Here is a 71912-nt window from a genome sequence, read left to right on the forward strand (position 1 = left end):
GCACCACTTCACTTCAGCCTGGGGGACAGAGCAAGACTGCATCTCAAAAAGAAAAAAAAAGAAATCTCATTTTAATGACACTTTTTGAGAACTAATTATTTGTTGCAAGAAAGTAGAATACCTGTTTGTAAGTAGTTATTTTTAAATTATTCTATCTTTTATCTACAGAAATGCAATTGCATAATTTATCTCGGATGAAAAAACAAGAGACATAAATCATGTTAATAAAAAAGCTAATTAGAGCCAGCCTGGTCATTTATTAATGGAGTGTGGTCTCTAGAACCATACAAACCTGGTTTTATTCCCAGCTCCTTGATTACTGTTTGTCCTTGCTGATGACTTAACTTCTATTTTTTTTTTTTTAATTTAAAATAATTGAAACAGAGTCTTGCTCTGTTGCCTAGGCTGGTCTCAAACTCTTGGACTGAATGGATCTTTATGTCTCGGCCTCCCAAAGTGTTGGGATTACATGCATGAGCCACGGTGCCTGGCCTAAATAGTACCATTGAGGGACCTTCTAATTATGAATTTAGCTGGTATTTCCTATGGTGGAAGCACCATTTATTGTGTCCTAAATCAGAGGAGATATATGTTATATAAGCTTGCCAGTCATTTGGGATAAATAGGGCATGAAATATTTACTTGAAATCATTATTTTTGTATATATAACATGGAATACTTAGAATAAAGATAATGATTCTTAATAGCTACCAGTTGAGTGCCAGCCCCATACCAGATGTTGCATAATATGTTAAGTCTTAACATAGTGCCTGGCACATTGTAGATGCTCATTAAATGTGTCTGTCTATTAGATAGTACTACATAATAGTAATGCTATTGTAGATATAAATATATAATTATCCTAATAGTGAAGATTGACACTCTACAATTATACAGGCAGTAGAAAATAAAGGAATAAATAATAGTTAGGATTGATGTAAGAGTATTGTCCTTATTTTACAACTGAGGAATTAGATTAAGTAACTTGCCAAAGGTTGTACAGAATAAGTGGCAAGTCTGAACTTCAAACCAGGGCTGATTCCTGAAACCTAGTCTCTTTTTCCCATGCCATATGGTTTTCTGAAATTGGTACTGGATGACTTACTAGGTTTCTTTAACAAAGGAAAGCATATCTAAGAATGAAATGGCATGTGATATAGCTCATACTAATGAGCTTATGTTTCCTCTGTGCAGCATAAGGAAATATATAGTGCTCCAAAGACATAAAATAAATCTTTAATTGTTTTACAAAGCCTGCAAAAGCTACTCAGATATGAAATTTATCTTAATTTTTATAATTCTTTCAATTTCTCTTAACAATAAATGCAGCTGGAACTGAGGTCCAAAAGTGTGCTACCTTCAAAGCTGTATGATAAAGTATATTTAATATTAGACTGCAGCCATTTCTTCTTGATGGATTGTTGCTGCTGCATAAATTTTACTAATCCTTTTGCTGGAAAGAAGTACATACCTTGTATTCCATTGGTTGCTAACTGGCATATGCACGTGCTATTTCCTTATTAGGTGTCTGCCAGTTTGTACACAGTATATCACACAGTAAGTTGAAGGGCTCCCCCATATGCAATAGCTTTTTAAAAATACTTTTATTTTATCAAAGAAAAATCTGCTGAAGACATTAGTCATATTAAGCAGTTAATATTTTACAGTAATGAAGAATTAGATGTCCATCCTATCTTGAACTTTCACACATATACATTGATGCCTGTAATTGTTTTCTATTTTAGAAATCTATTAACACTATAACCATTTATTAATAACCTTCTACATCCCAGGCACTGTGCTGGAAATAGCTTCCAAATTATTGAGGAATTTGGAGATAATGGCTGTTCTCTCCTTTTTTGATGAGAAACCTGAGATTCTTAGGTAAAATAACTTATGCACTCACCCAAAAGGTTTGATCTAGGTCTGGCTGATTGCAGTGTCCTTTCCCATACAACACACTGTTGCTCCAGTGTTTTCATTTAATGTAAGCCCAACTTTTTTTTTTGAGACGGAATCTCGCTGTGTCTCTCAGACTGGAGTGCAGTGGCGCGATCTCAGCTCCCTGCAAGCTCTGCCTCCTGGGTTCACGCCATTCCCCTGCCTCAGCCTCCCGAGTAGCTGGGACTACAGGCACCCGCCACCATGCCCGGCTAATTTTTTGTATTTTTAGTAGAGACAGGGTTTCACCGTGTTAGCCAGGATGGTCTCGATCTCCTGACCTTGTGATCTACCCACCTCGGCCTCCCAAAATGCTGGGATTACAGGCGTGAGCCACCGCGCCCGACCTAAGCCCAGTTTTTAAAAGTCCTTTCATATAAACATTTTTATAGATATATACCTTACTTTATCAGGCCCTCGTGTCACCATTTGCCATGTGAAGCTAGTCTGATACTTTTCCTGATAAGCCTGGTAATTCATATAAACATGGATGTCACAGAAGTATGCCATTGGTCCTAGGGTACTTGCTTACTCCTTTCTATCACTGTTGAAGTTCTAGTTATATCACCGTTGTATTTTTTGTTGTTGTTTTGTTGTTGTTTTTTAAGCAACAGGACCTCACTTTGTACCCCAAGCTGGAGTGCAGTGGTGTGATTATAGCTCACTGTACCCTCAAACTCCTGGGCTCAAACAATCCTCATACCTCAGCCTACTGAGTACTAGGACTACAAGTGTGCACCACCATACCCAGTTATTTTTGTGTGTGTGTTTGTTTTGGTACAGACGGGATCTCGCTGTATTGTCCAGGCTGGCCTCAAACTGTTGGCCTCAAGCAGTCCTCCTGCCTCAGCTTCCCAAAGCCCTGGGATTACAGGTGTGAGCCACTGCACCTGCCATGTCACTATTATTTTTATTTTTAATTTCTCCCTCACAGATTGTAACCAAAGAAAATGGAAAAAGGGTGGTGGTTTTACCTACTAGGCTTTTTTCTTGGTATCACTTTTAAAATAAGGAACTAAAACCTCTGTATGGCGAAGGTCTTGAGTATCAACTGGCTCCTATAATTTTTTCTTTCAGTTGTGAAACTTATAGGATGATTTGTAATAAACGTTACTAACTGCTTTCTTCCTAACCCATTTTCCCCTGAGGAAAAAAAATACTATTTTTTGGTAACCCTTCCTGTTCTTGAACTCCCTAGGAAGAGGAATTGTACGCATGTCAGAGAGGTTGCAGGCTGTTTTCAATTTGTCAGTTTGTGGATGATGGAATTGACTTAAATCGAACTAAATTGGAATGTGAATCTGGTAAGATGCTATGCTAACGACATCAGCTGTATGTAACACTGTTGTTTTCTTTGTGATAACCTTTTAAAGTATTTTCCTTAGGAAATGGCAAGCACACTTGAAACTAGTCATCTAACATACGGTAATTATTATGGATTTAAGAGTTTTCGTAGCTGCTGCTAGAAATTTCACGGGCTTTAAATTTCATCTGTTTGTTGAGACAGTGTTTATTTTCTGCTGTGAATAGGACACCTTTGTTTAACCAACTTTCTGTCAGACAAATGCAGTATAATTACCCTACTCACAATTCATTACTACCTTTTCACAAATAGTATAATTTTCCTAAACCTTTCAATCATAAGTTCATTGACTTATCTCCAAGTTTTTTACTGAATCAGGCCTTTGACTCAGTATTTAATAGCATATTCTTCATTGGTCAGGCCATTAAAATAAGTAGCCAGAGGCTTTGTCATCTGTTAAACCACTTTTCTTTTTGCTAAAAGCAGTCTGTTTAATAAAAGAAATCTGCAGTCAGGACACAATTGACGTTTAACTTTTTAAATAACTATAATGGAGTGTTCTCCATTCATTACACTGTTTTTAGCGTAGAAGGAGGCACCTTTTCCCCTATCACTATGCCATAACTCACATATCACTTCTTTGATATCGTAACTGTATTTTTGCGGCTCAGTCTCATAACTGATGATCTTTATATATGCATAATGCTGTCCAGTTTATTATCTAGCACTTCTGAGAAGTGTATTACAAATGCATTACTGAGTTGGGAAAAAATGGAATTGGTATAGTGGTAAAATGTTATATCACAAGAAGGAAATAGATTTAATGAACTAAATGACAGTATATCTGGTAGAGACCTATTTTAACATTAGAATCATCTGCTATAGAACATTTTCTAGTTCAATTTTCTTTTTTTTTTGAGACAGAGTCTCTCTCTGTCCCCAGGCTGGAGTGCAGTGGCGTGATCTCAGCTCACTTCAAGCTCTGCCCCCCCCGGATTCACGCCATTCTCCTGCCTCAGCCTCCCATGTAGCTGGGACTACAGGCGCCCGCCACCACACCTGGCTAATTTTTTTTTGTATTTTTAGTAGAGACGGGGTTTCACCGTGTTAGCTAGGATGGTCTCGATCTCCTGACCTCGTGATTCGCCCATCTCAGCCTCCCAAAGTGCTGGGATTACAGGCGTGAGCCACCACACCCAGCCTAGTTCAATTTTCTTAGACTTTCAGATGTTAGGCTGATTGTTTTATTTTTCTCTTGCCACGTGTATACCCTTACTTCTTAACTGAGTGATCTAGTTCTTAACAGTAATACGGTATATTTGTATAAATCATTAAAATATATTATTTCATTCAACCCTATGTAGTGGGTTGTGTTATTTCTGTTTTAGATATATAGAAATCAATAGTCAGAGGTTAAACTGCTCAGCCCAGGTCACACACACCAACAAATGATGGAACTAAAACTTTTTGAGTGGTATCTTCAGGATGCCAATCCAGTGCATTTTCTACTACACAAGCCTTAGCTGCAAGGGTCCTCTTATGTGAATGTCATCATGTGGCCAGAGCCTGGGTGTATAATTAATAAATTTGTATCTAAAACATTTGACTTGTAGGACAGAGACAATATGGAGTTCTGTTAAAGATACATTTCCTACTACTATGTTACCAAATTTGGAAATTGACATTGATGAAATCTTTTTTAAGTATAAGAATTTTTTAAATAAAATATCAAATCCTTTTCTTTCCTCTTTCCCTTTCCCTTTTGTTTCTTGTAATTTGACTATTTTTCTCTTACAGCATGTACAGAAGCATATTCCCAATCTGATGAACAATATGCTTGCCATCTTGGTTGCCAGAATCAGCTGCCATTCGCTGAACTGAGACAAGAACAAGTACGAAACAATACTGCCTTTCAAACTAGCCTGCTTAGATGGCACTGACTTGTGTTGCTTGAAGTGTTTATCACCCACTCAATCCTATTTTAGTGTTATATTTTATATTGGACTTTCAGCAAACAAAATTAGTTTGCAAATAAAAAAGTCAGTTGAATAATTGCATTTATATAATGCTTTACTATTAAAAGTTATGCCTACATTCATAATCTTACTTTGTTTCTTCCCACATTCCAGTGAATATATTATCCTCATTTTACATATGAAAAAACCAAGGCTCAGAGGAATTATTTCAGAGTTCTTTTTCTCCATCCCAACTTCCATTGCACAGTTGCCATTGCCTTAACTCAGATTATCATCATTTCTTATCTGTATTTTTAAGTTAACTTCCAAACTGTTTTTCTAATTTAACCCTTTCTAACTCCATCCTTTACTGTGTCCAGATTTTTTTTTCTAAATTTCATCATGCTATTCTCCTGTCTTATATAATCAGTAGCTCCCAATTACATGTAGATTTAAGTCCAAACTGTTTATCACAACCTAGCTCCTGATTACTTCTCCAATGCCATTGCTTAAAATTCCTGACAAGGGAATTTCATACTCGATTCTCCAGACATACTGGGAAAAGTTTCTTAATTTTTGCACAGGAAATAGTCACATATACAAACCCAAAAGATAAAAAGAGTATACATATAGTGAAAAGTCTCCCACCCCTGTCTCTCAGCCACTCAGTTTTCCCTCATACATGTAGCCAAGGTTACTAGTACACAGATACGTTATGCATATACAAGGATGTGCACATGTATTTTATAAATATAAGTATACATAAAGAGCTTGTAATTTTTTTCTAGTACATAATATTCTGTGTAGATATATTATAATTTATTTAGGCAGTTCCTTATTTGTGAACATGTAAGTTGTTCCTAATCTTTTTATTTTGTAAATAATATCTATTTTGCACATTTGTGAGTATACTTGTAGAATAAAATCGTAGGGCTAGAATTGCTGAGTTAAGAGGTATATGCATTTTTTATTTTTATGTGTTTTAGAGATGGGGATCTCACTATATTACCCGGTCTGGCCTCACGCTTCTGGGCTCAAGTGCTACCATAGATACCACTGCACTCCAGACTGGGTGACAGAGCGAGACACTGTCTCAAAAATAAAAAAATAAAAAAAATAAAAAAACAAAGTAGAACCAAAGCTATCCCTAGAGTTTAGTAAATGGCATCCCACTCTTGTGCTTTAGAGGGGCCCAGTGCTGCTAAAGAAGTCAAGAAGTCAGAATTGGAGGAGGAAAGATGACATCATTTGTCAAAATCCTTTTTTTTTTTTGAGATGGAGTCTCGCTCTGTCACCAGGCTGGAGTGCAGTGGCGTGATCTTGGCTCACAGCAGCCTCCACCTCCCTGGTTTAAGGGATTCTCCTGCCTCAGCCTCCTGAGTAGCTGGGACTACAGTGGGACTACAGACGTGCGCCACCACGCCTAGCTAATTTTTGTATTTTTAGTAGAGGTCGGGTTTGACCATGTTGCCCAGATAGTCTCAATCTCTTGACATCGTGATCCACCCGCCTCAGCCTCCCAAAGTGCTAGGATTACAGGCGTGAGCCACCATGCCGGACCATTAAAATCTTATCAGTAGCTTACCACATATACTCAGCCCATAAATACTCCCTTCACCCTGCCCTGTTGTCAGATGTCTACAATTTTATGTATATATTCTTCTGATTGATTTTTTCCTTCCCCTTTTCCATTGATGTACATTATAGCATGATTTATTCTCGATGAAAACATTAAAGATGAGAATGATATGATTTGTCCCTTCCTGTTCTACTCTTGAGGCCTTGCTGGTCCTTGTTTAGTTACATCTTAAGAGTCTTCTTATTTTTGGACTTAATTCAAAAGCCTGTTATTCTGATAGAGGTGACAGGTAGCTAGTAAGTGTGTTTGGTGGCAAATTAAAGTAGCCTTGGTTTTTAAGCTTTACCATAATTTGCATAGATAACTAAGAGTTTAATGCGATTAGATTATGGTAGATGTATTTAATTGTTTGTATCCTGTCCCATTAAGGATTTGAGTAATCTTGATTATGTTGTTCTCTTGAATATACATATATAAAAAATAATGCATTTCTCATTATCTATTTTATTTTTAGCTTATGTCCCTGATGCCAAAAATGCACCTACTCTTTCCTCTAACTCTGGTGAGGTCATTCTGGAGTGACATGATGGACTCTGCACAGAGCTTCATAACCTCTTCATGGACTTTTTATCTTCAAGCTGATGATGGAAAAATAGTCATATTCCAGGTGACAACAGTGCTTCATGGATTCATCTAAATACCAACAACAGTAAATGTATATGTTTTAAATGAGTGTTTCAGCATAGAACCATACTCAGTCACTTAAAAATACTTATCATCAAGTAAGAATTACTTATTTGGCCCTACATTAAAATATTGGACATCAGTTTGATTACTCTTCCCTTTGCCCATTAAAAGCCTTATCTAAAGCCCATTAGTTTTTATCTAACCAGAACTCTGAGTCTTTTAAATTTTATGGCGCTTAAATTGATAAAATGAAATCTTTAAATATGAAAGATAATAATTAATATACTTTTAACGTAAACAGTAGCCATATATGATTACATATGGATATCAGATAAAAATAATATGACATAATTTTTAGTTTTTTATAGTGCTTTTACTCATAACTCTTAGAACTTCTTGAAGAAGTGTTTTGCCTAGAGAGATAATGTCTCCTATCTCATCATTTACCATGTGATAATAACTGTTATTCCCTGGAGGTTATATTGTACTAGATATATTATCTCAGATTTTCAAAGAACTTAATGAGGTTGTATTATTCCTATCTTATTGATGAGGAAGGTGAGAGTAACTTGTTGCAGTTGCACTGCTGATAAGTAACAGAATTAAGCTTAAAACCCAGGACACTTTAGCACCAAGGCCCATATACTACCCTACCATGCTTTTAATTCAGTAGTTGAATTCCTCAAATTTACCAGTCAACAGAGTTTATGTTGTGTCTTCCTCTTGGGTAATAAAATCAACCTTTTAAGTACTGTAGCTAAGTAAGTGACTTAATGTATGGCTGGTATGTGATTTTTAGCACTACCCTGAACCTTGGGTCCCCTCTGCTTAATTTGGTAATAAGTAAAATGCAGGAATTTTCTCTTTAAATTCATGAACAAGTTCTATGTCCTAAAGCTATTACGTCAAAGCATAAGTTGACTCTCAGAGTGAAGCCTTCATTCATTTCTCATTAGATAGATTAGCTCTGTGTCTCTCTAAAGTCTGTGTGAATTTCAGCATAACTGGGATGGAGAAACCCCCATTCTAGAGGATCAGAACTATACAGAAAATGTAAAGTATGGAGTGTTTGGCTGTAATTTATGGATTCCTCATACCTAGGGAATAATGGAATGTTTCATATGAGAAGAAATAGAGATAATATGTGTTTAGCCAAAAGTTTTGGCAGTCTGATAAATTATTCCTGATCAACTAAAATTAGAACTCATTTCTGCAAGGTATAGTATTTAATGTAGTATGTCATGATTTGTCCCTCTCTCCCTTAAAAAAAAAAAATATTGTCAGGAAGTTAAACTAACATAAATCTGCCAGAAATCTGTTTCTTTGCAAGGCACTGGTTCTGATGTTTAGGAAGTACAATTAAAATATATTGTGGTTAACGTGTTTTATTTTTTATATAGTATTTCTGTTACTCTTTCTCAATTTAAATGTTTAAATAGATGATTTGTTTTAGAACTTGTTACTGAAAAAAAGCTAAAGAAGTACAAATGACTTAATTGCTTTCATTATTATTTTAGTCTAAGCCAGAAATCCAGTATGCACCACATTTGGAGCAGGAGTCTACAAATTTGAGAGAATCATCTCTAAGCAAAATGTCTTGTAAGTTTTATTTTAAGTAGCTTAGATAAAAACATTAGCAGTCAAATCTGGTTGTAGTAGAGTTGGTTGTGTTTTTTTTTTTCCACTGATGGAACATAAACAGATAATTTCTAAAACAGTGGTTCTCAAACTTTCATGTATGTTAGAGTTTGGAGAGCTTGTTCAAACACAGATTGCTGGGCCCCACCTCCAGAGTTTCTAATTTACTAGGTCTGGGAGAAGATCTGAGAATTTCTTTTTCTCACAAGTTCCAGATTTTGCTGATGCTGCTGGCCTGGGGGCCACACTTTGAGAATCACTATTCTAAAAACATTTAGTTTGCTTCAAAGGATGTTTTGAGCATGAACTAATCAACTATTCTGGTATTTCCCAATAAATTGACCAAATAATGAAAAATACCAAAGTATGAGTCCCCATTCTATTTTTATTTCCATGTTAGAAGTGAATTTTGACTCATAAGAACGTAAAACATCAAACTAAAGCAGAGCTTACCTTGTAAAATTTACTCATACCTTATTTTAGATACGATTTAATTAGCCTTCTAATTATTTTGGTAGGTGGGAGTGGGTAGATAATGATAGCACATAACATAAGACCATCTGTAACTTTAATTAGATTAGAATAAACCAAATCCAAGCTCACATGTAATTAAGCAGAAAGCATCAATGCCAATAAGAATTTAAAAATAAAACAGGAAACTCATAATGCGGTAGAATATTCGTTTGGTTTTGATGTGCTAGAGAAACTGATACATACTATAAAATGCATCAGATGACACAAACAAAAACAATTGGATATCTGTAAAGTGTGTATGTCTAGAAGTAGTCATGTGAGACTAGGTTTTGGGATGTAGGGTATAATAAACTCATACCTTACTATTTCAGCAGATCTGCAAATGAGAAATTCACAAGCACACAAGAATTTTCTTGAAGATGGAGAAAGTGATGGCTTTTTAAGATGCCTCTCTCTGTATGTATTCCTCTTTATTGTGTGTATAACAGATAAAATCTGGCTTGTATCAGAGAGATACATTACTTTTTATTATTTTAAAATTAGCACCTCAAAAGTAAACCTTTTTACTTTTTCCCTTCCGAGGTTGTACGTTAGATACTTTAGTGTGTTTAAAAGGTTATAGGCATACTACTTGAATAAAACCCAGGCAGGTAGTTTTTTTTCACAGTACAGGAGCATTCTTGTTAGAATCTCTTGATTTGGCCAGGCGCCGTGGCTCAAGCCTATAATTCCAGCACTTTGGGAGGCCGAGATGGGCGGATCACGAGGTCAGGAGATCGAGACCATCCTGGCTAACACAGTGAAACCCCATCTCAACTAAAAAAAAATACAAAAAGCTAGCCGGACAAGGTGGCGGGCGCCTGTAGTCCTAGCTACTCGGGAAGCTGAGGCAGGAGAATGGCGTGAACCCGGGAGGCGGAGCTTGCAGTGATCTGAGATCCGGCCACTGCACTCCAGCCTGGGTGATAGAGCGAGACTTCGTCTCAAAAAAAAAAAGAATCTCTTGATTTATGTTGAATGTGCTTCTCCACACATTTAAATTAAGCTTTAATTTCACATATGTCTGAGGCCAGGCACGGTGGCTCACGCCTGTAATCCCAGCAGTTTGGAAGGCCAACGCAGGTGGATCACCTGAGATCAGGAGTTCAAGACCAGCCTGGCCAACATGGCGAAACCCCATCTCGACTGAAAATCCAAAAATTAGCTGGGCGTGGTGGCGCATGCCTGTCATCCCAGATACTCAGGAGGATGAGGCAGGAGAATGGCTTGAACCTGGGAGGCAGAGGTTTCAGTGAGCTGAGATTGCACCACTGCACTCTAGCCTAGGTGACAGAGACTCTGTCTCAAAAAATAAAATAAAACAAAATAAAATAAAAAAGTTTGAGTGGTTTAAGGATCAGATTTTTGTTTTTGTTTTTATCTGCATGGCCAGATTTGAGGCTAGAAGAGCTGGATAAGGACTCTAGATTAAGAAGGGCTTTGTATTCTATACTAAGGAGTATCAGCTCTGTGCCAAGAGTTTTTAAGGGTAATGGTAAAGTGGGCAAGTGAGAGCAGTGGGTACCATATGCCCTCCTAGGAAAAAATATCAAGCCTTATGAGGGTGAGAGGCAGGTTTTATCAAAGTGTGCATGTTTCCTCTTCTCCAAGGAATTCAGATATGATCCCTCCCCCACATTTTACTCCTCCCCATCCCCCACAAAAAAAGGAAAAAGAGAAAGCTAGTGGGCCATGTCACTTATTGACTATTACCTACTCTGTGTCAGATACCAGGCCAAGCATTTCAGTGAGTGGTATTGCTTTATAGTGTGTTCATTCTAGTGGACTGTTCCATCTCAAGTATAAAACTTCAGTAGTCCAAACCACATGCTCCCTGTAATTTCTTATAGAAACAGTTTCTTGAGAGGTGTTATCATGTATCATTAGAGTTAGGTGGACCTTACAAATTAATACCTTTTACTAGGCAAAATGTTTAAAAGACTGTATGAGAAAACAAGGATTAAACTTTAAATTTTATCCTTTCATTTCTAAACCTGGTTTTGAGCTTGTCCAACAAAGGGCAGTTTTTCTCTTTCCAGTATTTAGGATGTTTGTTGCAGTTTGATAGTTCTGTGAAACCTAAATAATTAATCTTAAATTACAGTTCTCAGTACTGTACTACCTGGCATATTATTGGTGATTTATTGACCTTTAACATTTTGTCATTATATTCTATGTTTTTTTTTTTTTTTTTTTTAAATCTAACACTTTAAAAGTGATTTTGTGAAACAGCTAACTTTGTAACTAGAAATGTATTTCTTAGAAGTTTTTGGCCAGGTGCGGTGGCTCACGCCTGTAATCCCAGCACTTTGATCACGAGGTCAGGAGTTCAAGAGCAGCCTGCCCAAGATGGTGAAACCCCGTCTCTACTAAAAATACAACAAAAATTAGCCAGTTGCAGTAGCAGGCGCCTGTAATCCCAGGTACTCGGGAGGCCAAGGCAGGAGGAGAATCGCTTGAACTCAGAGGGTGGAGGTTGCAGTGAACCGAGATCGCGCCACTACACTCCAGCCTGGGCGACAGAATGAGACTCTGTCTCAAAAAAAAAAAAAAAAGTTTTTGTGCCCAAATGTAGATTATAATAGGATCCTATATTTTTATGATTTTATATATCATAAAAATTATGATTTTGGCCAAGTGCGGTGGCTCATGCATGTAATCCCAGCACTTTGGAAGGCCAAGTCGGGAGGATCACTTGAGCCCAGAGGTTCAAAATCAGTTTGGGTAACATAGTGAGACCCCATCCATCTCTACAAAAAATAAAAATTAGCTGGGCATGGTGGCACACGCCTGTAGTCCCAGCTATCAAGAGGCTGAGGTGGGAGAATCACTTGAGCCGGGGAAGTCAAGGCTGCAGTGAGCTATGATCATGCCACTGCACTGCCTGAGTGATAGAGCGAGACTGTCTCAAAATTTTTTTTTAAGTGTTCTTTTTTAAAATGCTTTTTCCCCTTCAGTGATCCCATTTGACTTTTAGAACAATACCCTGTGATAAATAGGTGGTAATTTAGCGAGGTGAATTGACTACTCCCAAGGTTATACAGTCACTATGTTAGAATTCAAACCTAATTTTTCTAATTATACATCTTCTGCTCATCCTATTCTGCTGTAACTATTTACTTCCTAAAGTGTCATGATTTTTCCATGATTACATACAGAATCACTCAGCCAGTTATTGGAATCTGATCGTAGCTGTTAAAGAGACACCATTATCTCCAGAAAGGAAATTGAGGTCACTCTTTCTTCACTTGTATTTCTTTTTGAAGAGCCAGGCACTGTGCTAGGGAGTTGAGACCTAGAAAAGATGTCAGGAGTTCTCAGGTCTAGACAGACGTGGACAATAATGATTGCTATACATATACACACTCCTACACATGTCTCATACACAGCATATAAAGACTGTATTTAAGTCTACTGGAGGTTTCAAGGGGAGGATTGACAGGCGAGATAGAAATCTCTTGAGTAATGAGTAAAATTTTTGCTAGTTGTAGCAAAAGATTTACTTAAATATTTTTTTTCAGATATACCGGCCTCCTGCTCAATGTGTATAGGGTACATTACTATATATGGAGGATAAGGAGAGTCAGAAATTTGACTGAACTGGGAAAACAGGAATAGAGAGAAGCAGGAACATAACATTAGTGTCAAGAAGAGGCTTCTATGTGAAGGATAGGTTGGAGAACTTTGGTAAATCAGGGAAGAAATTATGAAGCCTGAATTAGGGCAGTAGACAAGAACAGGAGATAATGGAGACAGTTGAAAATCTATAGGATCTAGTCATTGTTTTGTTCTGGAGATTGAAGGGATGAACTCCAGTTTTCTGGCTTAGGTAGTTGCTACTGGAATCCAGATATCAAATATACCGTCATTTTGTGGTAAATTCCTTAACTCAGGGCTGGAACATGGAGAGGAAATTGGGTATTTTTTTCATTAAAAATGTGTTTTACTCTATTATCTTTCTAAATTGGGATACTTAAAGCATCATATAGGAGTTCCCTACTTTTAGATACAATACATTCTCCAAAGTCCCCCTCTTTTGCTGGCAGACAATGACTGTGCTTACTGCGTGTTCAAGTCTTGCCAAACTATCAAGTGAGTGGTTAGTGTGGTAAGTATAGATCTCTTATTAGGCAGTGTTGGATGAGCAGAGATGTGAAAATTAGGGACTATCTGTGTTACACAGTTTGTCAGAGTTAGACTTTTAATTATTTAAAAATGGCTTGACTTTTTCCTGTTCTTTGAATCTTAATAGGTCAATTATGAAAAAAACTTCAGGTGGGAGAATGGCTTGTGCCCATGAGTGCAAGGCCAGCCTGGGCAATATAGTGAGAGCTTGTCTCTATAAAAATTAAAAATAAATAAAAAACCTCTAATTGCTGATTCTCATAACTGGCCTTCTATCTTAAGATATTTTAATGATAAGGAAAATATAACTATCTCTTTACTGAGATATGCTGTAATGGTTACAGAATGCCTTACAATAGATGTGCTCTTTTAAATTGAAGTATAAGTAAATTATGGCAAATTAAATATGTGAAGTATTCTAGGGAAACTGACTTCTGGAAGCCTGTTGTGATTTCTTTTATAAAACAAATGATCATTTAAAATATACCTAGACTATACCTTAACTTTGTGGTATATTGGTTTTCTTAAAGCAAGTATAATAATTTGTAAAATAATATATGACATTTGTACAACAGTGTACAATTTACAGGACACTTTCACTTGCCTTATATATTCAGCAGAAAGTCAAGTATATCTGATTTTATTATTATTACAAAAGTGATACAGCCATGTTACAGAAATATTAGAAGTAGAGGAAAAAGACTTTATGCCAACCTAATGTAATAGCTATTAGTATAATATTTCCTTCTGTAAGTATGTTTTTTAATAGTTTCAAAGATAATCAACAAAGTTTTAATTGTACTGTTGAGCTAAGTACATAGGTTGATTGACTAAGAATCTCCTGTTTCTTAACAAAATTTTAATATAACTAATTGTTGATTTTTTTTTCCAGTAACTCTGGGTGGATTTTAACTACAACTCTTGTCCTCTCGGTGATGGTATTGCTTTGGATTTGTTGTGCCACTGTTGCTACAGCTGTGGAGCAGTATGTTCCCTCTGAGGTAAATTTAATTCTAACCCTTAGACCATTTGAAGACTGAGCTCTGTGAGATATCATTTTAAACACCTTATTTGTTTAGCTGGAAAAACAAGGCCTCTATGCTAATAGAAAGAGAGAAGATGTGGTGGTTTTCATGTGGTAGAGGTTGGCACACATAAAAATTACAGGTTTGTAACACAAGAATTGTTGTTTGCAGCTTTCTGTGATGCTAACTACCGTGGTGACATATATGTTGACTGACTTGAGAAAAGTGTGTCTTTCTGACTCTCTTAAGACTGAAAAGACCTGTTGACATCAGTTTCTAAGGGGATATATGGGAAAGAAGACTTTTTTTTTTTTTTTGAGATGGGGTCTTACTCTGTCACCCAGGCTAGAGTGCAGTGGCACGATCTTGGCTCACTGCAAGCTCCGCCTCCCGGGTTCATGCCACTCTCTTGCCTCAGCCTTCTGAGTAGCTGGGACTACAGGCGCCCGCCACCACATCTGGCTAATTTTTTTGTATTTTTTAGTAGAGACCGTGGTCTCGATCTCCTGAGCTCATGATCCACCTGCCTCAGCCTCCCAAAGTGCTGGGATTACAGGCGTGAGCCACTGTGCCCCGCCTTTTTTTTTTTTTTTGGGCACAGTCTCACTCTGTCGCCCAGGCTAGAGTGCAGTGGCCAGGATCTTGGCTCACTGCAGCCTCCGCCTCCTGGGTTCAAGTGATTCTTCTGCCTCAGCCTCCTGAGTAGCTGGGACTATAGGCACGCGCCACCATGCCCAGCCAATTTTTGTATTTTCAGTAGAGATGGGGTTTCACCATATTGACCAGGCTGGTCCTGAACTCCTGATCTCAAGTGACCTGTCCACCTCTGCCTCCCAAAGTGTTGGGATTACAGGCATGAGCCACCATATCCAGCCGGAGAGAAGATTTGTAGAACCATTTAATAGTTTAAATTAATTACCACAATATTAAGGAGCAGTGCTGCTTTAGAAGCAGCAAGGCTGGGCCAGGTGTGGTGCTCATGCATCTAATCCCAGCACTTTGGGAAGGCTAAGCAGGTGGATCACTTGAGCTCAAGAGTGTGAGAACAGCGTGTGCAACATGATGAGATCCTGTCTCTGCGAAAAAATTATAAAAATTATCTGGGTATGGTGGTGTGTGCCCATGATCCCAGCTACTCAGGAGGCTGAGGTGGGAGGATCACTTGAGCCCAGAAGGTTGAGGCTGCAATGAACCAGGATTGTGCCACTGTATTCCAGCCTGGTGACAGAACAAGACCCTGAGTCTCAAAAGAAAAAAGAAAAGAAAAGAGGAGAGAGGAGAGAGGGAGGGAGAGGGAGAGGAGAAATGCTGGAGTGTTTGATTTTGAGTTGTTATATTCTGGTATCTAACCCCATAAGAGATAGAAGACATTGTGACTTCCTTGGTAATTAAAATTTAACTGGCCCAAAAAATGTAACTGTTAAGGTAAAGGATTTTTGTTTGGGGGAAAGGCTATAATTTGATTATTCAGCTTAGCTTTCAAGAACAGAAAAGTATTTATATAACTAAATATAGAATAATAATGGCTGTCAACATCTAATCCTGCTGAAATAAATTTTAGTTTTCTTATACCTCCAAAGTGCCATAGGAAAAGAGAGAAAAGAAGAGACAGAAATTAGAATATAATAATAAGCCATTGGCATGTGCCTAATATGGTGCTTGAACAACTGTTTTATCCTAATAGACTATAAAGATGTTTAAATATATGATTTGCACATGAAAAATGATTAAGATATTATACTTAATATTTTTATTAAGGTGATATAATTGATGTAGGTACCTAGAAACTGGGACAGGATAATGGTGATAACTAACACTTGTATAGTCTTTAAAATTTACAAAGTATTTTCATATACCTTCATACTCTTCTCATCTAACTAAAATTTTGTGTTCTTTAACCAGCATCTCCTCAGTCTCCTTCCTCCCTTCAGTGGCTTCTTTCATGTTGATGTATAAAATCAGACAGTTCCTGGTTGCTGCTTCAAGATCTTTAAATGTTGTTAGGTAGAGTTGTGAACATTTTTCTTTCACAGTGCCCCAGAGCCAGTGGTCACATGTGAATTCTGAGTTTTAAGGAGGCCTACTATATCAGATCCATGTCCAACCTATTAACCACTGAACTTTTTTTTTTTTTTTTTTTCCCCCAGACAGGGTCTCGCTCTGTCACTGAGGCTGGAGTGCAATGGCACGATCTCAGCTCACTGCAATCTCCACCTCCCGGGTTCAAGTGATTCTCGTGTCTCAGCTTGCTGAATAGCTGGCACTACTACAGGTGCACACCACCACACCTGGCTTATTTTTGTATTTTTAGTAGAGATTGAGTTTCACTATGTTGGCCAGGTTGGTCTCGAACTCCTGACCTCAAGTGATTCACCTACCTTGGCCTCTCAAAGTGCTGGGATTACGGGCGTGAGCCACTGCGCCTGGTCTGAACTTGTCTTAAAGCTACTCTCTTACTGGAAAAGCTTAAGGTACTGGGGCAACTCCTTGCGGGATAGTTGTTCCCCTGAGGCAGCAGTCCAGTAGAACACATCTGAAACATGTATGAATAAGCAACTATCGTGACAGTCACTTTTAGAACATTTTCATCAGCCCAGAAAGAAAATCTGTACTCTTAGTAATTGCTCACCATTTTCTCCCAAGCAGCAGCAGCTGCACCACCCCGACCCCCATCTCACCCTCCAGTCCTAGATAGCCAATATGTAGTCTCTTGTGACTGGCCTCTTTCACTGAGCATATTTTCAAGGTTCATCATGTTATAGCATGTATCACTTTATCATCTTTTTTTTTTTGAGATGGAGTCTCACTCTATCGCCCAGGCTAGAGTACAGTGGTGCAACCTCGGCTCACTACAAACCTCTGCCTCTCGGGTTCAAGCGATTCTCCTGCCTCAGCCTCCCTAGTGGCAGGGACTACAGACATGCACCACCACACCCAGCTAATTTCTATATTTTTAGTAGAGATGGGGTTTCACTATGTTGACCAGACTGGTCTGGAACTCCTGACCTCAGGTGATCCGCCTTCCTCAGCCTCCCAAAGTGCTGGGATTACAGGCTTGAGCCACCATGCCCAGCCAGGATAGCATGTATCACTTTTGATAAATTCTTGAAGGTGCTCTTTATTCAGCATCTTTTAAAAACACCTTTCCAGTAGTAGGTACTTCTGTGTAGTTCTTGCTTTATAATCTAGTGAGTTGCCCTGCCAGTGATATCAGCACTTCAGTTTCTAACTTTTGGATACAGGGATTTGTTGCTGTATGAGTAGATTAACAATAGAATCTATACCATTTCTTTTTTTTTTTTGAGACAGAGTCTCACTTTGTCCCCCAGGCTGGAGGGCAGTGGCGTGATCTCAGCCCATTGCAACCTCTGCCTCCCGGGCTCAAGTGATTATTGTGCCTCAACCTCCTGAGTAGCTGGAATTACAGGCACTTACCACCATGCCTGGCTAATTTTTTGTGTTTTTAGTAGAGACAGGGTTTCACCATGTTGGCCAGGCTGGTCTTGAGCTCCTGACCTCGAGTGATCTGCCCACCTCAGCCTCCCAAAGTGCTGGGATTACCGGCGTGAGCCACTGCACCCGGCCTATGCTTATTAGTGAAGACTTTTCACTTTGCTTTTCTGCCTTTAAGAGATACATATGGCCAGGCGTGGTGGCTCACACATGTATCCCAACACTTTGGGAGGCCAAGGTAGGAGGATCACTTGAGGCCAGGAGTCTAAGACCAGCCTAGGCAACGTAGCAAGACCCCATCATTTAAAAAAAAGAAAGAAAGAAAAATTAGCTGGGCATAGTGGTGCATGCCTATAGTCCTAGCTGCTCAGGAGGCTGAGGCAGGAGAATCACTTGAGCCCAGGAGTTCAAGGCCTTGTAGTGAGCTATGATCACACCACTGCACTCCAGCCTGGGTAACAGAGCAACACCCCATCTCATTAAAAAAAAAAAAAACAAAAAACACAGAGACATTCATACATATATCTAAGTCTACCTACTCTCAAAAGATGTTAGATATTAACATTATTCTCTAATGAGTTTTATGACATTTGCAGTGATTCTGTTTTATGCTTTCATTCTTTTAGTATCTTCTTGGATATGGTAGTAACAATTAAGGAACTTTATATATTTATGAAGACCCTTCTATCAGTGTTAGAACATTTCATGCATATTCTTTTTTCTCACAGCCTTTTCAAATAGCATCTGTCATTTTCCATACATGTTAAGCTAAAACATTTAGGAGCAGAAAGACTTGCACCAAATTATTTTACCACTTGGTAGGAGAGCTAAGATGTTGAAGGACTTGATCACTTAAGGCATCCATAGCTATTTTTATTGATACTCAGTTGTTATACTCCTGAGGATTTTAACTTGAGACGTGGAACAGCTTTCTTTGGCCATCCACTGGGAGCTGAATCACGTATCTACAACACTTTGAGAAAAAGCATTCTTCTTTCTTAAAGTTGTTTATAGAATTTTTTTTTTACCAACCATTTATAAATTAATTTGTTATTTGAAGACTTACTTGGAGAGGTTCCTAATTATCAGACTACTAATGTACATTGGTTTTCTTTTTCAGAAGCTGAGTATCTATGGTGACTTGGAGTTTATGAATGAACAAAAGCTGAACAAATATCCAGCTTCTTCTCTTGTGGTTGTTAGATCTAAAACTGAAGATCATGAAGAAGCAGGGCCTCTACCTACAAAAGTGAATCTTGCTCATTCTGAAATTTAAGCATTTTTCTTTTGAAAGAAAAGTGTAATAGACATCTAAAATTCCACTCCTCATAGAGCTTTTAAAATGGTTTCATTGGATATAGGCCTTAAGAAATCACTATAAAATGCAAATAAAGTTACTCAAATCTGTGAAGACTGTATTTGCTATAACTTTATTGGTATTGTTTTTCTAGTAATTTAAGAGGTGGATGTTTGGGATTGTATTATTATTTTACTAATATCTGTAGCTATTTTGTTTTTTGCTTTGGTTATTGTTTTTTTCCCTTTTCTTAGCTATGAGCTGATCATTGTTCCTCCTCACCTCCTGCCATGATACTGTCAGTTACCTTAGTTAATAAGCTGAATATTTAGTAGAATATGATGCTTCTGCTCAGGAATGGCCCACAAATCTGTAATTTGAAATTTAGCAGGAAATGACCTTTAATGACACTACATTTTCAGGAACTGAAATCATTAAAATTTTATTTGAATAATTATGTGCTGAAATTTGAGTATCTGATTTTCTAGACCTTCCCTCCTACCCCTGCCCAACCTAGATAAGAATTATGACATGTTCTGTGTCTATTGCTATTGCTATATAATGTGGTGGTCAGGGACCATTTTGATGCGAAAGTGATCTTTCAGCAGTACATTTGATGTTATTTTGCACAAGCTATAGGTCTTTGTTTGATGAGTCTTTCCAAGGAACTATTTTTCTCTGTTAGACAGTGTATCAAGTATAAGGTAAACGTATTTTTTTGCTCTTGTTACTGAGGCTGGAGTGCAATGGCATGATCTCAGCTCACCACAACCTCCACCTCTGAGGTTCAAGCGATTCGCCTGCCTCAGCCTCCCGAGTAGCGGGGATTACAGGCATGTGCCACCACACCTGGCTAATTTTGTATTTTTAGTAGAGAGAGGTTTTCACCAGGTTGGCCAGGCTGGTCTCGAACTCCTGACCTCAGGTGATCACCCACCTAGGCCTTCCAAAGTGCTGGGATTACAGGTGTGAGCCACCGCACCCAGCCTACACCAGAATTTTGATATGATTCACTGTTATTATATCATAAAATATTAAAAACTTTGTAAACCAATACTTTCCTCATTCACAGTGGCATTGCTGATAACTACATCAGTGCTGTTTGACTAAAGAATAAGTTAGTCACTCCTCCTATGGCCTGGTCTTTAGCCTTCCTGAGTCCAATTAAAAAGCAGTTAATAGCTAATCAAGGAAGACTTTGGTCACAAAGTGTAGGGTTTTATTTTTAGGTTTGTCTAGATTTGGATGATAGAAAGTTGTGAACACATCCAGATGGGGAAGAAAGGAGGAATTAGCGGTCATTGTCAAGCAGTCATTGTTTCTTATTTTTGTTAGAAAACATAGGATAAAACATGGGGACTCAGCCAGGCACAGTGGCTTACGCCTGTAATCCCAGCACTTTGGGAGGCCAAGGTGGGAGGATCACTTGAGGTCAGGAGTTCGAGACCAACCTGGGCAACATAGCAAGTCCCTCTCTGTACAAAAAAATACAAATAAATATGGGGACTGTGTGTAAAACATGGGGAGTGGATAGGAGTTACCTTTAAAAAAATAAAAAGCCCTGTTGTTTTGTCTCCCATCATGAGTGCATACTTAGTTTCCTTAATCAGGCACAGGTTTAATTGATCAGGCACAGGTTTAATTGTAATGCATCCAGTTAAGCAAACAGGGAGAAACAAAATGCTGCTGTCTCGCAGGAATCAGAGAGCCCACTGTTAGAAAAGACCCTCCCTTATAAAAACAAAACAAAGAATTATCTAGATCACTTGGGGCCAGGAGTTCAAGACCATCCTGGGCAATATGATGAGACTCCCATCTCTTTAAAAAAAAAAAAGAAGGAGCAATTGTACAGTTGTCCCATATTCTTCCACCTTCCCTTGATTTCATTTCTCTTTGCTTCCTGACTGAGAAGTGCCTGAGATACCTTCATTTCTCTTCAAAGTATTGATCCAAGTTTAGACAAATATCGCCCCTCTTGTTGAGAGAATTCCTTATATGTGAAAATACCAAGACATTCTTGATATTTAGTAGGCACTCAAATATTTGTCTCCTCTTTTTTAGCATAATTAAGCCGACTGATGTTTGTATTGGAGTACCATCAGCACAAGTAACCATTTTAATCTTTCCTTAACTACTTGTTCTATACTAGAGTCTAGGGTGGGGGTACGTACAGTGATAAAGATTGAGATAATGGGAAATTTAGTATTCCGTTTGGGAAGCTGGATTGTAGTGTTGATTTTCTGACTCCTTGTGATAACTAAATTCTGAAGCACAGAATCTGCTTTTGAGAAGAAAGATCTTACTTTTGAAAAAAAATCCCCAAAATATATACAGCATAAAAATGTTTCCGATCTTGAAAATCCCAACCAAAGCAACAAAACTGAGCTTCCAAGCCCCTTCTCCTAAAGTAACGGTTTTGCCCTTATTGGATGTGCCTGAGTTTACTTAGCTCCTTGTTTCCATAAAACAGTCATAGTCTTATTTCCTGCCACACAGAAAGCATCTTGAGAATCTGGTCTTGGTCCTAGGCAAATTCTCCAGACCCTTGGGTCTCTGGTTCAAACCTCCCAGACTTCTAAGGTCCTTCTTGGCTCAGGTCCCTCATCTAAGAGACATGTTAATTCAGGCAATTACATTAAAGCAGTACTAATCACCATAATGAATGAGCTAGGCCTAGATTCCTAGTTTTTTCACTAAACTTCACGGGCACCTCTCATTTATGATATGTTTTGTAGTAAATCAGAAATTACTAGATGATCTGGTCAGTCTTATCTCAGAAATCCCTGTGGTGCATCATTAGGCAATCTGAGCTGCTGCTCAGCACAAAACCCTGTGCTGTCTGAGCTTATCTTCCAGCCAGAAGCAAACAATTTGCCCTTTGTTATTAGTCTGTCTGAATTTATCTTAGATAAATGAGCCGTTATTGTTATGAATTTTTTAAAGATATAAACTAGTTCCATTATAATTTTTGTGGACTCAAATATCAAGTCCACATGTAGGCAATCATTGACAGAGATTTCCAGTTACTGTCACCACCACACCAAGGCAGTAATTTTGCTCAGCTCTGCCTTTATAGGTCCACAATTTAACCATTCAACAACCACCTGAGATCCTGAATGGCGGGCCCTATGCTAAATGCTAGGACTGCAGTAAGACCTAGTGCCTGACTCCGGTCGCTCAGACTCTAAAGGAGACTATTATTGTGGTAAGTGCTATGACCAGATAAGCACAGAGCACATAGGAGGCGCTGTGTGCATTATGGGAGCACACAGGACGACTTCTGGGAGAAAGTGATAGCCAAGCTTAAACCTGGAGAGAAAGGGGAAGCCAAACACTATTAATACAGTGAGCAGTGTACCAGACAGTGGGGACACTGTGCCCAAAGACCTAGAGGCCAGAGGGTGGGGCACTGCAGATTGTTGAGTAGGCCGAGATAAAGCATACAAAAGCATGACAAAAGATGGTGCTAGGCAGACCAGATAATAAACCTGCACTTTAAACCTGCACTTAATCCTGAACACAGTAGAGAGCCACTGAAAGATTTTAAGCAAGAGGGTTCCATACAGTGTTGGAATGATTCACTCGGATAGCAATGTGGAAGATAGACCAGAGAGGGCAAGTCCAGAGGCCAACAATCATCTTAGCCTCAGAGTACTTTTTTGAATACCCAAGAATACTATTTCCTTTCATTTTACTTATATTTTTAAACTTTTCTCTATAACGCTCTCTCTGCTCCCCCACATTGTTGTCTGGATGGTAAACCTAGGACTGGGCTCTGAGTCCTGGTCACAGCCTGGCAACAGAATGTTGCCAAGCAAACTGGGAAGGCTGCCCATGGATCCCTGGTTTCTTATCACCGTCCTCTAATTCTACATTTGCCAACCAGTCTCTAGGAACCCAGCATGCTCTTGCGCCCCTCCCACCAGGTTTCTAGTTGCGAAGCCTGTCATGTTTGCATTTGAGTATCATCTGCATGCATGACCGTTTTAATCTCTTCTTTCCTTGACTACTTGTTCTACACTGGAGTCTAGGGTGGGGGTGTGTACAGTGGTAAAGACAGGGATAGTGGGAAATTTAGTCGTCTGTTTGGGAAGCTGGATTGTAGTGTGGATTTTCTAACTCCTTGTGGTAATTAAATTCTGGAGCACAGTTCTCAGACCTTTTCTGAAATCTGTTACTGTTGAAGTCAGCTTCGTATATTTCACTCTTTTTTTTTTTTTTTTTTTTTTTTTGAGATGGAGTCTCACACTATTACCCAGGCTGGAGTACACTGGTACAATCTTGACTCTGCAACCTCCACAGCTCCCAGGTTCAAGCAATTCTTGTGCCTCAGCCTCCCGAGTAGCTGGTACTACAGGTGTGCGCCACAATGCTCGGCTAATTTTTGTATTTTTAGTAAAGATGGGGTTTTGCCGTGTTGCCCAGGCTGGTCTCGAACTCCTGTCTTCAGGTAATCCACTTGCCTCAGCCTCCCAAAGTGTTGGGATTGCAGACGTGAGCTACCATGCCCACCCTATTTCACTATTAAGTACTCTCTTCCTGTGATATTAATGACCTTTGTTTCAAACTTTTTTGTGCCGTTGAGCTTTCTGGTGATCCAGTGAAGCCTGTGGACCCCCTCTTATAGTAATGTTTTCAAATGCATAAAACTAAATATAAAGGATTGCAAAGGAAACTGATCATGTTAAAGTTAAGATGTTTTCAAAGTTTTATGATCCAGCAACATACATACTTTATTAACAGAAAATAAGATTGCATGGTGGTTCTAAAATTACTATAAATTCAAATTCATATTTTGAAATATCTAACAACTGTAATATATATAAATGTCTCATTTCTACTGGTGACAAAGTCACAGGTACTCTGATCCTATTGTGGACTGTTTCCTATATTTGTAATTGAAGGAAATGTTATATTTCAGTTAGCAGTTGGTGAAAAGGAAGATTTAAAATTTTTCCCATCCAAGTTCACCAGACCCCTGGTTTAGAGGTTAATTTTACTTTTGTCATTTTAAGAGTAAATTATTTTGCTTTCTTGTTCAAGTTTAAATTATTTCGGCTTATTTTACTGCCTCTTGTGTACTTTTTTATGCTTGAATTGTTTTTGCAGTGTTAGAACAGCAATAATTGAAGACTTGGGTGGAAGAAAAATCAGCACCTGATTGAAAATGAAAGGTTTCAACAAAAGCTGTTGCTAATGTTACCTCCAGGTGTATATCATGCCACCATTATTGGAGCTACAAATCTGTTAATTTATTTATGCTTAAGTATTGTAAACTTTAATAAAACTTGGATCATCTGCATTAAAAAATAATGCTATCTTGTAAAAGTGTCTAAATAGGTAATTCATAATATGGGGTTTGTTTGTTGATTCCCCATGACATTTGCAAAGCCCTTTGTAGCACTCTCACCTATCGCCTTAAATGGATTCTTATAACATCCATCTAGTGGATTAAAGACTTAAAAAACCCAAAACTACAAAAACCCTGGAAGACAGCTTAAGCAATGCCATTCAGGACATAGGCACAGGCAAAGATTTCATGATGAAAACACCAAAAGCAATTGCAACAAAAGCAAAAATTGATCAATGGGATCTAATTAAACCAAAGAGATTTCTGCACAGCAAAAGAAACTGTCAACAGAGTAAACAGACAACATTCAGAATGGGAGAAAATATTTGCAAACTATGCATCTGACAAAGGTCTAATATCTAGCATCTAAAGGAACTTAAACAAATTTACAAGAAAAAACCCCATTAAAAAGTGGGCAATGGACTTGAACAGGCACTTCTCAAAAGAATATATACATGCCGCCAACAAGCATATGAATAAAAGCTCAACATCGCTGATCATTAGAGAAATGCAAATCAAAACCACAGGCCAGGCACAGTGGCTCACGCCTGTAATCCCAGCACTTTGGGAGACCGAGGTGGGCGGATCACAAGGTCGGAAGATCAAGACCATCCTGGCCAACATGGTGATACTCCTGTCTCTACTAAAATACAAAAAAGAAAAAGAAAAATTAGCTGGGTGTGGTGGTGCACACCTGTAGTCCCAGCTACTCAGGATGCTAAGGCAGGGGAATCGCTTGAACCAGGAAGGCGGAGGTTGCAGTGAGCCAAGATCGTGCCACTGCACTCCAACGTGGCGAGAGAGCGAGACTCTGTCTCAAAAACATCACACACACACACACACACACACACACACACACACACGGAGCTACCATCTCACACCAGTCAGAATGACTATTATTAAAAGGTCAAAAAAATAACAGATGCTGGTGAGGTTGTGGAGAAAAAGGAACGCCTATGCACTGTTGGTGGGAGTGTAAATTAGTTCAACCACTGTGGAAGACAGTGTCTTCCTTGAAGACCTAAAATGCTAAAGTCAGAGATACCATTCAATCCAGCAACCCCATTACTGGGTATATACCCAAAGGAATAGAAATCGTTCTATTATAAAGACACATGCATACATATGTTTATTGCAGCACTATCCAGAATAGCAAAGACATGGAATCAATCCAAATACCCATCAGTGATAGACTGGATAAAGAAAATGTGGTACATATACACCATGGAGTACTATGCAGCCATAAAAAGAACAAGATTATATCCTTTGCAGGGACATGGATGGAGCTGGAGGCCATTATCCTTAGCAAACTAACAGAAACAGAAAATCAAACACCACATGTTCTCACTTATAAGTGGGAGGTGAATGATGAACACATGGACACATAGAGGGGAACAACACACACCAGGGCCAATTGTAGGTAGAGGGTGGGAGGAGGGAGAGGATCAGAAAAAATAACTAATGGATGGATACTCAGCTTAATACCTGGCTGATGAAATAATCGGTACAACAAACCCCATGACACACGTTTACCTGTGTAACAAACGTGCACATCCTGCACATGTATCCTTGCACTTAAAAGTTAAAAAAAATCCATCTAGGAAAGCAGGATGAGGTTTAACTTGTATATTATACAGTTGCGTAAACAGAGAGGAGAGGCAGCCAGCCAGTATCCCAGAGTTGTGGGAGGGATAGAGAAGGAATGATCTATGCTGAAGCAGAGGCTGGGTCTAGAAGCAGATCTCTCAGTTCCCTGGGTCAATCTCCAAAACTGGAAACAGACCAAGGCATTCAGAAACAATATTCCACCCTTAGAGGGTGCATATGTGCACTCACTTCATTCCAGCCACCACTCTTTGAATTAAGGATTCTTATCCCCATTTTTCCTTTTTCTTTTTCTTTTTCTTTTCTTTTTTTTTTTTTTTTGAGACGTAGTCTCACTCTATCGCCCAGGCTGGAGTGCAGTGGCGCAATCTCGGCTCATTGCAAGCTCCGCCTCCTGGGTTCCCGCCATTCTCCTGCCTCAGCCTCCCGAGTAGCTGGGACTACAGGCGCCGCCACCACGCCCGGCTCATTTTTTGTATTTTTAGTAGAGATGGGGTTTCACCATATTAGCCAGAATGGTCTCAATCTCCTGACTTCGTGATCCGCCTGCCTCGGCCTCCCAAAAGTGCTGGGATTACAGGCGTGAGCCAACTGGCCCGGCCTCTTATCCCCATTTTTCAAATGAGGAAACAGACTGAGAGAGTCTGCAGCTCCCCACCTTAAATTAGATAGGTCTCAATTTGTCAGAGTCAGGATGAAAACCCAGGTCTGTCTGACTCAAGCTGAGGTTTGCTGACCTGGTGTCCAGTGACTCTCCCTTAGCCACAGCCAGGCTAAAAGGGAGACACAGAGCATAAAGAATATAGGTATAGGCAAAGGCAAAGAAGGCTCCTGGCAAGAACGATGGATTTAGAAAGGTAGAAGGAGCCAGCAGAAGTCATCCTACGAAGTGACAAGCCACAGACTGGGAGAGAGATTTACAACCCATATAACAAATGATTCAAATCCATCATAAAGAAATTCATAAATCAATAAGGAAAAGACCAACCACCCATAGAAAAATGGGCAACAGATACGAAAAGGCAATTCACGAGTGAGGAAATCCACTTGTATATTTTAAAAGGAGCTGCATAACGACATAGGGTAGGGCGGTGCTTTTCCAAAGTAATGTGCTTTTGAATCTCCTGGGCGTTTTGTCAATATGCAGATTCTGGTGTGGTAGGTCTGGGGAGCCCTGGGAATCTGCATCTCTAACCGGCTCCCAGGTGATGTGGGTGCTGCTGATCCACTGGCCACACTTTTCGAGTGGTAAGGATAAGAGTGAATTCGTAGGTAAGGATAAGAGTGAATTCAGCCAGCCAGGTCTGAATTCTGGCTCTGCCACTTGCTGCAAACCGTGGGCAAGTGACTTCATGTCTCTGTGCCTCAGTTTTCTCATGTGTAAAATGGAAATAATAATAGTCTCCATCTCCTGTGGAGGATAAAATCAGTGAACATATATAAAGCATGTAGTACAGTATGTGACAAAAGTAAAGAACTCCATAAATGTTAGCAATTGGTGGTAGCAGTAGGACTGTCCCATTGCACACCTACCAGACTGGCAGGTGTCAGGAAGTCTGGCAATTTCAAGAGCTGGTGAGACTGCGGAGACAGGAGCTCTCACATACTACTGATGGGAGTGCAAGGTCACTCCCTTTGCAGAGCAGTTTGCTACACTATGATTCCAGGGGTGTGTGTGTGTGTGTGTGTGTATGTGTGTGTGTTTGTGTGTAAAGAGCAGGAGAGATATGCACACTAACTAGATGTGTCTGTGCGTGTGTGTGTGTAAAGAGCAATAGAGATATGTACACTAAGATGATATTTATGTCAATGTTTTTAAAAAGCCATAAAGGCAGCACTACATATTTTTCATGCATATATACCCATATGTTAAAAATATACAAACCAGTTAGCGAAGAATACATGCCATACTCAGGAAACTGATCAACTCTGGAGAGGGAGGAGAAGAAATACAACTGGGGAAAACAACAGAGGCCCCGAATTGTGCTGAAAAAAATCTGGAGCAAAACTGACTACATGTTAACATTCGTTAACTCATTGGATTCGTGATTATTTGTTACATTATTTACATTGTTCTTCCTACCTTTCCATATACATATATTTTTTTCTTTTTCTTTTTCTTTTTTTTTTCTTTGAGACAGAGTCTCCCTCTGTCGCCCAGGCTGGAGTGCAGTGGTGCAATCTCGGCTCACTGCAAGCTCCGCCTCCCAGGTTCACGCCATTCTCCTGCCTCAGCCTCCTGAGTAGCTGGGACTACAGGCGCCCGCCACCATGCTTGCCTAATTTTTTGTATTTTTTTAGTACAGACAGGGTTTCACCATGTTAGCCAGGATGGTCTCGATCTCCTGACCTTGTGATCCACCCGCCTTGGCCTCCCAAAGTGCTGGAATTACAGGCGTGAACCACCACGCCCGGCCACCTTTCCGTATTTTTCTTAAGGTTTTGAAACATTTTTTCTGGGGGCCTGGCAGGGAGAAGGATTTTGGAGCAGGTAAAGAGAGTGGGCTTAGCATGGTGTTGGGTGAGGAGGGAGGACAGAGAGGTCCACCCAGTGGGGTAGGATCTCCTGTCCTCCTCTTTCTTCAGGAATAAGGGGAAAGAAGTCTAGGGTGGGAGATGGGAAAGTTGAAGCTCAGAAAGGTTAAGTGACCCAGCCAAGATCACTCAGTTAGTGGTGAGACCATTTGGACTACCAGCTCCAAAACGTATGCTCTTGCTAGAAGTTTACCCAGCCCTGGCCCAGGGGTCCCAGTCAAGGCCAAGGGCCCAGCAGGGTGGAAGTGGAGGTCGTTTACTACAGCCCAAGCCATTAATCTTCATGATGTAACTATCCCAACAACTGCCTCCCACTAGGACAAGAACAGGCAGTGAAAGCCCCTGCCATCAGTTCTAACTAACCAGAAAGAGAGCTGAAGGAGGGGACAACGTGGGCCCAGCATCTGAACCGTGCCCTTCAGGAGCAACTGCTGGGACACACGAGGTTGGCAGACTGGGGCCTCTACCCTAGGCAAGAGAGACAGTGAGGCTAAAAATAATTGAGGCTGGGCAGGGCCTGGCGGCTCACACCTGTAATCCCAGAACTTTGGGAGGCCGAGGTGGGCAAATCACGAGGTCAGGAGATGGAGACCATCCTAACACAGTGAAATCCTGTCTTTACTAAAAATACAAAAAATTAGCCGGGCGTGGTGGCGGGCGCCTGTAGTCCCAGCTACTCGGAAGCTGAGGCAGGAGAATGGCATGAACCTGGGAGGCAGAGTTTGCAGTGAGCCAAGATCGCGCCACTGCACTCCAGCCTGGGCGACAGAGTGAGACTCCGTCTCAAAAAAAAAAAAAAAATTGAAGCTGCACATGCCAATGTTCCTGAGGCCATCTGCTGCTGTGGAGGGAGTGCTCACCGTGCTAGGGCACGGACCATGGTATGGCGTTGCGCAAGTTCCCTCTTCTTTCCAGACCTTAGATCCCCCTTCTGTAAAATGAGGCCGTTGTGCTTTCTGAGCCTGAGGTCCCTTTGACTCTGCTGATCAAAGCTCTGAGTTTCCCTGAGGGACTTTGGCAGCCCAAAAGCCCAAAAGAGTTTCCACTCTTTTCAATTTCCTCCTCTAACCCTCATATGGGTACCACCTTAAGCTGCTGCTAGAACTCTGCATCCATCACTCACCATTCTCCCTGCTTTATTTATTTAGTTAATTAGTTAGTTAGTTAGTTAGTTAGTTAGTTAGTTATTTTGAGACAGAGTCTCACTCTGTCACCCAGGCTGGAGTGCAGTGGCACGATCTCGGCTCACTGCAACCTCTGCCTTCCGTTCGTTCAAGCGATTCTCCCATTTCAGCCTCCCAAGTAGCTGGGATTACAGGCATGCACCACCATGCCCAGCTAATTTTTGTATTTTTAGTAGAGATGGGGTTTCACCATGTTGGCCAGGCTGATCTCAAACTCCTGATCTCAAGTGATCTGCCCACTTTGGCCTCCCAAAGTGCTGGGATTACAGGTGCGAGCCACAGCGCCCAGCTTCTCCCTGCTTTAGAATGAGACACGTCTGAGGTTAAGCAAAAGAGGACTGCAAATCCTGACAGTGGTGAGCCACTGATGGTATTTCACAGTTGTCAGGCTGGTGGAAGTCAAAAAGTCTGATAGTACTAAGTGTTGACGGACATGTGATCATCAGAAATTCTCATCCACAAGGGAGGGAGTGCGAATCAACTCCACAGGTCCACAGGCTTGGAGTCAAAACTGACCTGGCTTAAAATCTCTGCTCTGCTGTTTACTCACTGTGTGGCTTTGGCAAGTTACTTAACCTCTCTGAACCCAGTTTCCACATCTGTCAAGTGGGTGTACTATTACCTATCTTACAGAGTTGTTGTGAAGATCAAGGGAGAGGGCGTGTGTAAGGCGGCTGGTGTAGTGCCTGGAGCATAGTAGCTGCTCAGTAAATAATATCTGCCTCCATTCCATCCGTGCCCTCCCCTTGAGAATGAGACTGTGAATTGGAGGGGATATGATTCCAGGAAGTTCAAGAATTGAGGCACCAGGGCCTCTCCTTCATGTCACCAGGCCCCTTGCTGCCTTTCCCCCAAGGGTTCTTGGTGACAGCGTGAGCCCTGGAGAGACACAGTGCTTTCAGCAAAATCGTATGTGGCTGTGTCCGGACTCAGCAGACAAAAGGGCATTTCAAAGCCCCGAGGAGTCTTTTTTTAGAGGAACACTTAAGAATCACAGAGTCAAGGAAGGCCAGAGGCTGAAGGGCATTAATAGGTTCAGGAATGGCAAATGGTCATCATGTCTGATACCCCTCTCCACTCTTACACCCACGGCAGGCATCACTGGTCAATCACAGTCCTGAACATGGGTTCCAGAGAGCCTTTTCCCATCAGTTGCAGTTGGCATGCCATATAAAATCTAGTTAGTGTCTTTAGCAGGGACCATGGGTGCCCTGCCCATGCTATCAACCCTTTCCATTTCAGGACATATTAGCCTAGCATGCAGTTGCCAAGTTGCCAACACCGGCATCTCCTTGCCTAAGGCAGCCCAGAGGGGCAAGGAATTAACCCCCTCTGGCTGGCCTCTTTTTTTTTTTTTTTTTTTTTTTTTTTTGAGACGAAGTTTCGCTCTTGTTGCCCAGGCTGGAGTGCAATGGCGCAATCTTGGCTCACTGCAACCTCCGCCTCCCGGGTTCAAGCGATTCTCCTCCCTCAGCCTCCCGAGTAGCTGGGATGACAGGTGCCCACCACCATGCCCAGCTAATTTTTTATATTTTTAGTAGAGACAGGGTTTTACCATCTTGACCAGGCTGGTTTTGAACTCCTGACCTCAGGTGATCCACCCACCTCTGCCTCCCCAAGTGCTGGGATGAGCCATCATGCCTGGCCTCCTCTGGCCGTTCTCAACCAGGACTGGCAGAAGCTGGCAGATTAATACCCCAGTTCCCCCGACCTTGAGTGGGATAACTCTGAGGTGCCTCTTCTCCCCTGGCTTCCTCGAGTGCCCCAGCAGGGCTAAATTCCACTTGCCCACAGCGGGAACCTGCTTCATAACACGCCTGTTATTGGATCCTTCTCTTCCCTGTCTCATTTCCCTGATCCCACGACCAGCGTTTCCTGGGATCACTCCCAATTAAATGTACTTGCCCTCACATCTTGTCTTAGAGTCTGATTCTGGGTAACCTTAAACTAAAACACCCCCTTCATCTAGTTTACACCTTTATTTTCTGGATGAAGGAACTGAGGCACAGGGAAGGGGAGTGAGTAGCCCGTCAGAGCCAGTGGTAGGGCCCTAATGAGAGCCCCGTTCTCCTGGCCTAGGGCTCAGCTCTTCAGTGTGTTACTTGCTGCCTCCCAAGGGCTGCCCCTGTGTCTGAGCCTCCCACTTGGCCCCACGTGGATTCATCATTTTATTTTCCAATGCAAAAGAAAAGGCTGATTGCAGGTTGGAAAATCTATGGGCATCAGAGGCAGGCGCAAGAACTCCTGAGCTCATTTCTGGAGGTAGACACCTCTCCTCCCTCGGACCGGGTCCTTGGACCTGTCCCTCAAGAATCCAGGGTCTTGGTTTGTTCAGCAGTGGGACAGGCTGCTAGGGAAACCCACTCACTGGGGGCATAGTTCAGGCAAGCAACCAGCCTCCTACCTCTTCCCCACTTCGGGCACCACCTCAGGGACAGTAAAAATTCACGTTGCCACATTTCTAAGTGAAATAATTTAAAATTACATTTGCTTTATAATTTTAGTGGAAAATCCATATTCTTTCAATCTAGGTTACCTATGTAGTTGAACAGAAGAACATCAATGAGAAAATGACCCCTACTTTCTAGCCACAGAAACGTTAATTCTGGGAGTTTCTGCCTGCATCTTCATACCCCTGGAACCTGAGCTCCTCCGGTTCCATCACTGATGTGGAGGACAATGCACTTCCTGAAAAGTTGCTGGGTTTCACTCCTCCCACGTACTGTGAGACTTGGGGCAGTTTCTCCCTCTCTGAACCTCTGACTCTTCATCTGTGGAATGGGGATGAGGATTCCAGCCTCGCAATGTTGCTGGCAGATGGCAGAGGAGGGAATAGCCTGGCCGGAGCGGGGCCCTCCTTTCCTTGCCTCTGCTTGGAAGGCAGCTGGCAGGGGACTGCCCACAGGGAGGGTGTGGCCTGGGCAAGGCCTCCCGCCTGTCCCTCCTCCAGACTGGCCCTGGGGACAAGGCAGGGAACTCGTGCTGAGCTCTCTGCACACAGCCCTGGCCAGGAGCTGGAAGCTGAAGACATGAACAAGGTCTTCCCCCAGGTGAGAGCTGTCCCCAGGTGAGAGCTGTCCCCAGGTGAGAGCTGTCCCCAGGTGAGAGCTGTCTCCAGGTGAGAGCTGTCCCCAGGTGAGAGTTGCCCTGACCAGGCTCCCGGTCTTGGGAGAGCAAAGCTTGGGATGAGGAGTGGGCAGTAGAGAGTGGGCATACATGGGAGACACGGAGGAAAATCAGCCCCCGGCCTGCCCCGGGGCTCACTCCCAGGGTGTAGGGGACCCTACCAGTGACATAGCTATACAGTCCAGGTGGCAAGTGCTGGTGTGGAAACAGAGGAGCTGGGTGGATGGGAGGAGAGAGTGGCCAGCTTTACTGGGGAGGAGGGTATCAGGGAAAAAGCCTCACCCAGGAGTTGCTGCCCAAGCTGGTTTGAAGGATGAATATTTGTCAGGGGGACAGCAGAGAAAAAGGCATTCCAGGCAGAGGGCACAGTGCAGGCAAAGGTGTGGAGACAGGAAGCGGGCATGAAGCATCTGGGGTGTAAGCATGCTGGGGTGTGAGGGACCTGTGGTTCCACCTAAGACTCTCCCAGTGACCCCTCTGAGGGGCACACACAGACACCTGTGCACGCTGACTGTACCAGTCTCTGAGCCTCCATTTGCACATCTGTGACATGGTTACTGAGAGGACCCAGCTCTGATGTCACCTCCTCCAGGATGCCTTCCTAGACCCCCAGGCTGGGTTACAAGCCTCTTCTCAGCCCCACAGTCCCTACACTTCCTCTTCCCCTGGCCTGGCCACCCTGGGGTGGTGCTATCCATCTGTGTGTCCGTCTCCACCACGCGGGACAGGGTCACATCCCATACATGCCTGCAGCCCCAGCTTCAGGGGTGAACAACCCCAAGACAGTGCCTGCCCTCGTGGAGCTAATAATTGTTCTGAGAGCAGTCTGGACATGAATACCTATTACAGCAGGGTCCCTGGGATCCCTGAGAGTCTAGCCCCGTTGAGGAGTCAGGGTAGGCACAATGGGTATTAGTAGTGGGGGGATGCCAGGAAAAGCATCCCAGGAACAGGGAACAGCGTGTGTGGAGCCCTGAGGGGTGGGAGGAAGCAGGAAGAGAAGAAGACACTGCAAGGGGCCAGTGTGCAGGAAGGGCTAGAGTGACAAGTGGGGCCAAGGGCCTCACAGGCTGCACCGAGAAGGGAGGTCATAGTCCAGGAGCCACAGAAAGGAGATTAAGTTGGGGGCAAGTGTCACCAGGTGAATGTTTCTGAAGGATGGCTCTGCAGCCGGCAGGGTGGGTGTAGAGGGCTGAGGCAAGGTCAGGGGCTGAGATTCGCAGCGCTCCCGCTGCCTGTGCAGGAACACAGGCCCTGAGGTGGATGCGAATACATGAGCAGCTGCAGTCATGAGTCCGTGTACGCACCTGTGTGTTTTGCGTGTCTATGAGTGTATGCAGCTGTGTATGTATGTTCATGTCTGTGTGAGAGCATGTGTGTGTCAGTGTATGTGTGCACATCTGTTGTCTGTGTATCTGTGAGTGTGCATGTAGGTGCAGCTGTCTGTGTGTGAGCATGTGTTCATGTGTGTGTGCATCTGTTTGTGTGTCTGTGTCAACATGAGTGTCTCTGAGAGTTGCTCCCCCGTCCCCCCACCCACACTAGCTGAGGCTGCCCAGGGATGGAGAGGTGGTTCACGCATTTACAAACACAAATGCACAAACCGGCTCCCATCCCCAATTATGCACACGTATTATACACACGTGGGGCCAAGGGGTTCCCCCTACCTTGTCCGCAGGTTTCCGTCTTTTAATTCTTTGCGGCAGCCCTAGGAGTGGGTATTCCTTTTCTCCTCCCATATGGGGGGCCAGTGATGACGTGTCTCAGGGGTGTTTGGGGAACTGTAGAATAAAGTATGAAAGTGCTTTGCAGTTGTGCCCAGATAGAAGGAATTATGACACATGGCCCTCCAGCCAGCCCAAGTATATTGCTTCTGACACTCTAACCTCATACCAGGAGCTCCACCGTGACAACCACTTCACTGAATTGAACACTGTCCTCAGAAGCTTCCCATGACACTGTAAATAAGTTTTCAATACAGGAGAGAACCATTACTTGTTCTTCACATTTTCTGTTCTATGTTTCTTCACAGAGATGCTTCTATTTAATCCCCACAACAGTCCCACAGGGTGTGTGCTATGATCCCCATGTTGCAGACAACCTGAGACTCAAGGTGGTCAGGTCATCTGCCCAAGATCAGGCAGCCAGCAGTAGGTAGAGCTGGGGCTTGAACCCTATTGATGGCGCTGGGTTCATCCTCCCCACTGCCCCAGCCCCTCAGGCCAGCTCTAGGTGGAGTTCAGGTGAGGAAGGTTTGTCCTTGTGAGCACCACCCTTGACCCTCCAGGGCCTTCCCCTACCCATTCAGGAGCCCAAGCTTGTATAACACTGACAAACAGGACAGGCTTCTTGTGCCATGACCAGAGGAGCTGCATTCCAGCCAGTGGGGTCTGTGATGGCGTTCGCACCTGTACCCACGGCGAGGATGAGGATGAGAGCTTGTGCCGTGAGTACCCGCTCGGTGTTGCCCCTCCCAGGGGTTCCCCCACACCCTAATTCTCTCTGCAGCCATACTGAAGCTCAGTCATCCCTGAACACACCAGGCACCTTCACGTCCCCTTGGTTTTGATGCTCCAGTGCCTTCAGCCAGGAACGCCTGCCCCGACCTGGTCCCAGTCAGGGACACACATACATGCCCCCACGAAGGAATGCCTTCGCCCTGTGCATCTCCACTCCCAGGGAACCCGTATTCATCCCTCAAGGCAGAGTTCAAGTGTTACCTCCTCCAGGAAGCTTTCCCTGGCTCCCACACGAGGTTAAATTGTCTCCTTGGGCTTCCACAGTCCCTGTGGTTCCCTGTGTCACAGCCCTCGTCACACTGGTTGTCACTCAATTGGCATATCTGCTGCCCCCATCAGACTGCAGGCCCAGTCCGCTTGATATCGGGGCCCCAGCGCCTAGCACAGAGGGGTATTCAGAATGGCTTGCTGAATGAATGAGCAAATGAATGAATGGGAAGACCTGGCCCCAGACCTCAGACACCAGAACGTTCTCAGGAGAGAGGAGCCTGACCCCACAGGGGAGAGAGAGCCTGGAGAGGTGCAGTGGGTGGGGTAGGGGAGCTCATGGAGGGAGAGTCATTGCATCAAAGACCCTCAAGACGAGAAGCAATTTCATAAACATCTAGTCCTTGCCCCAGTTCATCCCCAGTCCCCTCTCTAGCAAGCCCAACCGAGGCCACCCAGCCTCCGTTTGCACCCCCGAGATGCAAGGATTGGAAGGTTTTTCCTTGGGCTCCCAAACTTAGAGCTGCCTCCCAGAGTGGTTCCTCCCTGATTGGTTCCAACTCTGTCCTTCTGTCAACCCTGCCCCAATAGACCATGCTTTAATCCCTCCCATCATGGTGGCGCTGCATGGATTTGAAGATTACTCCCTTGCCCCCCATGAGGGTTCTCTTGTCTAGGCCACATCCCCTTCTCTAGGTCACAGTCAGCCCCCTTGTGACCGAGTTCCTGGCCCTCCCCACTCCTTCAGTGCTCCACAGAATAAATACCAACTGCCCATGTGCCCCTCCCTGGACAGGCCTCAGAAACATCCTCGGCCCTTCTGGCTGGGTCTGGGCAGTCTAAGGAACAGAAGCTTGCTCCCTCCCTGCCCGAGGTTTTCTACCTCTAGTGGTGTGGCCTGAGTTTGTGTGAATTTTTGGTAGCCCTATCACACTGCTGCCTAACAGAACGTACTTTCAAGAAAGGTCCTCAGACTCTGCCTTACAAGGTGTGCGAACCCTACATCCCCTGAGCTCCGGGGCCCAGCTGTAAGACTTCCACATTTATTCCTGTGATGTTCCAGTTGGAGGAGGCTTCCTGGAGGTGATGGAACTTGAACCTGAACTTGAAAGTGGAATGGTTTTGGATAGTATTAAGGAGGCTCTTTGTGGAGGGGCGTAGTATCAGCAGTGGTGTGGGGCAGGAACACACCACGGCTGGGGAGGAACTGAGGAAGGGAGGGGCAGCTCTCTGGGCCTCTGTCCAGCGACGGAGCACTCCTCTCCCTCTGACTCCGCCGCCTCCCCAGGAAACCTTCTGCTTGCACCCTTATGGGCTGATGGGCACTGATCCTGAGTTTGGCAACTGCCAGGGCGGCCACTCCTTCCCAGATAACCCCAGACAGCTGTGACCAGATGTGAACTTCTTCCTGCCTCCTCTGTCCCAGGAGATGTGCCCCAGAGCCTCCCCCGCTTCCTCGTGGCCCACTGTGGAGACCCGGCCTCCTGGATCTACTCAGACCAAAAATGTGACGGCACTAACAACTGTGGGGACTGCTCGGATGAACTGAGCCCAGGTAGGGGTCTGGGCACGGGCTGGGCTGGAGCCGGTGGCTGGGCAGCAGCCAGAGGGCAAAGGGTGACCAGGGAATCTCTAGGGCTCCCCTTTGCATGCCTTCTCTGCATCCTAGGAAGGAGTTTTCTACCCCTGCTTGAATATATCCGGTGGTGGGGTACTCACTACCACTCCAAGTGACTTTTTCTGGAGGCTCATTCTTCTGCAGTGGGGAAGTCGCCTTCAGGGGCACAGATGAGAAAACTGGGTCCCAGAAGGTGGTCACGCAAGAAGTACATACGTGACCCTGCTGGGATTTCAACCTGGGGTTCCGTCATCTCTGCACCTCCCAATAACCCTGTGAGGAAAGCAGGGCAGGAATCACTGGCCCCAATTTGTTTGTAAGTAAACTGAGGCTTTGAGCAGAGAAAATTAGTACAGTGCATGACAGGAAGGGAGCTCAGGTGTGAACCCAGGCCTCCTGATCCAAGTCCCAAGTCCTATAGCTGCCCTAGAGTTTCCTCTCAATCTCTTCCCCAGTGGCCAATCAACAAACATTTTCTTTTCTTTTTTTTTTTTTTTTTTTTGGACAGAGGTCTCGCTCTGTCGCCCGGGCTGGAGTGCAGTGGCCGGATCTCAGCTCACTGCAAGCTCCGCCTCCCGGGTTTACGCCATTCTCCTGCCTCAGCCTCCCGAGTAGCTGGGACTACAGGCGCCCGCCACCTCGCCCGGCTAGTTTTTTGTATTTTTTAGTAGAGACGGGGTTTCACCGTGTTAGCCAGGATGGTCTCGATCTCCTGACCTCGTGATCCGCCTGTCTCGGCCTCCCAAAGTGCTGGGATTACAGGCTTGAGCCACCGCGCCCGGCCTCAACAAACATTTTCTGAGCACTGGTGGGGTGCTCAGAACACACCTGGTATCAGATTCAGGTGGGGGACATCAGGAATCAAGCATGTGTCCTACTCCCAGGACTTACATCATGCTGATGCCAAAAGGAGATGCTGGGGACCTGGAGGAATCAAGGGAGACTTCTTAGAAGAGGTAGCATTCAAGAAGACCAAGAATAGACAGGTTTCAGTAGGCAGAGGCTGGGTGTGTGGGGAGGAATGCCAGAGGCCTGAGCAGAGGAGAGAAGGCTAGGAGCACTCTCAGGGAGTCATGGCAGGTGAGTGTGGCTGGACTTAGGGTAAGGAAGGGCACCCATTCATATTGCAGTCTACCATGTGCCTGGGACTTTGCCTGACATCCTTTGCTTAATTAACAAGCTTGAGCACACTAGGAAACAGGTTCAGACAGGATGAGCAAGGTCACATAGCCTGTGAGCTGTGGAGTCTAGATTCTCTCTGCTGCAGGAAAACTAGGAACACACTTAACCCATGTTAGATGGGTTGGGGCCATGGGGAGCTATGGCAGGTTTCAGAACTAGGGAGTGCCCTGGTACACAGAGCATTCCAGGACACAGCAACTGCTCTCCTGCTGGCTCTTGTCTCCCCAGTGACTGTGTGCTCACCCTGTGGCCCTGGGTGGTGGCATTGTCCTTCAACCTTCTTCAAGAACTGTGACTGGGCCGGGCGCGGTGGCTCAAGCCTGTAATCCCAGCACTTTGGAAGGCCGAGACGGGCGGATCACGAGGTCAGGAGATCGAGACCATCCTGGCTAACACGGTGAAACCCCGTCTCTACTAAAAAACACAAAAAACTAGCCGGGCGAGGTGGCGGGCGCCTGTAGTCCCAGCTACTCGGGAGGCTGAGGCAGGAGAATGGCATAAACCCGGGAGGCGGAGCTTGCAGTGAGCTGAGATCCGGCCACTGCACTCCAGCCTGGGCGACAGAGCGAGACTCCGTCTCAAAAAAAAAAAAAAAAAAAGAACTGCGACTGTATTCCGAGGCGTCTCTGCCGCGACCACATACAGCACTGCTCCGACTGGTCCGATGAGTATGCCTGTCCCGGACCCTGAGTGGGCTACTCAGGCCAGCATGGAGGGCTGGCTGGAATGGCACTGATAACCCTGCATATGAAAATTGAATCCTAGTTCACAAGGGCAGGAAGGAGCCTTTGAAATGGGATCTATACATCATTTCTGAATAGGAATTTTCTCTCCTGCTTTCAAGTTGTTCAGTCTCTGCTTGAATGCCTCCAATGACCAGGAGCTCATTACCATGTTAGGTGGCTTCTAACACAGATGAGGTGATGAAACCCTGTCCCTACCAAAAATACAAAAATTAGCCAGGCATGGTGGCGCACACCTATAGTCCCAGCTACTAGGGAGGCTGAGGTGGGAGGACTGTGTGAACCCAGGAGGTCAAGGCTGCAGTGAGCTGTGACCATACTACTGCACTCCATCCAGCCTGAGTGACAGAGTGAGACCTTGTGTCAAAAAAATAAAACAAAACAAAAACATAAACAAAGAGAAAAGGAATCTACTTCCATGATTTCATGCCTGTCTCTGGGGCGACTCATAGGAAATCTGCTAACTGCTCCAAGGCGGACTTGTGGATCCTAATCTCGTCACCCCTTGGAGTGATGATATGTCTGGGAACTAAATGACAAGCTGAGTTTAGCCTTCATGGATGGCACATACATGAAACATACGCCACTTCCTACCCCTTTGGTACCTAAGGCAGATATACTGGGCTTGGATGCAACCTTAGCATCTCCCCCAGTTCAGTTAACCCCGCAGGCTCTACTGGTTTAACCACGTGACACAGCACATGAAACAGGATATCTGGCATCCTACCGGTGGGAAGCCACCACAGGAAACTCCAAGCTGTAGAATAGAAGATCTGGAGAAAGAGCAGCTTGAAGGGCTCCTCACCAATCTTCTATCTGTTCACCCTGCTCTCCACCCCACCACTCCCCACCCTCCACTCTATGCCCAGCTGCCCTCCTAAACAGCCCAGTTTTCTGGAAGTAGGGACTATATTTTGGTCCTGGAGCCTGAATGAGCTGCTTCTCTGCTTATCTTTCCAGCTTCACACCGCCCAGGCAGGCAAGGATGATTATTTCCATTAGATGGATGAGAAAACTGAGGCCCAGAGAGGGCTATGACTTGTCCAGAATCATACAGCAAAGTCAGTGCTGGAACTGGGACCCAAACACAGTCTATGGTACCCGAGCCCAGAAGCCTTTCCAGCTACCAGTGTAATTATACCTTGGCCAGGGCAGAGTCTCTGTGGGGTATTTTAAAAGTGAGGTTGTCAGGTGCAGTGGCTCACGCCTACAATCCCAGCACTTTGGGACGCTGAGATGGAAGTGTCCCACTTGAGCCCAGGAGTTTGAGACCAGCCTGGGCACCATAGGGAGAACCTGTCTCTACAAAAAATAGGGGAAAAAAATAGCTGGGCATGGTGGTGCATGCTTGTAGTCCTAGCTACTCAGAAGGCTAAAGTGGGAGGATGGTTTGCGCCTGGGAGGTTGAGGCTGCAATGAGGCATGATCATGCCACTGCAGTCCAGCCTGGGCAACAAAGACCCTGTCTTGAAAAATTTCTTTTTAATAAAAATAAAACATGAGGTTGAGGATCAGGAAGTGTGCAACCCATATTCTGAAAGAGAGACTTGGGATCTGCCTGATGGGAGGGCTCTTGTCGAGGGAGACAGACATGTCCCCACTGAAAATTAATAACATTGGTTTTATATATCAGTTTTCTGAGTTTTGAAAACTGAAAATGGCAGTCATAAGAAGGAATGAGATCATGTCCTTTGCAGAGATGTGGATGAAGCTAGAAGCCATCATCCTCAGCAAACTAACACAGGAACAGAAAACCAAACACTGCACGTTCTCACTCACCAATGCGAGCTGAACAGTGAGAACACAAGGACACAGGAAGGGGAACATCACACACTGAGGCCTGTCAGTGGTGGGGGTATGGGGAGGGAGAGCAGGACAAATGGGGGCTTAAAACCTAGATGACAGGTTGATGGATGCAGCAAACCACCGTGGCACGTGTATACCTATGTAAGAAGCCTGCACATGTATCCCAGTACTTAAAGTAAAAAAATTTTTTAGTAAGTAAAAAAAAAGTAAGACTTAAAGTAAAAAAAAAAAATTTTTTAAAGAAAACTGAAATTGGGCATTGAAGAGACTGGTGAGCTCTCATTTATTTATTGCCTCACATAATCGTTCGCTCATCAGCCTCTGCAAACCTACTTTGGACCAAGCTGTGAGCCAGATGCTAAGCCCCCAGGGACTCTTCCTAGTACACAAGGAGCTCAGGGTCACACCATGGAGGGAGGGCTGGGACTGCAGGAAATGCTGGGCCGAGGGCTCCAAGGAGGGCCTCCCAGAGCAAGGACAATCACATTTCTGACCTGGACCAACTGAGGAGCTCCTGAAACAGTGTTCCTCAGGGATCTTGCCCAAGCGACTGTTAGCTCTCAGCTGTGGCACGTTCCGCTGATTTTCTCTCCAACTGCAGCGCAAGCAGGAGCTGAGAGAGCCCTCGGGCATCCTTAATTCTGACCCTGAACCAGAGGAGCCTTCCTTCCCAGAGGAGGAGGACTTTGGGCCGGCTCTGGAGCCTAGAAGAATTTCCAGAGGTAGGAGGGGACAAAATGGACATTCCAGGAAGAGGGGTCATATGAACAAAGTCATGGAAGTGAACTGTACAGCTCAGCCAGGAAATGTCCAACAGGCCAGAGAGGCCACAGTAGAGGGTGGGTGAGGAGCTAGGAGAAGAGGTAAGAGGGATGAGCAGGGGATGGATTATGGAGAACTTAGCATGGCAGTGGGCTATCATCAAGGGCAATTTAGCCTGGAAACTGGATCTACCACAATCTGTATCTACGTATGTATATTTTTAGAGACAGAGTCTTATTCTGTCTCCCAGGCTGAGTGCACTGGCATGATCATAGCTCACTGCAACCTCAAACTCCTGGGATCAAATGATCCTCCTTCCTCAGCCTCCCAAGAAGTTGGGATTACAGGCGTGCCCCACCACGCTGAGGTGTTTTTTTTTTTAGAGATGAGGGTTTCACTGTGTTGCCCACGCTGGTCTTGAACTCTTGGCCTCAAGAGATGCTCCTGCCTTGGCTTCCCAAAGCTCTGGAATTATAGGCATGAGCCACAGTATCTCACCTAGCATGACCTTTCACTACAACAGCCCAATAAAAGGATGCCAAGGGCTGGGACCAAGTAGGCAGAGAAAAGGGGTGGTCAAGGGCTATTTACTGGTAGAACTCATGGGTCTTCAGCCTTCCTATGGGTGGGGGACGGGGGACAGTAAGGTGGGGGGATGAGAAAGATAACGAGTCCAGGATGCCTCAGGAGTGTGTTCCTGGCCTCCTGCCTTGGGCCATGCCTTCTCCAACAGGATGCCAGTCTCAAGGGAAAGAGGGGGTTGAATTTGTCCTTGAAGAACAAGAAAGGTTCAGAGGTTCATCTGAGCACCCAAATGACAACATGTCCTGAGCACTGGCCACAGGAAGCCAGGCAAGATCAGAGCTTGAGCCTATGTTTGCTCATACCAAGTCAGCTGTGGTGGTTCAGGCGGCTGGAAAGCGTCCAGCTCCCCGTAGGGTCTGTTGGTGCGGCAGTTGGGCTTCTTTAGTGGGCAGCCTGGAGCGCTTCTCTGAAAAAACAACCAGAGGCCCCAGCACTGTGGGCAGCATATTAATTTACTCCCCGTCAAACCATCCACAGGCCTCTGAGGCTTAAGATGCTTCATTAACAGAATAGGGAAACCAAGTCTAAGACAGACTTGTCTGCGTCCACTCAGCATGTCAATAGCTGGGCAAGGACTAAAAGCCAGGTACCTAGGTGCACACAGCTAGCGTCTGATAAGCACTTACAATGAACTGGCACTATGGTAAGTAAGGGCTTTACCTTTCATCCACACAACAACACTATGAGGTAGGTATTATTTTTAGAGGACCTAAAACCTCTCACTTAGAGAGGCAAGGCAGCTTATTGAGAGTGTGTGACTGGTAGGCGACAGAGCCAGGATTGCCAACTCTGAAGTCCGGGCCCTTGCCATGTGATATGATTTGGCTGTGTCCCCACGCAGATCTCACCTTGAATTGTAATAATCTCCACGTGTCAAGGGCAGGGCCAGGTGGGGATAATTGAATCATGGGCATGGTTTCCCACATACTGTTTTCATGGTAGTGAATATGTCCAACGAGAGTTGATGGTTTTATCAAGGGCAGTTCCCCTGCACAAGCCCTTTTGCCTGGTGCCCTGTAAGACATGCCTTTGCTCCTCCTTTGCCTTCCACCATGATTGTGAGGCTTCTGCAGCCATGTGGAACTGTGAGTCCATTAAGCCTCTTTTTCTGTGTAAATTACCCAATCTCGGTATGTCTTTATTAGCAGTGTGAGAACAGACTAATACACCATGGTAGTTCAGTTTTGTGCTGTCTCAGGATGTCTGGGAAAGCTTCCTAGCAGAGGTGACACCTAAGCAGGACCTTGAAGGGTGATTAGGAATGAGCCAGGCAGGGGGCGTGGAAAGAGTAGTCGAGGTTGAAGAGATGTTCAGCCACCAGGCAGGAAGGCAAGTTGGGTGCAATGTGGGGAGGGCACGTGACAGCTGAGGGAGTGCCTGGATGTCAGGAGAGTCTTGGACCCTGGCAGCAGAGAGGGAGCTTGACTATGAAGGCTGCAGGCTGCCAGCAGAGGTTTTCAGCAGGAGGAACACATATATTTGATTTCTCCTTCTGAGGAGGGGCTGCAAAGAAAGCTGTCCTCTGAACATCAGGAATAAGGACACAGCGCCAAACCCTCTCAAATGCTTACTGAGAGGAAAAGTGAGCTCTGGAATGCAAATGTCAGTTGGAAGCAGTAAAGCTTCATGCAGAAGAAAAGGGTGCCAGGCGCCATGCCAGGGACTTTAATGAATATTGATAGTCAAGGTTTAGGGAGTGCTCAGTCCATGCCAGGCGCCACTGAGAAGCTCTGTATGTTGTATCTCTGGCATCTCATTTTCTGTAATCTTCACAACCACTCTACGTACCTGGTTTGGTTATTCACACTCCTCAGAGGCATGGAGAGATGAAACTGCTTGCCTAAGATCACAGTTTTTAAGATGCAGGCCCAGGATCCATACTTTGATAGGCCGCCATATCCCTGGTCATGTCTCACTCGTTTTCAGCCAGCTCTCCCTAGAGGGCAGAGCTGGGGCTCTGGCCAAAGGGCCACAGCCTGTAAACAGGAGGTGGCTGGCTTGGGCAGAAGAACTAGCGTTTGTTTTTTTCCTGTTAATTGGGTCTTCCTTTCAGAAAGGAGCAGGTGCCTCAGCAGCCACTCAAACAGCACTCAATAAGGTGGTTCCAGAAAGACACAGGACCCATGGTAGCCAGGCAGGCCCCTCCTTTGGCTCACATCAGCAGAGCAACCTGGAGTGAGAACCCAGGTAGCCAGCGTCAATATTTGCCATCTCCCAGCCTCCCTGGCTCCAGCTCCAAGATCAGTACTTTAAGAACAACAGATTTTTTGCTGTGCAAACATGCAGGGATAGATTAATGGAATTTGAACTGGCTCAGGCTGGGCCCCAGGGTTTGGACTGGAAATCTGGTCTGGTTTAACCATCTGCCGTCACTGTTTGCAGGGGACTCTTTTTCATCCTTAGGTTCACAGAACCACAGACGTTAGAGCTGGCGAGGACCTCAGAGCACAGCCAGGCTTTTGACAAAAGAGGACACTACTTCCCAGAGAAGAAAGAGACCAGCCCAAAGATGCACTGCCAGGTGGTTATCACTGGGATTCTGAGGGCCACTTGAGGTCAAAGTAGAAGTGATTTCTCTGAGTCCTTGAAAGAATATATATATAAAAGTATGTGTGTATGTATACATACATATAGTATGTATATATATTTGTACATATGTATATTGTATATGTACATATATACAATATATGTATATCTACAATATATGTATATATATAATATATGTATATCTACAATATATGTATATATACAATATAGTAAGTTATGCATTGGAATATAGTAAGTTATGCGTATTTTTTTTTAATATTTTTTTTAGGATGGAGTCTCACTCTGTCACCCAGGCTAGAGTGCAGTGGCTCGATTTTGGCTCACTACAACCTCTACTTCCCAGGTTCAAGTGATTCTCCTGCCTCGGCCTCCATAGTAGCTGGGATTACAGGCACTCGCCACCATGCCCAACTAATTTTTGTATTTTTAGTAGAGACAGGATTTCACTATATTGGCCAGGCTAGTCTCGAACTCCTGACCTCAAGGGATCCACCCACCTTGGCCTCCCAAAGTACTGGGATTACAGGCATGAGCCACTGCGCCTAGTCTTATTTTTGAATTAGAGACAAGGTCTCACTGTGTTACCCAGGCTTGTCTTGAACTCCGGATCTCAGGTGATCCATCCGCCTCAGCCTCTCAAAGTGCTGGGATTACAGGTGTGAGCCACTGCGCCCGGCACATTACACCTATTTAAAGTGTACATTTTCGCTAAGCATGGTGGCTCACGCCTGTAACCCCAGCATTTTAGGAGGTCGAAGCAGGAGGATCGTTTGAGCTCAGGAGTTAAAGACAAGACTGGGCAACATGATGAAACCCCATCTCTACAAAAAATACAAAATATTAGCCAGGTATGGTGGTGCGTGCCTATAGTCCCAGCTACCAGGGAGGCTGAGATGGGAGGACTGTGTGAGCCCTCGAAGTCAAGGCTGTAGTGAGCTGTGACTGCACCATTATACTCCAGCCTGGGTGATGGAGCAAGACCCTGTCTCAAAAAAATAAACATTTATGAAACAACATTTATGAAAGTGTTGACATATATACACACCCATGAACTGTCACAGTTAATACAAGAGAACAAAACCATCACCCTTGAAAGTTTCCTCGTGTCCCTTTGTAACCCCTCCCTCTTACCTATCCTTGATCCTCACCCCCATACTCAGGTAACCACTGATTTACTGTCAGTATAGACTCATTTGCACCTTTCTATAATGTCGTATAAATGGGATCATACAGCATATACCAGTTTTTGTCTGGCACCTTTCACTGAAAATAACTATTGAAACTCATCCATGTTGTAGCATGTCCAGTATTCTTTTTATTGTCGAATAAAAGTCCATTGTATAACCCACTATGTGTTTATGCATTCCAGGCTGAAGAGATGCGTTCTTCACTTATGCTTCACCTATTGACTCACTTATTGATGAATTTTGGGTTATTCCCAGTTTTGGCTATTACAAATAAGACTACTATGAACATTTATGTACAACTCTTTAAACATTTTTTAATATTTTATTTTCTTTCTTTTTTTTTTTTTTTTTGAGACTGAGTTTCACTCTTGTTGCCCAGGCTGGAGTGCAGTGGTGCAATCTCAGCTCACTGCAACCTTTGTTGCCTCCTGGAGTCAAGCGATTCTCCTGTCTCAGCCTCCCAAGCAGCTGGGATTACAGGCACCTGCCACTGTGCCCAGCTAATTTTTGTATTTTTAGTTGAGGTGGGGTTTCACCATGTTGACCGGGCTGGTCTTGAAGTCCTGACCTCAAGGGATCTTGACCTCAGGTGAAGTCCTGACCTCAGGTGATCCACCCGCCTCAGCCTCTCAAAGTACTGGGATTATAGGTATGAGCCACCACACTCGACCGTCTTTTCTTTTCTTTTTCTTTCTTCCTTTTTTTTTTTTTTTTTGAGATGGAGTTTCGCTCTTGTTGCCCAGGCTGGAGTGCAGTGACACGATCTCGTCTCACCACAACCTCCGCCTCACAAGTTCAAGCGATTCTCCTGCTTCAGCCTCCCGAGTAGCTGGGATTACAGGCATGTGCCACCACACCTGGCTAATTTTGTATTTTTACTAGAGACAGGGTTTCTCCATATTGGTCAGGCTGGTCTTGAACTCCCAACCTCAGGTGATTTGCCCACCTCAGCCTCCCAAAGTGTTGGGATTACAGGCGAGAGCCATCACGCCCAGCCCTTTTCTTTATATATATGTATTTAGAGATAGGGTCTCACTCTGTCACCCAGGCCGGAGTGCAGTGGCACGATCATAGCTCGCTATAATCTCTGACTCCTGGCTTCAAGAGATCCTCCTGCCTCAGCCTCCCAAAGTGTTGGGATTACAGGCGTGAGCCACCATGCCCAGCCTGTGTACAAGTCTTCCTATAGCTATATACTTTCATTTGTCTTGAGGAAACACCTAGGAGTGGAATCGCTGGATCAAGTAGGTGTGTTTTTAACTTTTAAAAATTATGTATTTTCCACAGTGGTTGCATCATTTCACATTCCCACCATTGAGGTATGAGAGTTCCAGTTGCTCTACATCCTCACCAACGTTTTGGAGGACTTCTGTCGAGGGAGCCAGACATGTCCACATTGAAAATTAATAAAATTGGTTGTGCATATCAGTCTCTTGTGAGTTTTGAACTGAAAATGGGCATCAAGAGACTGAGCTCTGGTTCATTCATTGCGTCATTCTTTCATTCACTCATCAAACCATCTCTGTGAACCTACAGTCAGCCTTTGTTTAAAAAAAGAAAAAATTCATTTCATTTTTGGGACGGAGTCTCACTTTGTTGCCTAGGCTAAAGTGCAGTGACATGAACACAGCTCACTGCAGCCTCAACCTTCTGGGCTCAAGTGATCCTCCTACCTAGCCTCCAGAGTAGCTGGGACCACGGGTGTGCACCTGGCTAATTTTTTAATTTTTATTTTTGTAGAGATAGGATATCACCATGTTGCCCAGGTTGTTCTTGAACTTCTGGGCTCAAGTGATTCTCTCACCTCACCCCAACAAAATGCTAGGATTATAGGCATGAGTCATCATGCACAGACCTTTTTTTTTTTTTTAAGAGATGGGATCTTGCTATGTTGCCCAGGCTGGTTTCCAACTCCTGGGCTCAAGTAGTGATCCATCTCAGCCTTTTGAGTAGGTGGGAAGCCAGCGTTTTTATTGTAGCTATTCTAACTGGTGTGTGGTTGTATCTCACTGTGTTTTTGCTTTGCATTTCCCTGATGACTAATGATTTGGGCGTGTTTTCATGTGCTTATTTGCCATCCATATATTTTCTTCGGTGAACCGTCTGTTCAAATCTTTTGCCCCTTTTACTTATTAGATGGCTTGTTTTTTCATTATTGCATTTTGAGAGTTCTTTTTTTTTTTTAATACTGTAAGTTCTAGGGTACATGTGCACAACGTGTAGATTTGTTACATAGGTGTACGTGTGCCATGTTGGTTTGCTGCACCCATTAACTTGTCATTTACATTAGGTATTTCTCCTAATGCTATCCCTCCCCCTGCCTCCCACCCATGACAGGCCCTGGGGTGTGACGTTCTCCTCCCCGTGTCCAAATGATCTCATTGTTCAATCCCCACCTATGAGTAACAACATGTGGTGTTTGGTTTTCTGTCCTTGTGATAGTTTGCTCAGAATGATGGTTTCCAGCTGCATCCATGTCCCTGCAAAAGACATGAACTCACACTTTTTTATGGCTGCATAGTATTCCATGGTGTATATGTGTCACATTTTCTTAATCCAGTCTATCATTGATGGATATTTCTGTTGGTTCCAAGTATTTGTGCATGTGTCTTTATAGTAGCATGATTTATAATCCTTCGGGTATGTACCCAGTAATGGGATGGCTGGGTCAAATGGTATTTCTAGTTCTAGATCCTTGAGGAATTGCCACACTGTCTTCCACAATGGTTGAACTAGTTTACACTCCCACCAACAGTGTAAAAGCATTGCTATTTCTCCACATCCTCTCCAGCATCTGTTGTTTCCTGACTTTTTAATGATTGCCATTCTAACTGGTATGAGATGGTATCTCATTGTGGTTTTGATTTGCATTTCTCTGATGGCCAGTGATGATGAGCATTTTTTCATATGTCTGTTGGCTGCATAAATGTCTTCTTTTGAGAAGTGTCTGTTCATATCCTTTGCCCACTTTTTGATGTTTTTTTTTTTTTTCTTGTAAATTTGTTTAAGTTTTTTGTAGATTCTGGATATTAGCCCTTTGTCAGATGGGTAGATTGCAAAAATTTTCTCCCATTCTATAGGTTGCCTACTCACTCTGATGGTAGTTTCTTTTGCTGTGCAGAAGCTCTTTAGTTTAATTAGATCCCATTTGTCAATTTTGGCTTTTGTTGCCATTGCTTTTGGTGTTTTAGTCATGAAGCCCTTGCCCATGCCTATGTCCTGAATGGTATTGCCTAGGTTTTCTTCTAGGGTTTTTATGGTTTTAGATCTAACATTTAAGTCTTTAATCCATCTTGAATTAATTTTTGTATAAGGTGTAAGGAAGGGATCCAGTTTCAACGTTCTACATATGGCTAGCCAGTTTTCCCAGCACCATTTATTAAATAGGGAATCCTTTCCCCATTTCTCATTTTTGTCAGGTTTGTCAAAGATCAAATGGTTGTAGATCTGTGGTGTTATTTCTGAGGCCTCTGTTCTGTTCCATTGGTCTATATATCTGTTTTGGTACCAGTTCCATGCTGTTTCGAGAGTTCTTTATCTATTTGATTTTTGTTGTTGTTGTTGTTTGGTTTTTTGTTTTTTTTTTTGAGACACAGTCTCTCTCTGTCGCCCAGGCTGGAATGCAATGGCATGATCTCAGCTCACTGTAACCTCAGCCTCCCGGGTTCAAGTGATTCTCCTACCACAGCCTCCCAAGTAGCTGGGATTACAGGCAGGTGCCACCACACCTGGCTAATTTTTGTATTTTTCTTTTAGTAGAGATGGTGTTTCACAATGTTTGCCAGGCTGGCCTCGAACTCCTGACCTCAGGTGATCCGCCCACCTTGGCCTCGCAAAGTGCTGGGATTACAGGTGTGAACCACCACACCCAGTCCTTTATCTATTTTGAATACTTATACTTTTTTTTTTTTTTTTTTTTAGATAGAGTTTTGCTCTTGTTGCCTAGGCTAGAGTGCAATGGCACACTTGGCTCACCACAACCTCTGCCTCCTGGATTCAAGTGATTCTCCCACCTCAGCCTCCCAAGCAGCTGAGATTATAGGCATATATCACCACACTCGGCTAATTTTGTATGTTTAGTAGAGACAGGGTTTCTCCATGTTGGTCAGGTTGGTCTCGAACTCCTGACCTCAGTTGATCTGCCCACCTCAGCCTCCCAAAGTGCTGGGATAACAGGCATGAGTCACTGCTCACAGCCTTGAATACATATTCTTTATCAAATATATGATTTACACGATTTCTCCTAGTCTGTGGCTTGTCTTTTCATTCTTTTAATAGTGCCTTTTAAACAGCAGGAGTTTTTTATTTTGGTGAAGTCCAATTGATCAATATTTTTCTTTTATGGATCATACTCTTTTGGTATATTTAGGAATCATTGCATAACTCAAGGTCACAGGATTTTATCCTCTGTGTTCTTCTAGCAGGCTTATAATTTTAGGTTTTTCATTGTTGTTGCTCTCTTCAGAGACAAGGTCTTGTTTGTCACCCAGACTGGAGTGCAGTGGCTTGATCATAGCTCACTATAACCATGAACTCAAGCAATCCTCCTGCCTCAGCCTCCCAAGTAGCTAGGACTATAGGCACATGTCACTACAACTGTAGTCTAAGTTAAAAATTTTTTTCATAGAGACAGAAGCTCACTATGTTGCCCAGGCTGATCTCAAACTCTTGGACGCAAGTGATTCTCCTGCCTCAGCCTCCCAAAGTGCTGGGATTATAGGCATAAGCCACCATGCCCAACCAAACTTAGGTTTTATAATTGGGTCTATAATGCATTTTGAGTTAATTTCTGTATATGGTATAAGTAATAGATCAACATTCCTTTTTTTGCTTTGCACATAAAATCCATGTATTCCAGCACTATTTGTTGAAAAGACAATCCCCTCTCTATTTAATTGCTTTTGCATCTTTGTAAAAAATAAGTAATCCATATGTGTATTGGTCTAATTGTTCCATTGATCTATTTGTCTATTTTGTTGCCAATATCTGTCTTAATTTTTGTGGGCTTTTTTTTTTTTTTTTAGACAGCGTCTCGCTCTGTCACCCGGGCTGGAGTGTAGTGGCGCAAACACTGCTCACTGTAGCATCGACCTCCTGGGCTCAAGCAATCCTGCTATCTCAGCTTCTCAAGTGCTAGGACCACACTCACATGCCACCACACCTGGCTAATTTTTTTATTTTTATTTTTGTAGAGACCAGGTCTCACCATGTTGTCCAGACTGGTCTTGAATTCCTGGCCCCAAGTGATCTGCCTACCTTGGCCTCTCAAAGTGCTGAGATTATAGGTATGAGCCACCATGCCTGGACTGGTTTTTAAAAAACTTTTAATTTTTAATTTATAATTGTTAGTTTATAGAAATACTTTTTTTGCATATCAATCATGCAACCTACAATTTTGTTAAACTCACTTATTCTAATTTTTTTCATAGATTTAATCAGATTTTCTACATAGATAATCAAGTTGTCTGTGAATAAAAACAGTTCCATTTCCTTTTTTCCAATCTGGATGCCTCTTGCCTCTCATTTCTTTTTTTCCTTTTTTATTTTTTTTGAGATGGAGTTTCACTCCAGTCACCCAGGCTGGAGTGCAGTGGTGCGATCTCAGCGCACCACAACCTCCACCTCCCAGGTTCAAGTAATTCTCCTGACTCAGCCTCCTGAGTAGCTGGGATTACAGGCGCTTGCCACCACTCCCTGGATGCCTTTTTTTTGCTTCTTCTCTTGTTGCGCTGGCCGCATACAATGTTGAATAGAAGTGGTAAGATGAGATATCCTTGTCTTGTTCTTGATCTTGAGGAGAAACCTCTCAGTCTTTCACCATTAAGAATGACGTCAGCTAGGCCAGGAGCGGTTGCTCACACCTGTAATCCCAGCACTTTGGGAGGCCGAGGCAGGCAGATCACCTGAGGTCAGGAATTTGAGACCAGCCTGGCCAACATGGCGAAACCCTGTCTCTACTAAAAATACAAAAATTAGCTGGGTGTGGTTGTGCACACCTGTAATCCCAGCTACTTGGGAGGCTGAGGCAGGAGAATCGCTTGAACCCAGGAGGCAGAGGTTGCAGTGAGCCAAGATTGCACTCCAGCCTGGGTGACAAGAGTGAAACTGTCTCAGAAAAAAAAAAAAAAAAATGATGTCAGATGTAGGTTTTTGGTAGATTAACTTTATCAGGAAGGATGATGGCCTTTACTGAAGGAGTGGATGTCAAATTTTGCCAAATTCTTCTTCTGTGTCATTGAGATGATCTATATTTATTTTGTCTGTTAATATGAAGAATTACATAAATTAATTTTTTTTTTTTTTTTTTTTTTTTGAGATGGAGTCTCACTCTGTCACCTGGGCTGGAGTGCAGAGGTGCAATCTTGGCTCACTGCAACCTCTGCCTCCCGGGTTCAAGTGATTCTCCTGCCTCAGTCTCCCAAGTAGCTGAGATTATAGGCGCCTGCCACCAAGCCTGGCTAATTTTTGTATTTTTAGTAGAGATAGGGTCTCACCATGTTGGCGAGGGTGGCCTCTAACTCCTGGCCTCAAGTGATCTGCCCACCTTGGCCTCCCAAAATGTTGGGATTATAGGCGTGAGCCACCATACCTGGCCTATAAATTGATTTTTGAATGTTAAAATAATTTTACTTTCCTGAAATAAACCCCACTTATTCACAACATGTTATTCTTTCAATATATCTTGTGGGATTCAATTTGCTAAAATTTGGTTAAGAATTTTTGCATCTATTTCATGAGGAATATTGATCTGCATTTTTCTTTTCTTGTAATGTCTTTGTTAGGTTTTCGTATCAGAGTAATGCTGACCTCATACAATGAGTTAGGAGGTGCTCCCTCTTCTTCAGTTTTCTAGAACACTTCATGTAGAATTGGTATTATTTCTTCCTTGAATGTCTGGTAAAATTCACTAGTGGTGGTGGCAGTGGTGGCCTGTCTGGAGCAGCCACTGCCATCATGTCAGCTGCAGCAGGGAGATGCAGCCAGGGCTGCACACTCTGTGGAGCCGGCGACGAGCCGAGTTGGGCAGTGCAGCCAGGGCTGCACACTCTGTGGAGCAGGCGACGAGCCGAGTTGTGGCTGCAGACTCAGGCCTCCAGCTCCATGTTGCGGGCAGGAGCCCCACCCTCCCAAATTGTGGCTGTGGAACCAGGCATCCCTGCACTCTTGGGGGCCCGAGAAGGAGCCCCTGTCCTCACAGGATCAGAAAGGCCTGCTCCCACTGCCTGGATTCTCCCTGCTTTTGGCACCTGATCCGATCTCAGAGCAAAGTCAAGGCCGAACCTAGGCCCAAATCTAGGTGCTCTCATAGCCCGGCCAGGTGTGCACATGCTTAGGGCAGTGCTGATACGCCAGCCCCCTGCTGCCTCAGCCCCCTTTGGAACCTTGGGCACCAACGAGCATGGGAGGGAAGCCAAGTGGGGGCTTAGGGCAGCTCAGCACTGGCCTTCAGGTACCCCTTGGCATGAACAGCCTGGGTGCCATGGATGGCAGTGGGAGGCAGACAGGCTCCTGGGCAGAAAGGGGGTGGGCCCCTGGTGAGCTGCCAGTCCTGCAGGCAGGAGTGGGAATTGGTGGTGCCTTTTCCAGGCCCACCCATGGCTGCCCATGGACCAATCAGCATGTACTTCCTCCCCCTGAGGCCTATAAAAGCCCCAGGCTCAGCCAGTGCTGGGCAGATGTTGGAATGACCAGCTGCAGAGAGGAGCTACCCACTCCAGGGCCCCCTCTCTGCTGAGATTCAAGCAGACATTAGGGCAACCAGCTTCTGAGAGGAGCTACCCACTCCAGGGCCTCTTCTCTGCTGAGAGCTGCAGAGATGACAGGACAACCTGCCTGTAGAGAGGAGCTTTTCATTCCACAGTCTCCTCTCTGCTGGGAGCTGAATACTCGTCAGGACAGCCTGGCTCTGGAAAGGAGCTGCCCCCTGCAGGAGACTGAGGTGTTCTATCACTCAATAAAGCTCCTCTTCATCTTACTCACCCTCCACTTTTCTGAGCACCTCATTCTTTCCAGTTGCAGGACAAGAACTTGGGACCCATCGAATGGTGGGACTAAAAGAGCTATAACACAAACAGGGCTGAAACAGACCCCCTTGTTCACCACGTTGTAGGTGAAGAGAAGAGCTGTGGCCCTTCAGGGAGGCCAGACCTGGGAGCTCCCCCAGCCAGGGCTGTGACTCCCTTTTCAGGGCCCTGCAGTTCCTAGCATCTCCAAACTTCCATGTGCCACTGTGTTCCCTGGTGCCAGCCACGGAAGCTGCTTGCGGTGTGCCAGGTCCGGCCACAGCCTCACAGAGAGCTGCCCACCTCACTGCAGCAGCCGGCATGTCTGACTTTGCGCAGTGGCCAGACCCCAGGCTCGTTCACACACCCCTCGCTGCTCCACACTGACCAGTGTGGGACCCAGGCTGGTAGCATGAGCCCAGTGCAGCCTGCCACATCGAGTGGCCATAAACCTCTGTGACTGGTGGCACCTTTGCCCGGGTTTTGCTCGGGCCTGCTGGGTTCATTTTGACACCCCAAAGATCTTTTTTGTTGCTGTTATTCATTCGTCAAACATTTATTAAGCACCTGCTACATGCAAAACACTGTTAACAGTGCACTGCTGTGTACAGTCATTCTCAAAACAACAATCCTGCATTTCCTGGAGAGGGGTGGCAGAAAAGGAGTGCTGCCTTGTTGTGAGGTTCTCCCAACTTCTTTCCTTCCTTGGGAATTGTTCTCTTCAATGTGGCACCAGTGGCAATCTTCATTCTTAGGTTGCACAAACCTTCAGTATCCATCTTGCTTCCTTTATAGCTATTCCACTTGAAAACTAATGTGTGGGAGCACCTCCTGCAGCAAACTGCTCTTGAATTCTTTTTTTTTATTGTTTTTTTTTTTTTTTTGAGACGGAGTTTCATTCCTGTTGCCTAGGCTGGAGTGCAATGGCGTGATCTCAGCTCACCACAACCTCTGCCTCCTGGGTTCAAGTGATTCTCCTGCCTCAGCCTCCTGAGTAGCTGGGATTATAGGCATGCACCACCCTGCCCAGATAATTTTGTATTTTCAGTAGAGATGGGGTTTCTCCATGTTGGCCAGGCTGGTCTCAAACTCCCAGCCTCAGGTGATCTGCCCGCCTCGGCCTCCCAAAGTGCTGGGATTACAGGTGTGAGCCACCATGCCTGGCCAACACCCCAAAGATCTTATAACGGTGTAACCATCTGACTTGCAGTTTTCTTTGTGGGATGATTTGCAACTACAAATTCAACTTCTTTAATAGATATACAACTATTTAGAGTATTTCTTCTTGAGTGAGCTTTGGTATTATTTTTCAAGGAATTTATCCACTTCATCAAAGTTGTTGAATTTACTGGCATAAAGTTATTTGTAATATTTTCTTAGTATGCTTTTATATTTGTAGAATCTGTAGTAATCCCAACCTCTCTCATTTCTTATATCAGTAATTTGTGTCTCCATTTTTTTCCCTGATCAGTTTGGCTAGAGGTTGATCAATTTTACTGGTATCTTCTCTTTTTTGTTGTCGTTAGTCTTACTAGAAATATTATATTACTCTGTGTGCACTGGAGAAGAATGTGTATTCTGCTGTTGTGGGATTCTATGAGTGGACTTCAAAAAGTGGAAAAGTGGAAAAAAAATAAAAAATTTTAAAAAATTTAAAAAGTGGAGATAAAAATAAAAAAATGTAGGCCGGGTGCAGTGGCTCATGCCTGTAATCCCAGCACTTTGGGAGGCCGAGACGGGTGGATCACGAGGTCAGGAGATAGAAACAATCCTGGCTAATGCAGTGAAACCCCGTCTTTACTAAAAATACAAAACATTAGCCGGGTGTGGTGACGGGCGCCCATAGTCCCAGCTACTCGGGAGGCTGAGGCAGGAGAATGGCGTGAACCCAGGAGGCGGAGCTTGCAGTGAGCCGAGATCATACCACTGCACTCCAGCCTGGGCGACAGAGGAAGACTCCGTCTCAAAAATAAATAAATAAATAAATAAATAAATAAATAAATAAATAAATAAATGTAAACTTTATTTCTCAACATAAGCTCCATCAAGTTCAAGATATTTTTGTGAGCAATGATAGCAGCCATTTAGTCCATCTGTAAAGAACTGAGGGTCCTGGGAGTTTAACCATGTCAATGCAATCGATTTTACATTATTAACAGAAGAAAAAATGAATGCCCTTTAAAGATTTCTTAAGATTAGGAATCAAAAAGAAGTCAGAAGGAGCCAAATGAGGACTGTAAGGTGGATGCCTAATGATTCCCTAATTGTCGCAATTGATGAGAGGAATGAGCAGGAGTGTTATTGTGGTGAAGGACTCTGGTGAAACTTTCCCGGGCATTTCTCCGCAAAAGCTTTGGCTAACTTTGTCAAAATACTGCATAATAAGCGGATGATATTGTTCCTTGACCCTCCAGAAAGTCAATAAGCGAGATGCCTGCTGAAAAACTGATGCCTTGACCCTTGCTCCTGACTGGTCCACTTCTGCTCTGCCTGGCCCGCTGCTGAGATAGTGCTTTGTCTTCAGGATCATACTGATAGAAGACCATGTTTCATTTCTTGTTACAGTTCTTCAAAGAAATGCTTCAGGATCTGGAGCCCACCTGTTTAAAATTTTCACTGAACGCTTGGCTCTTGTCTGCAGCGGACCTGGGCACAACAGTTTTCACACTCATTGAGTAGAACGTTTGCTCAACTTTAATTTTTCAGTCAGAATTGTATAAGCCGAGTCAACTGAGATGTCTATGGTTTTGGCTGTTGTTTGTACTGTTGGTCATCGGTCCTTTTCACTTATGGCATGAACAAGATGAATTTTTTCCTTACAAATTGATGTGGATGGTCTGCCGCTGTGGGCTTCAGCTTCAACATCATCTCATCCTTTCTTTTTTTTTTTTTTTTTTTTTTTGAGACGGAGTCTCGCTCTGTCGCCCAGGCTCGAGCGCAGTGGCCGGATCTCGGCTCACTGAAAGCTCCGCCTCCCAGGTTCACGCCATTCTCCTGCGTCAGCCTCCCGAGTAGCTGGGACTACAGGTGCCCGCCACCTCGCCCGGCTAGTTTTTTTGTATTTTTTTTTTTAGTAGAGACGGGGTTTCACCGTGTTAGCCAGGATGGTCTCGATTTCCTGACCTCGTGATCCACCCGTCTCGGCCTCCCAAAGTGCTGGGATTACAGGCTTGAGCCACCGCGCCTGGCCCTCATCCTTTCTTAAAATGAGTGAACCATTTGTAAACTGCTGATGTCTTTGGGGCATTATCTCTGTCAACATTTCATACGGCATCAATGCTTTCACCATTCTTCCCCCTAAGCTTCACTATAAATTTGATGTTTGTTCTTGCTTCAGTGCTAGCAGAAGTCATGTTGCTCTGATAGGCGCTCTTTTCAAACTGGAGTCTTATCCTTCTTAGTGTCTCAAGCTAGAGCCTGTTCAGACATGTTATAACAAGTTAGTATGAATTTATTTTGGTGCAAAAAAAAATTGAGGCAGGGCACAAAGGCTGATGCCTGTAATCCCAGCTACTTGGGAGGCTGAGGTGGGAGAATCACTTGGGCCCAGGAGATGGAGGATGCAGTAAACTATGATTCCACCACTGCACCCCAGCCTGGGTGACAGAGTGAGACCCTATCTCAAACAAAAAATTGAAATCCACATGTAGTTTTTCATAATCCACATTTTTCATGAACGTTTTGAAGGTCCTTCATATATATCAGGTCGGTGAGTTGATAGTGCTGTTCAGGTCTACTATATCCTTGCTGAACCTCAGCCCTATTGTTCTATCAATCATCAAGAGAGGGATATTGAAGTCTCCAACTATAATTGTGGATTTGTCTATTTTTCCTTGCAGAAATATCAGTTTTTGCTTAATGTATGTTGAATCTCTGTTATTAAGCATTTAGGATTGTTATGTCTTCCTGCTCAATTGACCTGTTTATCATTTTGAATTGCTCTTCTTTATTCCTGGTACTGTAGTCCCTCTGTATCTTCAAGGGATCTGTTCCAAGACACCCCATGGATGCCTGAAACCACAGATAGTGCCAAACCTTATATACATTTTGTTTTTCCTATACATTCATATCTATGGGAAAGTTTACTTTATAAATTAGGCACAGTAAGAGATTAACAACTGACAGTAAAATAGAACAATTACACAAATACACTATTAAAAGTTAAGTGGACGTGTTCTCTCTCTCTCTCAAAATATCTTGTTGTACTGTATTTACCTTTCTTTTTGTGAAGGTGAGATAATAAAGTAATGACACGATGAGATTAAGTGAGAGGAATAACATAGGCATTGTGAAGTAAATGGAAAACTTCAGAAATAAACAGTTCATAAATTTAAATTGCACACCATCCTGAGTAGAGTGATGAAATCTCCCACAGTCTGGCTTCATCTGCCCAGACTGCCATTAGTCATTCAGTAGCTGTCTTGGTTATCAGGTTGACTGTGCTTATGTTGAAGTGTCAGTGTTCAACTAAATCTTATTTTACTTAATGGCCTCAAAAAGGCAGAGTATTTAAGTGATATTTTAGGGCCTGGTTGATCATAGACAACTAAAACCTCAGAAAGTGAAACCATGGATAAGGAAGGACTACTGTAATATTCTTTTTTAAAAGGAAAACAAAACAACAAGGCCTTGCTCTTCACCCAGGCTAGAGTGCAGTGGCACAATCTTAGCTCACTGCATCCTCAACCTCCAGGGCTCAAGCCATCCTCTCCTCTTAGCCTCCCAAGTAGCTGGGACCACAGGTGCCCACCATGACATCTGGCTAATTTTTTAATTTTGTAGAGATGGAGTCTCACCGCGTTGCCTTAACTGATCTCAGACTCCTGGGCTCAAGCAGTCCTCCTATCTCAGCCTTCCAAAGTGCTGGGATTAAAGGCATGAGCCACTCGCCTGGCCTACTGTAATATTCTTTTTTTTGGAATCTATTTGTCTAATAATAGTTTGGCCATCAGGGCCAGGCGCGGTGGCTCAAGCCTGTAATCCCAGCACTTTGGGAGGCCGAGACAGGCGGATCACGAGGTCAGGAGATCGAGACCATCCTGGCTAACATGGTGAAACCCCATCTCTACTAAAAAATACAAAAAACTAGCCAGGCGAGGTGGTGGGCGCCTGTAGTCCTAGCTACTCGGGAGGCTGAGGCAGGAGAATGGCGTAAACCTGGGAGGCGGAGCTTGCAGTGAGCTGAGATCCCGCCACTGCGCTCCAGCCTGGGCAACAGAGCGAGACTCTGTCTCAAAAAAAAAAAAAAAAAAGTTTGGCCATCCTAGGTTTTTTTTTGTTTTGTTTTGTTTTTTGTTTTTTTTTTTAGGAGGAAACCATTTAATCATCCTAGGTTTTTTAAAATTAGTGTTAGTATGGTATATTTTTCTATCCTTTTACTCTTAACTTTTTTGTGTCTTTATATTTAAAGTGTGTTTCTTTTAGTCAACATATAGTTGGGTCTTGTTTTGTAATTTAATTCACAATCTTCTCTTCTTTTAAATTGAAATGTTTAGGCCATTTACATTACATTTAATGTGAATATTGGTATGATTTAATATGTTGCTATTTGTTTTCTATTTAATGCCATCTGTTGTTTGTTTCCTTTCTCCTTTTTTTTTTTTCCTGACATCTTTTGGAATAAATACATTTTATGATTCCATTTTATCCCCTTTGTTGGCTTTGAAACTAAAACTCTTTGTTTTATTTTCATGGTTGCTTTAGAGTTTATAGTATAAATCTTGAATTTATCAGTCTATCTTCATGTGATATAATACCATTTCACATATAGTATAAGAACTTAATTATAGTAGACTTCCATTTCTCCTGAGCCGACCTCTGTGCAATTGTCATGCATTTTATAATACATTGCTGTTATTCTCATTTAAACAGCCAATGATTTTTAAGGAGATTGAAATAGTAAATAGAAGTATGCTTAGCGATGTAGTTATTTCCAGTGCTCCTTATTATTTCATGTATAGATCCATATTCCATGTGGTATCCTTTTCTTTCTGCCTGGAGGACTTCTTTGAACATTTCTTATAGGGCAGACCTGCTGGTGATAAATTCTTTCAGTACTTTAAAGAGGTTTTCCCACTGTTCGCAGTGTTTCCAATGAGAAATCTGTCATCTGTATCTTTGTTGCTCTGTACGTAAGGTGTCTTTTTTTCTCTGGCTCATTCTAGATTTTATCATTGCTTTTGAGTGATTTGATTATGATGTGTGCTTTTGTGTGGTTTTCTTCATGTTTCTTGTACTTAGGGTTCATTGGGCTTCTTGGATTTGTTTTGATCAAGCCTGAAAATTTTTAAACTAGTATCTCTTTCTTTTTTCTTTTCTTTTCCTTTTTTTTGTTTTTTCTTTTTGTTTTGTTTTTTTTTTGAGATAGAATCTTACTCCGTCACCCAGGCTGGAGTGCAGTGGCGCGATCTTGGATCACTGCAGCCTTCACCTCCTGGGTTTAAGTGATTCTTGTGCTTCAGCCTCCTGAGGAGCTGGGATTGTAGTTGCCCGCCACCATGTCCAGCTAATTTTTGTATTTTTAGTAGAGACAGAGTTTCACCATATTGGTCAGGTTGGTCTCAAACTCCTGACCTCAAGTGATCCACCTGCCTCAGCCTCCCAAAGTGCTATGATTACAGGCATGAGCCACTGCACCCGGCCTATTATTTCTTTAAATATTTTTTTCTGTCCCTCCCTTTCTCTCTCCTCTCCTGAATCTTCAGTTACATACATATTAGGAAGCGTACCACAGTTCAGTGATGCTCTGCTCATCTTTTAAAAATTATTTTTCCTCTCTGTATTTTGTTTTGGTTAGTTTCTTTTGCTGTGCCTGCAAATCCACTAATTTTTTTCTTCTGCTATGTTTAATGTGCCCTTAAACATAGCATTTAAGTAGTGCATTTTCCACCTTAGACTGTTTTTCTCATCTCTGGGAGTTTGACGTGGGCCTTTTAAAATCCTCCATGTCTCTATTTAACTCTTTCAACACATGAAACACAACGATAACTTTTAATGTCTCTCTCTCTGCAGATTTTAATATCTGTATCAGTTCTGAGTTGATTTAGACAGATGGGGTTTTCTCCTTATTATGGATTATATTTTCTTACTTCTTTTAATGCCTAGTAATTTTATTTTAATATAACAGTTTTATTGAGGTATAATTTACATATTATGCAATTTACCCATTTAAAATACACAATGTCAGCCAGGCACGGTGGCTCATGGCTATAATCCCAGCACTTTGGGAGGCCGAGGCACGTGGATCACCTGAGATCAGGAGTTTGAGACCAGCCTGGCCAACATGGTGAAACCCAGTCTCTACTAAAAATACAAAAATTAGCTGGGCACGGTGGTGCACACCTGTAATTCCAGCTACTCGAGAGGCTGAGGCAAGAGAATCACCTGAACTCAGGAGGCAGAGCTTGCAGTGAGCAGAGATCATGCCACTGCACTCCAGCCTGGGACATAGCGAGACTCCATCTCAAAAATTAAATTAAATTAAATTTAAATTTAAATACAATGCAATGTTCTTTAGCATGTCCACAGAGTTGTGCAACCATCATCATCATCACTTTTAAAACATTTTAGCCACTCCCAAAAGAAACTCTGTACACATTAGCAGTAGCTCCCCTACTCCCCATCCCTAGGCAACCTCTTTTTCTCTGTAGATTTGCCAATTCTGAACATTTCACATCAATGGAATCCTACAATATGTGGTCTTTTCTCACTGGCTTCTTGTCCTTGCATAACGTTTTCAAGGTTCATCCATATTGTAGCATGTATCAGTACTTTGTTCCTTTTTATTGCTAATAATATTCCACTGTATTGAATAGACCACATTTTGTTTATCCATATTCATCAGTTGATAGACACTTGTGTTGTTTTTACTTTTGGACTATTATGAATAATGTTGCCATGAACATTTGTGTACCTGTTTTGTATGGATCTATATTTTAATTTATCTAGGAGTGAGACTGCTGGATCATATGGTAACTATGTTTAACCTTCTGAGGAACTGCCAGACTCTCTTTCACAGTGGCTATATTGTCTGACATTCTTACCAGCAGTGTATGAAGGTTCCAATTTTTCCACATCCTCACTAACACTGGCTGTTATCTGTTTTTTTTTTTTTTTTTTTTTTTTTTTTTTTGATGATAGCTATCCTTGTGAATGTGAAGTGGCATCTTACTGTGATTTTAATTTGCATCTCCCTGATGGCTAATGATGTTGAGTACCTTTTCATGTACTTATTGGCCATTAGTTTATCTTGTTTGGAGAAATGTCTGCTCAGGTGAATGTCTGTTGTCTTTTTGTTGTTGAGTTGTAAGAGTTTTTTTTTTCCCCCCGAGATGGAGTCTCGCTCTGTCCCAGGCTGAAGTGCGATGGTGCAATCTCAGCTCACTGCAACCTCTTCCTCCCAGGTTCAAGTGATTCTCCTGCTTCAGCCTCCTGAGTAGCTGGGATTACAAGCATGCGCCACCACGCCCAGCTAATTTTTGTATTTCTAGTAGAGATGGGGTTTCACCATGTTGGCATGGCTGATCTTGAACTCCTGACCTCAGGTGATCCGCCCACCTTGACCTCCCAAATTGCTGGGTTTACAGGCATGAGCCACTGCGTCCGGCCAAGAGTTCTTTATACATTCTGGATACTAGACCTTTATTAGACATGTGACATAATGTTTTCTCTAATTCAGTGGGCTTGTCTTTTCACTTTCCTGATGGTGTCCATCAAAGGATAAAAGACTTTGGTTTTGATAAATTGACAAAAATAAAAAGATAAATTAAAATTTATTTTTCTAATTGACAAAAAAGATAAATTAGAAAAATAAATTTCAACTTATCTTTATTTTTGTCTATTGTGTTTTGTTTATTTATTTGAGAGACGGAGTTTTGCTCGTTACCCAGGTTGGAGTGCAATGGTGTGATCTCAGCTCACTGCAGCCTCCACCTCCGGAGTTCAAGTGATTCTCCTGCCTCAGCCTCCCGAGTAGCTGGGATTACAGGAGCCCCACACCATGCCCAGCTAATCTTTTGTATTTTTAGTAGAGATGGGGTTTCACCATATTGGCCAGGGCTGGTCTTAAACTCCTGGCCCCAAGTGATCTGCCCGTCTTGGCCTCCCAAAGTGCTGGGATTACAGGTGTGAGCCACTGAGCCCTGCCAACTGTCAATTGTTTTTGGTGTCATATCTAAGAAGGCTTTGTCTAACCCAAGGTCATGAAGATTTATGGCTATATTTTCTTCTAAGAGTTTTATAGTTTTAACTATGATATTTAAGTCTATGATCCATTTTGAGTTACATTTTGGATATGGTATGAAGAAAAAGTCTAACTTTATTCTTTTATATGTGGATATCCAGTTGTTGTCCAGTACTATTTGTTGGAAAGACTATTCTTGGCTAGGCATGGTGGCTAATGCCTGTAATCCCAATACTTTGGGAGGCCAGGATCACTTGAGGCCAGGAGTTTGAGACCAGCCTAGACAACATAGTGAGACCCTGTCTGTACACAAAATTAAAAAAAAAAAAAAAAATAGCCAGGCATGGTGGATGAGCCTGTGGTCCCAGCTACTCAGGAAACTGAGGTAGGAGGATCTCTTGAACCCAGGAGTTCTGGGCTAGAGTGAGCTCTGAACGCACCACTGTACTCCAGCCTAAGTGACAGATCGAGATCCCATCTCTAAAACAAGAAAAAAATACAGAAAAGACTATTTTTTTCCCTTTCAGTTATCTTGGCACCCTTGTCAAAAATCAATTGTTTGTAAAGTGAGGGTTTATATATAGACTATATCAAGTAATTTTTTTTACTAGACCAGACATTAAGATTTTTCATTTGTCAGGTGCTAGGTATTTTTGATTTCCTGTAAATATTCTTGAGCTCTATTTTCGGACTGCAGTTAAGTTTCTTGGAACAGTTTGATCCTTTAAGGTCTTGCTTTTAAGATTTATTGGGTGGGAGCAGAGCATGTTTTGTCTAGGTTAATTATTACCTAGGATTAATTATTCCCCATGACTGAGGCAAGACTCTCCTGAGTGCCCTATCCAATACCCCATGGATAATGAGGCTTTCCTGTCTGACTGGTGGGAACAGAAGCTGTTCTGTTTTTTGTGACCATCAAAGTTAGATTCCTCTCATCCTTCTGGGTGGTTCCCTGGCCTGGAGTGGGTTCCTCACACGCACATGCTGAGCAGCACTCCGCTGAATTTCTCTCTCTCTGCATTATCTCTGAAGCTGTCTCTGTGTCGCTCCTCCTCTCCAGTATTCTGTCCTGGGAGCTCCTGCTGCCTCCATTCAGGAATTCTCTTGGGCTCCGCTTCTGCTCCCCTTCCCTGTGCTACAGCCTGGAAACTTCCCCCGCAGTCAGCTGGAGCCATTGCGGGGCTCACCTCGTTTGCTTCCTGTTTCTCCGGGATCACTGTCCTTTGTTACCTGCTATCTAGCATTTTGAAACTATTGCTTCACACATTCTGCCCAGTTTTTTCCAGGCAGGAGGGTAAATGTGACCCCCGTTATTCCTTCTTGGCTGCTTTCTGAAGCCTTTGAGCAAATAGTGATGTGTTTGTCTTAGTTCGGGCTGCCATAACAGAATACCATACACTTGGTGGCTTAAATAACAAATAATTATTTCTCATAATTCTGGAGGCTGGAATTCTGAGATCGGTGCCAACATGGTCAGGTTCCTGGTTATGGCCTCCGATGGCCTTTCCTTGGTGCAAGCATTCAGGGAGGGAGGGGGAGAAGTAGGGGGCAAGGACGAGGAGGAGGTGGGTAGAGGAGGAGAGAGCAAGAGAGCACTGTGTCTCTTCCTCTTTTTATTTAGTGTTTTAGAGATGGAATCTCGCTCATCACCCAGGCTGGAGTGCAGTGGTGCGATCTCAGTTCACTGAAACCTCCACCTCTCGGGTTCAAGCCTCCGAGTAGCTGGGATTACAAGCATGCACCACCACACCTGGCTAATTTTTGTATTTTTAGTGGAGATGGGGTTTCACCATGTTGGCCAGGCTGGTCTCGAACTCCTGACTTCAGGTGATTCACCCACCTCGGCCTCCCAAAGTGCTGGGATTACAGGCATGAGCCACCGCACCCAGCCTCTTCCTCTTTTTATAAGGGCATTAATTCTGTCATGGAAGCTCCACCGTCATCATCTAACCTCACCCTAATTACCTCCCAAAGGCCCTACCTCCAAATACCATCACCCTGGGGATTAGAGTTTCAACATGAATTTCAGGGAGACACAAACATTTAGCCCACAGCGGCTTTCTCCAGAGTGTTCCAGCCCCACTCAGTCCTGGGGGTCCATACTTTGCAGATTTCTTCTCCCTCGTTCATGGAGAATACAGGCCCAACCACCATTATTTCATTTTATAGACCAGGAGACTGAGGCAATGATTTGAGCCTCCTGTTCTGTCCAGATGGGAGCGATGAAAGTGAATGAGATCAAGGCCTGCAAAATTCTCCATTGAGCCTGCTCAATGCCAAAGGGAAATACCTGGACCTGAGGTCAATATCTGGGATTTACACTTGCCTCCAGCCTGCCCGGCACACGTTCCACACTGCTGAGCCTTGCTTTCCCCAACTGCAAAGCACATCGCCATTTATAGAGCACTTTATTTGGAGAATTGTTGCTATCTTCAGTCCGTCATCATCCAGTTTCTCAAAAGAGGAGTCCTGGGATCCGCCACATCAGATTTTTGATGGGGGTGGAGCACTGTTGCTTATTTAAAACATAGATTCCTGGATCCAACTTGGGTCCAACCTGGGCTCTTAGAGTTAAAATAGCGGGGTGGAGGTTATCTGCCCTCAAGTGACCTTTGGGAACCACTGATCCAAACCCTAGTCAATGATTTCCTTCTTAAGAGGTATAATACTTGCTAGATGTGCTATTTTTTTAAGCCACACTATCCCTTTCTACCCCTAACCTCATGAGCCTTATGTAGCATGATTTTTTAAAAATAAAATGCATCACAATAGTCTTTTTGACCATTTTCCAAAACCCTTCAAGATGACAAAGAAATCTGGTAAGTGTTAGATATTCCTAAGTCTGGAAGGGACCTTAAAGGTCATGGAATCCAACCCCGACCTGAGGTTTGGATCATCTGTGTACCAGCCCCGCCAAATAATCACCCAGCCTCTGCACACTTCTGAACACAAGGGCCTTGCTACTCCTCTTGGCTGCTGGGATTTTAGAAAATTCCCTCTGCTACTGAATCCACTCTGTCTTGCTTTAATTAGTCCTGGATCCAGAAAACATACCTGTTCCCTCTGCCCTAGGAAAGCCCTTCCTCTGAAAACAGTTGATCATCTCCTCGAGGCCTCTCAAGTTGCAGAGTCCCAAGCTCTTTGGCTTGGGACTGGGATTTGGCTGTTCCTCCCGGGATCCAGGTTTTCAAGCACCTGAGCAAACCTCCCTGAACAGCTGCATGTGGCTGCCGTCATTCTCCTACGGCTTGGTTTCTGTTTGCTCCTTGGGGGCCACTGCTTTCCCAAAGGGCAAGGACTGATGCAGCCTGGAGCTTGGTGGCCAGAGACCGCTCTCATTCTCCTGGCTTGCTCCTTGTAGCATATGAACATGTGTCGTGCTACGGGCTTCCTGATATTAAAATGGCTTTCTTCTCTGGGAGGTTCTTCTCTGCCCACCTCTTCAACTCCAAATCAAATGACTGGTGTCTGTGGGTCTCCTTTACCTGCTCTGGACCAGGAGGCGGTGCTGAGCAGTCCTTGGCTTCTTGGGACGCTCCCCTGTCCAGGTTTCCATAAGGCTGCACTGTCCTTTTTCCTCTTTCTTTGAACATTTCTTCTCAGTTGCCTTTTCCTCTGCCTCATTTTTTTTTTTTTTTTTAAGATAGGGTGTCACTCTGCCACCCAAGCTGGAACACAGTGGCGCGATCACGGCTCACTGCAGTCTCGACCTCCAGGGTTCGGGTGATCCTCCCACCTCAGCTTCCCAAGTAGCTGGGACTACAGGCGCTCACCATCACACCCAGCTAATTTTTGTATTTTTTGTAGAGATGAGGTTTCACCATGTCGCCCAAGCTGGTCTCAAACTCCTGGCTCAAATGATCCCCCCACCTCAGCCTCCCAAAGTGCTGGGATTGCAGGCATGAACCATCGTGCGCTGCCTGCCACCCTTTCAATATTGCCATTCTCAGGGGCTCCACCCTCCGCCATCTGCTCACTGCATTCTATTTCAGTGTTTCCTAACTTAGAGGGGATATTTTCTCCCCTTTGAGAATGTGATAATGACTGTAGATCCTCTCTACAGAGTGGGGAAAAAAAACAACCAAACGTGCAATATTTTGCCTACAATTCCAGGTTCTTAACACAAAGCCTATTTTTCCTCCCTGATTTTAGTCTCACCCTAGCTTCTTCCCAATCTCTCTCTGACCCATAGCTCTCTTGACCCTCAGATGAACAGATCAATAGTCAATGCCAAGGCCCCTTTGTTCCGTCACCAAGCTCCCTAGAAGCAGAGTCTGTGTTGTTTATTATGAAGCTTCATCACTGAGCAGAGGGCCTCACTGGTAACAGGAGCTCGGCCACATGCTGAGGGAATGGTCACCTGTCATTGCCATCCCTCCTCCATCCTCTGCCTCACATCAGATCTCAACTGGCTCCTCACAGGTCCCCTCCAGGTCAGCTTCCACCTGGTAGCAGAGGCACCCTTCTGAAACACAGTTCCCTGTCTCCCCTGCTTGGAGTCCTTGAGAGTTCCTTGTGACTTCCAGGATAAAGGGCATCTCTAAAAGGGGTCCCCTGCTACTGCTCTTCACTGCTCAGCTCTCTCCAACACCCCTCAGCTCCAGCCACCTGGAACTCCCGAGGGTCTCACGTGCAGAGATGCTGTCCCTGCTTCCCATACTCCTGGGCCTGAAGTGTCTGGCCCCTCTCTTCTTGGCTTTGCTAATCCATACTCATCCTTCAAAACTCACTCAGGCATCACTATCTTTTGGGAAGCATGTCCTGCCTCACAGCTCTCAGTTACCAATTTTAATATTCCTCCACTGTGGATCCACAGTTCCCAAAGCACACCCCACACACAGCACTGGTCCCACGCTACATTGTATGTGGGAAGTCACTTGTCTGTTCCCTGCCTGAGGGCAGAGACCCTGTCTTATTTGCTTTGCCTAACAGAGCCCACAGTAGGTGCCTAATAATTATTTGCTTCATGAGGGACAGGATGAATACATCAGCAAGGATTATTCAGAGAAACAGAATCAATAGAGAGTATCTGTGTATATGTACCTAGATCTGTAACCTATCTATAATCTATATCCAAATATATACATAGAGAGAGGTAGGGAGAGAGACATTTATTTTAAGGAATTGACCCATGCAGTTGTGGGGGCCTAGCAAGTCTGAAATCTGCAGGGCAGGTCAATAGGATGGCAATTCCAGCAGGAGTTGTTGCTGAAGTCTTGAATTCAAAGGCAGTCAGGAGGCAGAATTCCTTCTTCTTTAGGGGACCTGTCTTTTCTCTTAAGATACTCAACGGACTGGATGACTCCCATATTTTGGAGGGTAATCTGCTTTACTCAAAGTCCACTGGTTTAAAAGTTAAGCTCATCTGAAAAATATTTTCACAGCAGCATTTTGGACTGGTGTTTGACCAAACAACTGGGCACTGTATCCTAGCCAACTGGACACATAAGATGAACTATCACAATGAGTAAACTTCTCTCTGAGCCTCAGCTTCTCCATTTGTAAAATGAAGAGCTATGAGAATATTCAAAGATTCCACTAAGGAATAATTATAATTAGATAACTTCTGGATTACACTTTATAATTTAATGCACTTTCACCATATTGTATCATTTAATTTCTATAACAATTCTATCAAGCAAGTTTGTTATTATCTTTTTTTTAGTTTTTTTCTTTCTTTTTTTTTTTTTTTGAGACAGAGCTTTGCTCTTATTGCCCAGACTGGAGTGCAATGGCGCAATCTCGGCTCACCGCAACCTCTGCCTCCCGGGTTCAAGCAATTCTCCTGCCTCAGCCTCCTGAGTAGCTGGGGTTACAGGCACCTGCCACCATGCCCGGCTAATTTTTTGTATTTTTAGTAGAGATGGGGTTTCACCATGTTGGCCAGGCTGGTCTCAAACTCCTGACCTCAGGTGATATACCCACCTTGACCTCCCAAAGTGCTGAGATTACAGGCATGAGCCACCATGCCCTGCCTTTACATTAAATTAATTAATTAATTAATTAATTAATTAATTTAGAGACTGAGTCTTGCTCTATCGCCCAGGCCACAGTGCAGTGGAGCAATCTCGGCTCACTGCAAACCCCGCCTCCCAGGTTCAAGCAATTCTCCTGCCTCAGTCTCTCGAGTAGCTGGGATTATAGGCGTGTGCCACCCCACCTAGCTAATTTTTGTACTTTTAATAGAGATGGGGTTTCACCCAGGCTGGTCTCGACCTCCTGACCTCAAGTGATCTGCCTGCCTTGTCTTCCCAAAGTGCTGGGATTGCAGGAGTGAGTCACCACAACCAGCCTATTTATTTTTTAAGAGACAGGGTCTCTGTTGCCCAGGCTGGAGCGCAGTGGCACCTACTTAGTTCACTGTAGTCTCAAACTCCCAGGCTCAAGCAATCCTCTCTCCTCAGCCTTCTGAGTAGTAACTGGGACTACAGGAGCGTGCCACCACACCTGGATAATTTTTTTGTATGTGTGGAGACAGGGCCTCACTAGGTTGGCCAGGCTGGTCTCAAACTCCTGGCCTCAAGTGATCCTCTTGTCTTGGCCTCCCAAAGTGCTGGGATTATAGGTGTGAGCCACCATACCCGGACTTTTTTTGTGTGCTCCTCACTTCCCAGTCAGTTGGGTGGCCGGGGAGAGGCGCTGTCTTCTTTTTTATAGCTGAGGAAACCAAAGCCCAGAGAAGGGAAGAGATTTGTTGGCAAGTGGAAGAATCTGGACTAGAGCCTGGATTTTCCAATTCCAGTCTCAGGCTGATCCTTCTGGGCCTGAAGAACCATCTTTGAAAGCTGAGGCCAGGAGGCAGTTGCTGGGAGCAGGAAGCTGAAGCAGGGGCAGAGGAGACCTCTACTACAGAAACTCAAGAGGAAAACCACAACAGCAGGAAGTCCAAGTGGGCCTGGTCAGGCCAACCTAGGAATTCCACGATGTAATTTCTCTTCTCCAATTGAGAGAATACAAGTATGGCCAGGGCTCAGCACCCAGTGTATTAAGGACTCCTAACTTGGGGTTCATGATAACTCATAAAAAATATGACAAAAGATACATTTTAAAGGTGGTCAGAAAAGCTGGGCCATTGATCTTTACTCACCAGGAGTCATGTAGCACTTACCATTGCCAGAATATTCTCTTACAAACCTATTCCAAAGCTATACCTTCATGGCTCTCCCAAAACAAAGCTGCAAAAAGACTTTCAGAGGAGAGATTAGAAACAGAGCAAGGCCTTCTAGTAAGATATTCTATTTATTTTGACTTGCTATTACCTCTGTCTACTTACAGGATTCCAGAGGAGCAAAGCTAAGTTTAACATTAAAACTCAGTGTTAATGGAGTAAGGAGTAGGGATTAGGGAGAATCTCAAACCAGAAAAACATCTGCAAGTCAACTCTGCAAAATCTGTCAAGAAGCTCTCAGTCCCATATTGAACTTGAGTTGGAAGAGGCAAGTCTGGTCTCAAAATGGAGGTAAAACCGCCACCTGTTGACCCCAGCCCGGCTCCAGCCGTCATCATCACTGCTGGAGGGAGGAGGGCCATGATCCAAATGAACCACAGCAGTTGAGAAAACTGTTTATTGGTGGTCTGAGCTTTGAAACTACAGATGATAGTTTAAGAGAACATTTTGAGAAATGGGGCACACTCACGGACTGTGTGGTAATGAGAGACTCCCAAACAAAACGTTCCAGGGGCTTTGGTTTTGTGACTTGTTCTTGTGTTGAAGAGGTGGATGCAGCAATGTGTGCTCAACCACACAAGGTTGATGGGCGTGTAGTCAAACCAAAGAGAGCTGTTTCCAGAGAGGATTCTGTAAAGCCTGGCGCCCATCTAACAGTGAAGAACATTTTTGTTGGTGGTATTAAAGAAGATACAGAAGAATATAATTTGAGAGAACTACTTTGAAAAGTATGGCAAGATTGAAACCACAGAAGTTATGGAAGACAGGCAGAGTGGAAAAAAGAGAGGATTTGTTTTTGCAACTTTTGATGATCACGATACAGTTGATAAAATTGTTGTTCAGAAATACCACATTATTAATGGGCATAATTGTGAAGTGCAAAAGGCCCTTTCTAAACAAGAGATGCAGTCTGCTGGATCACAGAGAGGTCGTGGAGGTAGATCTGGCAATTTTATTGTGGAGGAAACTTTGGAGGTGGTGGAGGTAATTTTGGCCGTGGTGGAAACTTTGGTGGAAGAGGAGGCTATGGTGGTGGAGGTGGTGGCAGCAGAGGTAGTTATGGAGGAGGCGATGGTAGATATAATGGA

At 43.7% G+C, this 71912-nt stretch overlaps 2 protein-coding genes, 1 long non-coding RNA gene and 1 pseudogene across 4 annotated transcripts in view; 3 read left to right on the forward strand and 1 right to left on the reverse strand.

Annotated features, from left to right (window-relative positions):
- TMEM59 (transmembrane protein 59) overlaps positions 1–19973 on the forward strand; it is a 23607-nt gene extending 3634 nt beyond the window's left edge. The window contains exons 2-8 of one of the 2 annotated variants that reach the window (XM_023188016.1): positions 3140–3245; positions 5042–5136; positions 7293–7445; positions 8983–9064; positions 9949–10033; positions 14634–14742; positions 19340–19973. In XM_023188016.1, coding sequence (XP_023043784.1) covers positions 3140–3245; positions 5042–5136; positions 7293–7445; positions 8983–9064; positions 9949–10033; positions 14634–14742; positions 19340–19495 — 786 coding nt within the window. In that variant the 3' untranslated portion in view covers positions 19496–19973. The remainder of the gene's footprint in view (positions 1–3139; positions 3246–5041; positions 5137–7292; positions 7446–8982; positions 9065–9948; positions 10034–14633; positions 14743–19339) is intronic. The other variant, XM_023188023.1, reaches the window with a different exon arrangement.
- Positions 19974–32994: 13021 nt separating this feature from the next.
- Positions 32995–39532, forward strand: LDLRAD1 (low density lipoprotein receptor class A domain containing 1). The gene is given in 6 exon segments (XM_023187326.1): positions 32995–33199; positions 33202–33240; positions 35625–35762; positions 37469–37597; positions 39071–39141; positions 39443–39532. Coding segments are annotated over 6 exon segments (672 nt in total).
- Positions 39533–42523: 2991 nt separating this feature from the next.
- LOC113224790 lies at positions 42524–59710 on the reverse strand. Its single transcript, XR_003309399.1, has 2 exons — positions 59562–59710; positions 42524–42955 (listed from the first exon to the last, which is right to left on the reverse strand). It is a non-coding gene; the product is annotated as an uncharacterized LOC113224790 (long non-coding RNA).
- Positions 59711–71109: 11399 nt separating this feature from the next.
- Positions 71110–71912, forward strand: part of LOC111522733 — a 1133-nt pseudogene continuing 330 nt past the window's right edge.

Source organism: Piliocolobus tephrosceles, chromosome 1, assembly GCF_002776525.5.
Source record: "Piliocolobus tephrosceles isolate RC106 chromosome 1, ASM277652v3, whole genome shotgun sequence".
Lineage (NCBI taxonomy): Eukaryota > Metazoa > Chordata > Mammalia > Primates > Cercopithecidae > Piliocolobus > Piliocolobus tephrosceles.